The following is a 72,089-nucleotide window of genomic DNA, read 5'->3' on the forward strand; positions in this document are numbered from 1 at the left end:
GTGAAGTTATTGATTAGGCTTTGGATGGTGTATCAATACACCCAGTCACTAAAAAGATACAGGCATCCTTCCTAACTCAGTTGATGGAGAGGAATGAAATTGCTCAAGGATTTCACTGTGAGGCCAATAGAGATTTTAAAACAGTTAAGAGTTTATTGGTTGTGATATGAGAAAACTGAGGATGGATCAACAACATTGTAGTTACTAACCTAAATGACAGAGTGAAAAGAAGGAAGCGTGTACATAATAACAATATTCCAAAACATTCATCCTGTTTGCAACAAGGCACTTAAGCAATTCTGCAAAAATTGTTGCAAAAAAATAAAAGCGTTATGTTTGGGGAAAATCCAGCACAACACATCACTGACTACCACTCTTCATATTTTCAAGTATGGTGGTGCCTGCATCATGTTATGGGAATGCTTGTCATCGGCAAGGACTAGCGAGTTTTTTAGGATGAAAAGAAACAGAATACAGCTAAGCACAGGCAAAATCCTAGAAGAAAATCTGGTTCAGTCTTCTTTCCAATAGACACTGGGAGACTAATTTAAATTTCAGCAGGACAATAACTCAAAACACAAGGACAAATCTACACTGGAGTTGCTTCCCAAGATTACATTAAATGCTCCTGAGTGGCCTAGTTACAACTTTTAAAATCTTTGGCAAGACTTGAAAATGGCTTTCTAGCAATGATCAACAACCAACTTGACAGAGCTTGAAGAATTTTAAAAAGAATAATGGGCAAATATAAGATACAGTTCGCTTAACTAAATCACTAACATTTTCCTTAATATGGGAAAAACACAATATCGAGGAAGTTGCCCTTACCTTCTTTTCGGTTCAAAGGTCACCCCCTGAATTGTAATGATGATCTCAGTTCTCATCATACACTCGTCTTGATGAGGTCACAAGGAAGCCTCTCCAGTCCCCACAAAATGCCCCTTCCCCCTCTAGAGTCTTGTTACTACATCAGAGAGAGGAGAGCCAACCATGTACATGACCCCAGATATATATTATGCATAGATAGACTGATGGATGAGGATGGAGAAGAAACAGTGTACCTTCAAAGTGACATGGCGGCTGACAAAGTCAATGATGTCGGCAGCACCAGCGGCAGTGATAGATATAAACGTTTCTCAATCAATTTTAAATCGATAGGACATGTCTGTACATACTGTGAGTGCTTCCGGCAGGATGCAAGTGAGGTTTAGTCTGCTTCTCAGTATGGATGCATGACAATGAATCATTATTATAGTTGACTTTTTTGTGTGTGATGGATATTGTATGAATATTTCAATGTTGCAGTAATGGTGGGGGACTATCAAGCGAATGCGATTGTCGCTCTCATGACAAGTGAATGCTATGAACATGAGACTGATTGGGACCGCAGAGGTAGAAGTCATGACTATTGCTGTTCCGATAGGGAAACATACTGCAAATTTGATCAGACAGTGTTGTTGTTGACTTTGAGTTGTTGTTGACTACCAATAAGGACACTGCAGTTATGGAAAGTGTGTATGACTACCTATCTAGGTTTGTATACGACCATCCTTTGAAGTAGAAAGCTCTATCCCCCATCTCCTCCCATCATCCCTCTGGAGTCCCTTCCCTGCGAGAATCCACCTGACAGCACTGCTGTACATAGAAACACCTTCACCTCTCAACATTATGCGGATGCATCGTCCGTGGGTCGGGTGAGCCTCCTTCGACATGTGTCAGCAGCTCGCAGGTTTTTGGCTAATGATGCCGCACTGGCTAGACCACTGCCCCTCCGTAGGCTCCCGCAACCAGGAAACAGCCGTCTCGCTGATTAAAAACAAAACCAACCCCCCCAAAAAAGCAGGAGGGAACATGAACCACTGTCAAGTCAGACTTGATGAGGACACAAGATCTGTGTCACCTGAATTCACAGGCATAATTATGACAGCCAAGTTGTGATCGCCTGTCTGGGACGTGTCACTTTTTGGAGTTTGCGCTTATTCTCATGCAAATGTCAGGAATCAGGAATGGACAGAATGTGAATGAGACTCCACACGTTACGGGACCCACCACAATGTCCAAGGCTTATATACCAACCATGTGACAGCGGTTTCTCTTGTACCTCGGGGGGTTGGAAAACACATTGACATTAAAATCGGGCAACCTGTGCCAGGAATAGTCTCAGGTAACAAGGGAATGTCGACAGAACCTCAGGCTTCGAGAAAGAACGAGCCATCTCTCTTCCTCAGGCCCTAAAGGACAAATCTACATTTTCCTATACACAAAAGCGTTATTACTAATGTACACAGGTGACTTTTTTCCTTCTCTTATCAATTTAACATTTGATTGCTAGAGGAATCCCACTGCAGCAGTAGTAGCTTTTGTTGCCTGTGGAGGCCCTATGCAATTACAGACTGAAGAAATATCATTCAGCAATTCGGTGCAATTCAATCATTTAGTCTCAAATGGATGGAAATGTATACTAATCTTACCACAAATGTATTTCTTCGCATTGTTTGTACATGAGATGGTATATCCCTATCCATGAGATGGTATATATCCCATCAGCCAGAAAGGATATAATGGCTTATTGAGTCACTTCAAGGTAAATTATACTGAACAAAAATATAAACGCAACATGAAACAATTTCAAAGATTTTACTGAGCTACAGTTCATATAAGGAAATCAGTCAATTGAAATAAATTAATTGGGCCCTAAACTATGGATTTCACATGACTGGGAATACAGATATGTATCTGTTGGTCAAAGATACCTTATAAAACTTAGGGGTGTAGATCAGAAAACCAGTCAGTATCAGGTGTGACCACCATTTACCTCCTTACACATCCCCTTCGCATAGAGTTGATCAGGCTGTTGATTGTGGTCTGTGAAATGTTGTCCCACTCCTCCTCAATGGCTGTGCGAAGTTTCTGGATATTGGCGGGAACTGGAACATGCTGTCGGACATGTCGATCCAGAGCATCCCAAACATGCTCAATGGGTGACATGGAAGAACTGGGACATTTTCAGCTTCCAGGAAATGTGTACAGATCCTTGCGACATGGGGGAGTGCATTGTCATGCTGAAACATGAGGTGATGGCGGGGGATGATAGGCACGACAATGGGCCTCAGGATCTTGTCACAGTATCTCTGTGCATTCAAATTGCCATTGATAAAATGCAATTGTGTTTGTTGTCCGCAGCTTATGCCTGCCCGTACCATAACCCCATCACCACCATGGCGTACACTGTTCACAACGTTGACATCAGCAAACTGCTCGCCCACATGACGCCCTACACGTGGTCTGTGGTTGTGAGGCTGGTTGGACATACTGCCAAATTCTCTAAAATGACTTTGAAGGTGGCTTATGGTAGAGAAATGAACATTCAATTCTCTGGCAAAAGCTCTAGTGGACATTCCTGCAGTCAAAACTTGACACATCTGTGGCAGTGTGTTGTGTGACAAAACTGCACATTTTAGAGTGGTTGTTTATTACCCCCAGCACAAGGTGCACTTGTGTAATGATCATGCTGTTTAATCAGCTTCTTGATATGCCACACCTGTCAGGTGGATGGATTATCTTGCCAAAGGATAAATGCTCACTAACAGGGATGTAAACAAACGAGTGCACATCATTTGAGAAAAATAAGCTTTTTGCGCGTATGGAACATTTCAGGGATATTTTATTTCAGCTCATGACACATGGGACCAACATATGTTGCGTTTATATTTTTGTTCAGTGTACAACAGCATTTAGACAAAATAAAGGTAAAATAAAAAGTTAAGCTATTCAACAATGAAGAGGTATGCTTTTAGTTGCTTCCAACAGTGACTGATGCCAAAGCGAAGATGCTGTAGCCTGTCATCCCCACACACCTGCGGGCATCATCAAGAAAAAGTGTCTGATAGATTCAGAAACACGGTTTGGCAGCCATCATTATTCTCCAAAGAGACGCTTTTGTCACATCTCCATTCTTCAGGAGCGTTAGCCTGATGAATAGTGGCTGAGCTCTATCTCTGAACACGGTTTACTTCTGACAGGGCCACAACACTTTACAAGATGGCTGTATTTCTAGCAATGGAATGAACACTGTCCGACATTAACGTTTTTGTTTTGAGTCTTCATTTCCTATCTTCAGGCCTGAAGGCCAGGAAATGGAAATGGATAGATCAGCCATCCTCAACAGGCGGACTATGGTCCGAATTCAAACCCAGAAGAGGCTCATACAGACCACTGGCCCTGACAAAAAAATAAAAGAAATAAAAAATGTGGTGGCTTGTTACTACTGTACGCCAAATATCCACGGAACCTTTGCCACAGGAAATTTGTGTGACCTGACCTTCTCAAATGGTAGTTGAGTATCCCTGGGATAGATGATGGAAGTTAGCGACTAATCGTTTACAGTATGATTGAATCACAGCAGCAATGCAGAGTACAGTTTTTACATCCCTACTCCCTATGACATACAGTAAGTCCCTACTGGGATATAGGTGAGGTACATGTCGTACAACACTGTGGTAAAGATTGTAATTCTTATGTACTTTTACTTGTACTCTTGCAGGTGTCTGAGTGGAACAGAGAAATATATGATGAGTGACACGGGGTTGTTTATATTATTTACACAGTTTCCCTTTGTATTCATTTTGTGAGGAGGAAATGAACGTACAACGACATGTCTGCCACAAGTCGCAAGACTTTACATTCACTAACCATGTTTCCAGCCACAGTTTTTATGCAAGTAAAGGAATACCATGTAAAGAAAATCAACAGCTGTGATGGAAACCGGACGTTTCGTTACAAGTTTATAAATGCCTACAGATAATTTGTTTGTTTGTCACACTGGTGGGACCTTTTTTGTGTCTGTAAAATTCATAATGCGAGAAATTACGGTGGAAATGCCTTTATGCGCAAATATTGATATAATAACCATCATATCGATGACATGGTGTGTGGTCCTCCCACTAGGACTTAGAAAACCATGCAGTTTATTAGGCTACAGATGAAATAAATTGTGATGAACTTCTCAGGGTGGGGAAAGTGCACGGTGATCAGTTTGATGGTCCTTTACAATAACCATCGAAGGTCTTATTCTGGTGACATAATGATCGATGCTTGACAGCAGTTTGACAAATACAGATATTCTTATCCATAATAATCTCATCATGTAGACTAGCCTACCCACACAGCCTACCTGTACTGTAGGGTATCTGCGAGCTGTTGGGTAGAGCACACGTGCCAAGACCAGAGGAGGCACATTTGCTATTTAAAGCAACAGTTTTTGTGACAAAACTATCGGTGGAGTCGATAATGCAATGGAAACATATTGAACTTTTTATTTTGTATTCGGTACATGAAAACTGAAGGGAAAAAAATTCTGTTTTGTGTGCACTACTTCATCATCACACCCTACTGGTGGGAAATTGCGCGTATTTTCTTGATGCAGATTTTTTAATATTCGCATGAAAATCTGTCACCAATTGGATGGAAACCTAGCTACTGTCTCCAATTGTCTGGCCACCAATACATCATGGAATGATATTTTCAAAAATAGTCAAATTCATTTGCAGTACACTGCAGCACTCTGACTCAGGGCTTTTCCTTTTGATTATTATAAATCGTAAACATATAGAATTCATCATCAGGCCTTTTGCTGTAAACACCCTTTTGCTTAACATCATATTTATGCCACTGCCTGTGTGTGTGTTTGTCGGGTACTATTGATGACATCTAGCCAATTAATTTTTCAGTTTTTCTTTAAAGCAAAGAAAGAGGAATCGCAAGAGAACAAACAAAACATTGGCTGACTGATTGAGGGGCTGTGTTTGTGTGATGACAGCTCCTTTACGAATGAAATCTAGGAAAACATATAATCATATTTCGTGTGGTTGAAAGCAATGCTGGTCCATGTTAAAACTTAATTCTGTGATTGGGCTTTTCTATCATGTGTAATGCCTTCAGAAAGTATTCACACCCCTTTTACCACATTTTGTTGTGCTACCACATTAATGTAAAATGGATTAAATGTAGATTGCGTGTCAATGGCCTACACACAATACCCCATAAGGTCAAAGTGGAATTAGGTTTTCAGAAATGTTTACAAATGTGCTTAACAAGTCACATAATTTGCATTGACTCACCCTGTGCAATAATAGTGTTTAACATGATTTTTTTTATGACTACCTCATCTCTATACTCCGCACATGCAATTATCTTGTAACGTCGGCTTCCAACTCACACCCTCAAACATATAGGTCCCCTGAACACAGCCCACTTTCCAGCCCACTTTCCAGCTCACACTCTCAAACACCCAGATCCCCTGAATGCAACTCACTCTCCAGATCCCAATCACCTGAATTCTAATCACCTGTTCACACACCTGTATGTCATTATCACACTATTTAGTTCAATTCTTTGCACCGCATCACTGTGAGGTATTGTTTGTTTTGTGACACATGTCTTTCTGAGCTCTTTTTCCCCCTTGATTTTACTCCTCCCGTGCATGATAGTTTTTGCCTGCCTCAATAATGATGCCTTTTGCCTATTCCCTACCTGTACTTTAGCCTATCGGATTTCCTGTTATCTACCCATTGCCTAGACTACGTTACTAGCCTTTTCTCTGCCTGTACTGTTGCCCTTTTGGACCCCCTGTGTATGACCTTCTGCCTGACCCTGGACCCAGCTACCTGCCTCCTCCTGTGGTCCTTTGCAATAAACACCTGCTGCGCCCTGCGCTTGAAACCAGCTCTCTGTCTCCCCTTGTGTTCATTACATATCTTTAAGGTCCCTCAGTCGAACAGTGAATTTCAAACACAGATTTAACCACAAAGACCAGAGAGGTTTTCCAATGTCTTGCAAATAAGGGCACCTATTGGTAGATGGCAAAAAAAAACAAAGCACATATAGAATATCCTTTTGAGCATGGTGAAGTTATTAATTACACTTTGGAGGGTGTATCAATACACCCAGTATCTACAAAGATAGTGTTCCTACCTAACTCTTTTGCTGGAGAGGAAGGAAACCGCTTAGGGATTTCATCATGAGGTCAATGGTGGCTTTAAAACAGTTACAGAGTGTCTTGTTTTGCATGCATTGTACAAAATAATAAAATGTAGTACTACAGGATATTTCTTAACGTAGCTCTTTAGTAGCTAGCTACAACTTGCATGTTCACTTATCTCCAACCATGATCAACTGACCATGACCTAACCATCTGTGTGGTCTTAACCAATCATAGCACAGTATGATACGGCGGTAAAATGCATCCAATTATAATTCAGTATGTTTACACATATGAATATTACACAGAGTTGACTGGCTGTTATAGGAGAAAACTGAGAATGGATCAACAACATTGTAGTTACTCCACAATACTAACCTAAATAACAGAGTGAAAAGAAGGACGCGTGTACAGAATAAAAATATTCCAAAACATGCAACCTGTTTGGAAAAAGGCACTAAAGTAACTGCAAAAAATGTGGCAAAGAAATTAACTTCATGTTCTGAATACAAAGTGTTATGTTTGGGGCAAATTCAACACAATACATCACGGAGTACCACTATTCATATTTTCAAGCATGGTGGTGGCAGCATCATGTTATGGGTATGCTTGTCATCGGCAAGGACTAGGACGTTTTTTGGGATAACAATAAACGGAATAGAGCTAAGCACAGGCAAAATCCTAGAGGAAATCCTCGTTCAGTCTGCTTTCCAACAGTTACTGGAAGACAAATTCAACTTTCAGCAGAACAATAACCTAAAACACAAGGCCAAATATACAATGGAGTTTTTCCTGAGGGGTCTAAGTTAGTTTTGACTTAAATCACCTTGAAAATATAGGGCAAGACTTGAAAATGGCTGTTTAGCAATGACCAACCAATCAACAACCAGAGCTTGACAGAGCTTGAATAATTTTTTTTATAATAATGTGTGAATATTGTACAACCCAGGTGTGCAAAGCTCTTAGAGACTTACCCAGAAGGACTCATGGCTGTAATCACTGACAATGGTATTAGTTCTAACATGTATTGACTCAGGGGTGTGAATATTGATGTGTAATTTAGATATTTCTGTATTTCATTTTCAATAAATTTGCTAATATTTCAAAAGTAAAAATCACTTTGTCATTATGGGATATTGTGTGTCGATGGGTGAGAAGAAAATACAGTTAATCCATTTTGAATTCAGGCTGTAACACAACAAAACAAAATGTGGAATAAGTCAAGGGGTATGAATACTATCTGAAGGAACGGTATATGTGCAGCATGTGATACCAGACCATGAGTTCAAATGGCCTTGAGCGTTTGCTAGAGCCTGCCTGGAGTACCAGATGGTTTGCACGTTTGGGACTGTTCCATTGGTTCCATTGTGCCAAGCAAGCTCAAAGAAGCACAGGTAAAGCATTTTTAATTAAATTCCAATAGATAGTAGACTATACCACTCAACCAGCAGCTTCTTTACATAAAGGGAACTTGGTAAGTGGACCCCACGTCTACCCAATCAGTGACTAAACATAAGCCGATACATAATTTCATAAGATACTGTACCTGAACTTCTCCCAATAAATGTTTTCCATTTAAGAATATTTCCACCTGTATGTAACAACTGAACAAACCCCATATATTTGTTTTTCAAAGCATTGTTTACCCCTAATGTTTATGTCCCATATCGACTCAACTTTTCTCTGTGACTTAAATCCCTTAGAATGTGTTTTTTTCCTTTTATGACTTCCCCAGCTCCTTATTGTTTCTCTCTAAAGTGCCTCAGGCGAGTGTAAAAGAGATGTGTGGGGTGGCAGTACTGTGTCATCTTAAATACCTTCCGGAAGAAACCTGCCATGCCCCCTTTATCAAGTTCCCAGGTGCCTCAGAGAAATTGGAGGCTTAATTCTATAATACACCTGAAACTGTTAAGTCCCTCACAAATCCTGATTTTAATGACAATGTCCTTTATTCTCTATATTTTGGCAAGAGAAGTGACTAAGCCTACTGTATATACCCATTTCCTGTGGTAACTTAAATTTGAAACTATTCCTACTGGGATTAAATGTGCTGAGCGTCAATTCTTTGTGTTCTGATTTTCTCAAATAGTCAGATGCCATTGACTACTGATCTCTGAACTTGTGGAGGACAATTGCTCTGGCCTATCTGTGATGGCATAGAAACGAATCTCTTACTGTAATTTACAATGTGTATGTTACAATATCTAATGACATCATTGGATTGGGCAGAAGATATTAGATTTTGCAATCATCAAAACAATAAGTTTAGTTCTCTACCGGTCACACTGGTGTAACTATGATACTATTTAACCAATGATTTATGGCACATGACATACGCAACACTTATGACTATACTATGACACCTGTCATTACCAATCCATGACATTCAAGAGATTCGTACGTAATATTATTTGATTGACTGATGTGTACGGTTTTGGGAAACTATTTGTCCGTTCAAGTAAAAGAGTTTGAGATGATATATTCTCTCTCATACCCAGTATTTTTCTTTTTCTCTGTGGCCCCCTGTGTCCACAACACATAACCGTCCCATAATTGAGTTGAAAGGAGTAAACGTTTGATTCCTGAGGCCCACGAATCCCCCCGGAATCCAGTGTGTTGCGTGCGAGGCAAAGCTATGCAAATCTGCTTAACTGTGCCTCCCGATGTTGTCGTCTGCTCTGCAGGTAACTGCATTGTGGCCTTATGATTACAGCGATTTACATAGTCTAAGCGCTAGGACCGCGCTAAGATCATTAACAAAAGGGGAAGGCCGTCACCAGAAACAGCAAACTGCTATGAGAAGACAGAGAAGCTTAACAGGCGCTGTTGTGCCAAACCCAGAAGTTTCTCGACTCCATTGTCACGTGAATCGCTTCAAAGTGCAGCTTGTTGGTCACTGTGACACATTACCTCATTTCTGTGACTTCATTAATGCTCATTGGTGTGTGTCATCAAGAGGCTGACAGACAAAACACACAATTTGACAGACAATATGAGTGTCTCTAATCAGTGATAGACAAACTACATATGAAAGGTCATGTCTTGACCACTTAAAACGCAAATATTTTTTCTGAGGGTCAGGTTATCTTGAAGTCGAGAATTTACATATCCATTACGAATAAATTAAATGTATGTTTTCCTCCATGATGCTACATAGCCTTATTGAAAGAAATATCCAATTTAACAAAGCAGAATCCAGGTTTAGAGTTTATTTTACAATTGCAGAAAAAAAACAATACTTTCATGATTTAGAGGATAGATTTCTGAACAGTATTAATGATAAAACATTGAAATGTATAATTTATTGTGCATTGCATGTTTATTTTAACATACAGTACCATGCATCAGAAGAGATGGCCGTGTAGTTATATTTAATCATGTAAACCACAACGAAGGACCTACTTTTCATTGAAAAAAGGACATGTTCTGGCTCTACAGTATATATATACTGTATATATTTATACCTATATACAGTACATAGTTATTTGTTTTTTTCCATATTTTCTATAAAGTGACAATATAAAAATGCACACAGTACAAAGAATGTTGAGCTTCTGCAAATAGCAAGATATGATTACATACATTTACACATACTTGCTGATCATTTATATATTTATCAGTTTTAAAACTTCATTTACAAGTTGAAACTGAAGCGGCACACAATCATAAAAATACAACTGGTATCAAAGCAAATATGGCAATACCACCATTAAATAATACTTGATTAGTGAAACAAATATGCAGAGAAAAGCTTAACATATTCATGAGTATTCTGTTCTTTCTGCAGTTTGTCAGCAGGCCTACATATCATCCTTTAACATGTTCTATCCCATATGCAATTTTGAGGTGATCAGAAGTGAGAATCTAAACGTTGAAATGTCATCGTGCCATGGAGTTTATTAACAATCCTAATGTGTGCCTCTTCATAGTAGCCCAAGTGCAGAAATCCTTCTTACTTTTTCTCTTAAAATGTATTTCCAATATGATTAGTTGAAAACAACAAAAAACCTTCATATCAATCACATATTTTCAGAATTTGTGTGTTTGTGTCAACATTTTTTTTATGTTGGTTTAATTCACTGAAAAACATGCACAGACAAAAGATCCTAAAGATCATAGAAACTATCTGCTGAATGTGTGTTGAAAAATAAAAGACAACTGAAATCCAAAACAGAACATGGCCCAGTTTTATGACAGCAGTTACTTCGGACTGATTCCAAAGTCTCAGTTATGATGCAGTGCAGTATTGAGATATAGTGCAACAATTCAGTAATCAGTCATGCCATCAGCTTTGTCCACCTCAATTAGGCTTTATCAAACTTTTCTAGTTCAGTGACAAAGATGAGGTGGTCCTCTGGCGACTTGCCATGTGTTTTGCTAAGGTGAAGCTTGACCGCGTGCTTGCTGACAAAGGTCCGATTGCAGAGCGTGCACTGAAATACAGAGCCTGAGTCTTCCTCGGTAAGTCCCAGGGAACTGAAAGTCTTCTCTGTTATCATTCTGGTAACTGCCTGCTGCTCCCTAATGTGATCTATTGAAAGCTTGGAGAGGTCCTTCATGCTAAAGCCTAAGTGGGACTCCAAATGATTTATGTAAGAGGAAGGAGTCCTAAACTGAGAGGCACAGTCACTGCACAGAAACAGGGGCTGGCCCGAGTCAATGTTCTTCAGGAATTTTGTCCCGCCTGTCCTCCTCAGCTGGTACTTGACGTTGGCCAGCCAATGGGAGATAGTGGTCAAGGAGAGACCGGTGAACTTGCAGATGTGGACCCGCTCCTGGGGGCCTAGGTCAGTCATGACGAACTTGCCTTCAGACGTCTCCCGGAGACAGGAGGTAAACTGGGCCTGAAGGATGAGGAGGTGCTGAGGATTCCAGTTGGACTGCCGTCCTTTCCTTTTCTGGACTGCAGAGAGCTCCTCCAAGCCATCCTCGAAGGCGCTGTTGTCCGCATCAGATTTCTCCGAGATGGAGGACGGAGTGGAGGATTTGGGCGTCAGACGGCCAGTCAGGTTCTTGACCATGTCGGAGATGTCCATCAAAGCATTTTGGGACGACAGAGATTCAGACAAGCTTGAGAGGATGGGTCTGTTGCTGTTATTGGTATTACAGTTGGTAGTGCTGTTTAGCATAGTGGAGGTGCTGTTCGTAATTAGTCCGTTAGTGACTTTGGATTTCGTCAAGTCCATGGGCTGGTCATTGTTGTCATAGAATCGATTGATTGACTGAACTTGTTTGACCTGAGTGGAGATGTTCATGGGCTTCTCCAGGATGTTGTTACTGATCTTGTACAGCTTCGACAGAGGGTCTAGATAGGGGGTGGCCGTCTTTGAGGCCTTTCCCAAGTGATTGTTCATGATGGACTGCAACGCACTGAGGGGGTTGACAAAAGGCTGCTCCGGTGAGTGATCAGTGATGATTCCCAAGCTGCTACAGCTGTTGCCAACTGCCGTTTTCTGCATGTCTGTTCCGTTCTTCGTTGACAAATCTGCTTTGTTGTCTTTTGCCTCTCCCTCTCTGCTTCTAGGCTCACTCTGATCCTCTACGGCAATGTTTTTCACTGGCTTGGGTGAGCCCTTCCTCTCCTTGGACAGTGGACAGGGTGACTTGGCAGATCTCGCTTTGCATTTATTTTCGGAGGTCTTTTCCTCCTTCTCCTTCTTCACAGTGACTTTCCCTGTGACTTTTTCCACCAGCTCTTCCATGGCCAACACATTGTTCTTGTGGCTTGGAGGTGGGGAAGGGCTGCTTGGAGAGTGGATCAGATTGCTGGAGTCAGAGGACATCATCTTCAAGCTGCTAGTGCTGAACAAGGGTTGAACCACCTGGACACTCTGCATGGAGGACTTCAAAGACCCATGGAGCTGGTAGGCAGCGTGGATGCTAGGGTAGCCAGCACCACCCCAAGTGGGCGTGCCAGTCTGGGCCTTGCTGATTGCACTTGACACAGTGAACTCTAAGGACTTCAGGATATCCAGACCTCCTTTGGGAGTCTCCTCCAGGTCTTCCTCTGTGAGATACTTGTAATGTCCAGCCTTGCCAGGTTTCTCGCATTTCTCAGTCGGATCCTCTTTCTCCTCTTTGATCTTCTTCTCTGGTTCACTCCTCTCCATGTTCTCCTCATGCTCCTCCCTTTTCTCTTCAGTGGAGGAGGAGTGCAAGGGAGGAGAATCAGGCTGTGACTTCACATTGGGCACCAGGAGTCGTGTAGAGGTCGGAGGGAGAGGAATGGACTGTATATTTTCCTCAACCACGGGGTCAAACACCAACTGCTTCCCCTTTTTGGACGCTGAGTTGGTCACTTTCAGAAAGTGTCCTGTGACCATCATGTGGGCTGTCAGTTGTTGCAGGGTGTCGTGGGAACTCCCGCACTCCATGCATTTGAGGATTTGGGCCTTACGCGCCTCAAACTGCCAGGTGTAACTGGCACCATTTTGGTAGCCGTAGCGGTTATTTGCTGTGACATAGGGGTTAACTACTTTCTGGTCTTTTGAGGTCTCTCCCAGGTGTACACCAGGTGTGTTGTGGACAAACTCTGGTGAGCATGGGGACACCAAGTCCTGAAATGCTCTTTTTCTGGTAGGGGGCACCAGCTTTGAGACGAGGGCTGACATGGGTTCTTTTAGAGGCACTTTCTGGTAGTGTTTCGTTTTGATCATGTGGACGCTCAGGTCCTGCAGGGATTCAAAGGAGTGTCCGCAGTACATGCACTTGAGCACCTTTTGAGCATCCTCCTTTCCTTCCATCTCCATGAGGGAGCGCTTACGGGGCTTGGACCACCTCTTTCCCCGCTCCTCCTCTTTGTCTTTGTTGTCATCACGGTAGTGGCCTGACTCACTCATGTGCACCGTGAGCCCCACTAGTGTGTCATAGGCTCCGCTGCAATCCTTGCACCGGAACTTGCTGGCACCGGTGAATACTGGGCCGTAGAGCTTGTTGTTCTGCCGGTACAGCTGCACAGTGCTAAAGAGGCTTGGCTCGGGGAGGAGATTGTATGGTGTATGCTGAAGAGTTTTGGCCAAAGCTGCTTGGTGCCAGTCGTAGGCCACTCCACCGGTGCTGCCAGTGTTGGTAGTATTAGCGGTGCTTGTAGCGCTAGTGTTGCTGGTAGTGTTGGTAGGGGCAGAGGTGCCACTGCTGCTGTTGGTGTGGTTATTATTGTTCACAAGGCTGTTAGCTTGACTGTTAAGGATAACGTTGCTCCCCTTGAGGTTGCTTCCATTGCTGATCACACTGCTGACCTTGTTGCTGTTACTTCTCAGCATGTCCATGGTGATGCTAGACCAAGAGGCTTCAGAGATCAGGTTAGCATAGACGGCTTTCATCTGCGCCAGGCTGTCCTGCAGAGACAGGCCGTTGGGGACCTTCAGGTGTTCTACTTCTCCTCTGACTGCCTCTTCCTCCTCCTTATCAAGTCCGTCCTTGGAGGGAGTACTCTGGAAGTCAATAAGCTGGTCGCTGGTATCACTGAGCGGAGAGGCATAGCCGGCGTCCGGGTTGGTCCCATTGCTGAGCGGGGAGTTCTGGAAGCTGAATCGGTCCCCGGCGTCGTCATCCTCGTTGCAGAGGTACTCGCCGTCATGGCCGTCTAAGGAGAGGCCGTCGTCCTGCAGGTGCTCCTCATCGATCTTGTCATCAGCCTTAAATTCCTCCTCGTCCCCATAAGCTGAAAAACACAAGAGGAGAGAAAAAGGGACATCAGCCAACTCATTGGGGCAGAACATTCCATCAGATGTGTATAAAGATTCTTGATGTGTTTATCCCGTAATGTGTGTTTGTGTTTAACGTGTGTATACCATGCATGTCTGTATCTCTGAGTGTGTAAGAGTGTGTAGGTGTAATGATTCTTAAGATATTTTAGTCAATAGTCCTGGCAGAGGACGCAGCTTTGCAATTATAAAAGTGGCAAACATCCATATCTTGACGATGATAGATAGTCCCCTACACTGTGCAGCCTAACGAAGGTATCAAACAGTATGGCTCAGCAAGGGTAAAGGAGAACACAGATGAGCAAGAGGAATATTTCCCCTTGAGTTCAAAAACTAGGGACACAAGCACAATTCTACATGATGGAAAACCGGTTCCCAAAGCAGCAGATGCATATTAATCAACACTGAGAGTCCACTGCGTTTGACAAAAAAGGTCAGTAGCCTACATTCAGTATGTTATAACTCATGTTTGTTGCTTTGTAGTGATTTTATGTTTTAACTGCATGCTATCATACACTCTATATGGATGTATCCTGTTGAATGCAAATATACAAAAGAAAGTTGACAGTGTTAAATCCTATCCATTTCAAATATCCAAATGATTAGACTGCCCAGAAAAAAAGGTGACCCCAACAGTCACAAGCCAGTTCATGTACTAAAATGGCTTCCTCTCTTCTAGATGGAGGGCACTGATTCTCTCTGACTTTGAACCAGTCTCTGCTGCCACTGTGCCACTCACACCCTGCCCGTGACGTGTGATGTAGCGATAGCGGGTGAGCGTGCCAGGCCCTCGGCTGGGATGGCATAGAGTTGGCATTGGCAGTGGAAGTCCTCACAGTATGACGCGTGGAAATTGCCGGTGGACATGACATGCCATGTTGTCACCGTCCATGCTGTACTAGTTCTCAGGGAGTCAAGTGTGCCGGCTTGCGGGGAGAAGGGAAACAGTGTTACCCACAGAGGATGGGGGCGTGAGTTCTGAGTATACTTTCTCCACACAGAATGACTGTCAAGGTTATATCAAGGTTCCTCTACATTTAATCATAGTACTTCATCATAGTATTTTTTTTAAATCAGAATTGAGGAAAAACTACACATTTGACCTATATGTTTATAAAAATAAATAAATGTTTTCTTCAATACCAAAAAGATGATGTAGTCCTTATGTGGTAGTTCATCAGATAAAGGACGATTAAATGTTTAATAAGTAACAACAGCATGGCTATGGTATGTGGCTAATGAAATAGCATTTTCCTCTGGATTTGACACTTTTAAGTGTTGCCAGCCTCGAAAAGAGAATAATGGAACTCTTTGTCGGGGCACAAGATGAGAGAAAAATACTCCATCCATACCATTTATTTAATGACCATTATGGAACGGGACTGAGCACTTAACAAGGCACTGCCTGTGTTGATCAGCTGCCTGAGTGGTTATCTTTAATGGCAGACAAACGACATGGGATACCAACCCCTGTAGCTATGCAGGAATTACGGCAGAAATGTTACTTTGAGAATAAGCCTATAACCAGTGTCAACTGTCTCTCAAGTATAATTCCAGGCCCTCTGGACTCCGAGACAATGTCAGATATCAACTTCCTCTAAACTGCACTAAGTAGCAAATTAAGAATTGTAGAGGAACGTACTTCCAGCTGTCAAACCTGTTCGAATTTAGCAATATTTATGTAATGTTTCATTCAATATGAAAATGTGCTGCACGGTAATCGTAAAGGAGAAATACACTGAGAAAAGGACAGAGAGAGGGAGTGAAAGAGAGACAGAGACAGACAGATGGAGACAGTGCTCAGGCAGTTCACCTTATCCTCTCCCATAAGATGCTTGTCCAAGGTGCCAGTATCAGTCTCTAGCGAGGAGGCAGATGTGCTGTCAGCCCCAGAACAGCGTGTTGCCGCTCAGGCCCATAATCAGAGAAGACATAATACCTGATGTTTGTGAGCTGCCATTTACTGCTGCCTGGGAAAAGCTGGAGGGCCATAAGCAACTGTGACTACGGTGTGTGTGTGTGTGTGTGTGTGTGTGTGTGTGTGTGTGTGTGTGTGTGTGTGTGTGTGTGTGTGTGTGTGTGTGTGTCTCAGTCTCGCTGTGTCTGTGCTGGTATAAATGTGTATGAACATCCATCGCTGTGCTAGAAAAGATAATACTACACTATTGCTCACATAATACCTGCAATCTATCTGTCCAACTATGCCTAGCCCAGAGTCCGGCATTACACCCTTTCAAAAAGAATCAAATTCAAGCCAATGTCAACAAAATCTAAAAATCAACAGCATTGTCAAGAGCATTCCGTATTTCATTTCATTAGAGCGTTTGGTTGAGTACCTCAAAGCACTGAAAACTCCCCCATCACACTTACTCTCTCGCAGTCTCTAAATAGCTCATCACACTAAAGAACGCACACCCCCCCCAAAAAATTGCCGTCTCTAATATAGTTACCCTTAGCTCTCAATGAGTGGAATGGGTAAAGAGGGAACGCCTTGACAGAAAAGACAGACAAGACAACCTGACACCTCTTAAAAATAAAGTCAGTCTTTTCCTGCACACACCTCAGCCCAGACCCCCCCTACACACACACTTCCCCCGACACCCCCAGTCTGCTGCCTCCACCTCGACAGCCATCAAATCAAATCAAATTGTATTTGTCACATGCGCCGAATACCGTGAAATGCTTACTTACAAGCCCTTAACCAACGACGCAGTTCAAGTGTCAAATCATGTATCAGTGTCAGGTGTTCGGGTCAGGGGGGTGGGTGTCAGTGTCCACAAACAAGCCTTTGTGGACACAAGAAAGAAAAAAACATAGAAGTCGGACATTTTTTCTTCTTCTCTCCCTCCTTTTTTGCCATCTGTGGGGGAAAAAAGAGCTCCTGGTCCCACCGGCGGCTAATAAGGCAATCAGAGATGGAGAGATGCTGACACTACTCGTTGAGCCGCCGCTTTCAAGCTTCACTCAGAACAATGGAGGGAGGGGGAGGGAGAGGGAAGGATTAAAATGGGGCAGGGAAGGAAGGGGGATGTCTGTTGTGGTTGTCAGTCAAAAAAAAGAGGGAAAATAAAAATAAGCCCACTTTGTGCTGTCATGGAGAATGGAAGAGGAAAAGGTTTGTAACAAAAAAAGGAGGAAAAAAGGTGCATTTAGGAGTTAGCTGACAGAGGTGTGAGCAGGGGAGTTTGTCTGTCTATGGGTGGGTCTGAAATGGTAGAGGGAAAGTATGTGAAATTGACTGTAACCTGAGGCAGCAAGATACAAAGTAGAAGGTGTGCATTTGTTTGTGTGTGTGAGTGAGGGTTGGTTGGTTTGTAAGCATCTATTCCTATCTACCCACCTGGTGTGCTAGGGAGATATTCTGTGTGCATGTATCAATCAGGTGTGTCCCTGTGTGTGTGTGTGTGTGTGTGTGTGTGTGTGTGTGTGTGTGTGTGTGTGTGTGTGATGGTCTCACTACATTCATGTGTTTTTTTTTGTATCTGACAACCCATGTGTGTGTTTGTGTCAGTGTCAATGACATGTGTGTGTGTTAGTATGTGTGTGCGTAAATGTGTGTGTCAAACACAGAGGGGACGTGTGACGGCTGTGGAAAGGAGAGGGAGAGCAGGCCATCTGCGTCCAGAGACGAGCCTGTCACTTTGGCCCGGGCTTCCTCCAGACAGGTGACACCTCGGCAGGACACTACCGGGCCTTTGCTGTCACACACACACACACACACACACACACACACACACACACACACCACCCCTAAGTGTATAGTACATAGATGAAAACAGACGGACATTCTCACAGTCACTCACACGCAAACATGTACAAGCCTTCTCTATGCCAAGCTCAAATCTGTGATATAATACTACATTTAGAAAAAAATTGTCATCTGTTATAGCTAAGCATAAAAATAACCTTCCTACTCTCACAGTACTGTTTCTACATTGTGTCTGTGGCACAGAGTTTGTGATACTATGCACAATGAATTCCCAACTAGCTGTGCTTTCTCTCACACGCAGTGCCGCGTTGACATTCTCAAAAATTACATCGGAACAACTGGAGAATCAACTGCTTCAAAACAAATTACATGGAAATGAAGTTTTGCTTCCTGAGAGAACCGGCAGTTTCTCTCTCCATATAATGTTATATTAGAACGTCTGAAAAATGGAGTCATTTCACATACTGTATATTTCTACTTGCTCGTTTCTCTTGTGCAAATCTGCCACTTAAACCCATAATGCTATCTGTCATGGGACGCTGAGGCTACACCATTTGGCTGGTGTCAAACTTAACCAAAGCCTTCGGGAGAGAAACAACGTGCGACAGGGAGCGAGTGCAGTTGAGCGCGAAGCAGCACCACCGAATTGCAACTCACACACATGCCACACACACACACACACACACCCCTCTCAACCCTCCTTATTTATTTACTCTGTCTCTGAGAAGAGGACCAATCCCGGCAGTCATTTGTGGTGCTAATGTCCAATTCCGCCTGCTCTCACTCCTCTGATTTAGCCTGTGTCGGGCTCTCTGCTATTCCAGACGGGCAACCGAGTCGCCGTTTAGACGGCCTTCAAAATGGGGGCTGAAACGTTGCGAGTCGTATTCCTTTCTCCCCGCTTCGCTTTGTCACTGGCCCCTCTGCTGTGATGGCTTTGGACAGGCCTGATCAGTGTGTGTCATTTGACCTGCATGGTGTATGTGTGTGTGTGTCAGGGAGAGGGGGACAGTGGGACAGGCTGTAAATAAAATGACATTATTATTTCCTCTGTCCTATCATGTAGAAAACCCAATTATGGTAATGCAGAGCATGTCAGGGAGAATACGGCACAATCTCTTTCTCCCTCTCCCCTTCTCTTCTCTTTCTTTCTTCTTCTTCTCTGGGACAGCCACTGCTGCACATGCCGGGGTGGTGTGATCCTGTCTGTTCCAAGCGCTAGCGGGCCCGATGCTAAAGCAAGCTGGCGTTTAGGCCTAGTGCCTACGTTCGCTAAGACTAACTGAGGAAAAACTGCCAGACCTTTTCATTTACGTCTGTGTGTAAAAGGGTCGACAGCATAGGCTTCATTTCGAGATGATTCTCAGTTGTTCCCTTTGTAAAAAAAAAAAAAGAAGAAAAAAGCCACAGGGCATCCTATTTGTTGGGCATTTTATTTACTGTAATGGTGAGGACATCTTTGTTTTTTTTACTTATCTCCTGACTGCTGATGGTATACAATCTCCTATAAGAAATAATGAAGGTATTATTTCAGTAAGCAAAGTTTGAATGCTATTTCGGGTGTCCAAACCAATTTGCCCCTCAATATGCCCAGGCACAATCTATAGCAGGGAAGAGCAATCCCAGGCCCCGTCCCCGCAGGAGGCCTTTTGGTAGGCCGTCATTGTAAATAAGAATTTGTTCTTAACTGACTTGCCTAGCTAAATAAAGGTTAAACAAATCAATTCTGTTTTTACCCCTCTTTTTCCATCATACAATCCTTGCTTAGGGAGTTACCCTAAGCATGGGGGGGTGGGGCTTTGAAGTTCTGAGGCTTGTTTTACACGGACTCCACCCACCTCTCTCCAGTATAACGCCCCTCCCTCCCACCTCTATAAAGTGACATTGATTTGTGCTGCCGTGGATTCTGTGGAGTGGTTGCTATACATTAATATATGCTTTACCCTCAGCTTCCTCTTAGAAAAGTCTGTTCACAGTTCCACGCCCCCCAATCCCCGCCGCCCATGTGGAATAATTAACCATATGGCACAATACCAGCGGGGCCTCCAATAGCTGGTGTACTGTTCCAGCAGGACGTGCAAATTCATATATTCGGCTTTCCAAACAAATCTTCATGAGGTGGAGGAAAACAATGTTTGCTATGCAACTGAGTGCCCGTGTTCACTTTCGACAAGACATATGAAATGTCGGCTAAAGATAATAAAGATGTATAATGTAAATATACATTAAAGATACAAAGTTGTATTAAGATAATTTGATATGACACACCTTTTATCAAAGGTATAACATATTTGTGCCTTCTCATACACCTTTCGGAACACACCCCCATTCTCATCGACGGGGCTGTAGTGGAGCGGGTCGAGAGTTTCAAGTTCCTTGGTGTCCACATCACCAACAAACTATCATGGTCCAAACACACCAAGATAGTCGTGAAGAGGGCACGACAACACCGTTTCCCCCCCAGGACACTGAAAAGATTTGGCATGGGTCCCCAGATCCTCAAAAAGTTCTAAGGTGGCACCACCGAGAACATCCGACCGTAAGGCGATACAGAGGGTAGTGCGTACGGCCCAGTACATTACTTAGGCCAAGCTGCCTGACATCCAGGACTTATATACTAGGCTGTGTCAGAGGAAGGCCCAATTGTCAGACCCCAGTCACCCAAGTCAGACAGTTCTTTCTGCTACTGCACGGCAAGCTGTACCGGAGCGCCAAGTCTAGGACCAAAAGGCTCCTTAACAGCTTCTACCCCCAAGCCATAAGACTGCTGAACAATTAATTAAATGGCCACCCGGACTATTTACATTGACCCCCCCTTTGATTTTACACTGCTGCTACTTGCTGTTTATTATCTATGCATAGTCATTTTACAAATGACCTTGACAAACCTGTAACCCCCGCACATTGACTTGGTATCGGTACTCCCTGTATATAGCCTTGGTATTGTTATTTTATTGTGTTACTTTTTATAAAAAATGTACTTTAGTTTATGTAGTCAATATTTTCTTAAATATTTCTTGAACGGCATTGTGGGTTAAGGGCTTGTAAGTAAGCATTTCACGGTAAGGTCTACTACACCTGTTGTATTGGGCGCATTTCACACACAAACGCACACACTCCAATGTAATGTCCATCCTTATGCAAAGCGTGGCCTACTTCATCATAGGTCTTTGTTTAAACCCTAAGGTTGTGTAGCACAATTTCCCTGTCATCTGCGAGTACATTAACTTGCTGGCCACAGCCAAATTATGCTAATGGCCTGCTAAAATGGGTCATATACTGTAGACTGTGCATTTTACATCAGCTTCAAACAATAGGGTAAGGGGAGGGGAGGTGACAGGACTATTGGGTTGTGGAGGGGGGAGTTCTATCATCTTTGACCACTGTGACATCCCCATCCAGAAGAGGGAGATAAGTCAGGCATGAAGACATTACTAACGGTTTACTCACTGCATGTATTCCACCACAAATTCTTAGTCATGGGAAAAGTTACCAATCGTGACCACCCGTTTCATAATGTATTATTATTTATTGTAATAAATAATACATTTTAGGGGCTAGATCAGCTTTAATATTGCAGATAGATTGTAGCTTCTAACAATGCAATTGTCTACATCACTTCCAATCACCCAAAATATATATTCACATACAGTACCAGTCAAAAGTTTGGACACACCTACACATTCAAGGGTTTATCTTTATTCGTACTATTTTCTACATTGTAGAATAATAGTGAAGTCATAAAAACGATGAAATAACACATATGGAATAATGTAGTGACCAAACAAAGTGTTAAACAAATCAAAATATAGTTTACATTTTAGACTCTTCAAAGTAGCCACCCTTTGCCTTGATAACAGCTTTGCACACTCTTGGCATTCTCTCAACCAGCTTCACGAGGAATGCTTTTCCAACAGTCTTGAAGGAGTTAGCACATATGCTGAGCACTTGTTGGCTGCTTTTCCTTCACTCTGCGGTCCAACTCATAACAAACCATCTCAATTGGGTTGAGGTCAGGTGATTGAGGAGGCCAGGTCATTTGATGCAGCACTCCATCACTCTACTTATTGATCAAATAGCCTTTACAGGAGGTGTGTTTTGGGTCATTGTCCTGTTGAAAAACAAATAATAGTCCCACAAAGCGCAAACCAGATGGCGTATTGCTGCAGAATGCTGTGGTAGCCATGCTGGTTAAGTGTGCCTTGAATTCTAAAAACATCACTGACAGTGTCACTAGCAAAGCACCCCCACACCATCACACCTCCTCCTCCATGCTTCACTGTGGGAACCACACATGCAGAGATCATCCATTCACATACTCTGCGTCTCACAAAGACATGCCGGTTGGAACCAAAAATCTCAAATTTGGACTCATCAGACCCAAGGACAGATTTCCACCGGTCTAATGTCCATTGGACTTGGTCTTTTACCAAATAGGGCTATCTTCTGTATACCACCCTTACCTTGTCACAACACAACTGATTGGCTCAAACACATTAAGAAGGAAAGAAATTCCCCAAATTCACAAGGCAATTGTTAATTGAAATGTATTCCAGGTGACTAATTCATGAAGCTGGTTGAGAGAATGCCAAGAGTGTGCAAAGCTGTCATCAAGGCAAAGGGTGGTTACTTTAGTTCACCTTTAAACTATTAAGAACAAGCAGCATGAAACCTTAAAGTTAACTGATTCAGCAACAAACAAAAAAACTAAAGAAATGTCACAAATAAACTTCTGGTAATCACTCATTTTAATCCCCTGCTCTTCGCTCCTGCATTGCAGTACATGTCTCTCTCCTTCCCTGTTCTCATTTTCTCCTTTCTCCCCTCCTCTGTTTGTCCATGTTCTCTGGGAGCCATCTTTGAGCAGCCATAGCGACGGGTGCAGTCTATAAATCACCTTTTCCCTCCACTGTCAACTCCAGGCTGCTCAGAGATGAGACAATGGCCATTATATCATAAGCACTGCAGAGCCAACCCCCATCTAGCTGGCTGCTGCTGTTAAAACCTATGCAACTACAAAGTCCCAACGTTTCGCTAATGTTAGCTGAATGTTACTGAACATAATGGACTAGTATAGCCTCTGCCCCCAATATCACTGCTTCGCTGAAATAATGCAACCAAAACGTCCTAACGTTTTGCTAATGTTAGTTGAGCGTTAGTGTAGCCTATGACACCCACCTGGTTAAGCTTTGGGAGAAACTGACTGCAAGGTTTAGCTATTGTAGTTAGTGAAGCCTCTGCGTCATATAGTGATTTCTGAAGAGCTACATTTAAAAACCTATGGTTTTGGAAAGGTTAACAAAGTCAATATTGGACTGCTTCTAGAGCCACTATAAGCGCTCAGGTTTCGCTAAGGGTAGGACTCCGCCAAACATGTTCTAGGATAAGCAATTCCCAAGACCACCTGCAGTGACATCCTTCCCAAATATCTGTGGCATTGGTAGGGCCAAATTGAATCATGTGGGGACATTATTTGTATCACTATCTACCTATTTATTCCACAGATATTCTTTGACTTCAAGGAATTCCAGGGAGCTTGACGAAATCCAGTCCCTAGTGTTTCTATCCAGTCCTAGTCTTTTCTCTGCATGAACTAAACCTAAAAACACATTAAAACAAACTGAAATCCACATGTACAAGAGTTTTCTCTGGGGAAAAAAAGAAAACAAAAATAGGGCCTGTCCCTTTAAATCTCCCTCTGAAGTCACCTGTGTACAGCCCCCTGACAGTGGAACTTCCCTGGCCCAAACAACAGCTGCTCCCATCTCCTAGCAACAACCAGTTGATGGATGACCCCAAAGATGGATAATTACCATAAATCACTCTCTTTCTGCGTAGGAGAGAAAATGGCGAGGGAGAGAAAACAAAAGGCTTTCTTGGATACACCTTTCCATGAACCCTTGATGCATCGGTCACACTTTATTTGGTGAACATTTTCCATGAGGAAGTTAAGTTAGTAACCATCTCCCTGATTGGATAATCACCGGTTGCTGCCCAATCGGCTTGGCCGTAACAAAAAATTGCAGCAAATCAAAAGTGACATTAAAACTTGTTTTGGACAGATCTTTGCAAGTTTCTCGAAAGTCAGAGGCAGTGTTTTTTATGGCTACATCCAGTGAATAGAGGCTGTAAAATGTAACCAGATAAGATGAATCGCGTAACAAAAAACTGCACTAGAGGAGGAGAGACAAAAGAAAACAAAGTGGACTGTGAAGGGAGAAAGGCAGCATGGGGGAGTGAATAGTGGTGAGAATGATGAGAGAGGGAGGGGGAGAGAGAGAGAGGGGGGGGGGGGGGGGCAAGAAGAGGCCATGACCTCACCAGTTCTGTCTGGGTCTGGTTGCACAATAACCCATCAATCAACCCGTCCCTGTACCCTCAGCCCTCCCCTATATTCACATGGGCTGTCTGCTTTGTACACCGCTGAGGAACAACATGCACACACACAGGACACACACACACACACACACTCTTCCCTGAAACTGACCCCTTGTCTCTGAGGGAAAAACCCACACAGCCTGTGGATGAGTCAGATTAGAGACAGCAAAACTGGCTGCACAGGCAAACACATGTACGCACGCACAGACACAGTGATTGCCAAATCGAAGTAACTGATCACATGAGAACATCGTCTTCATTCCACAAAACAATGCCAACTCCATTCACATACATACAAACAACGTGACAGAAAATGGATCTTGTTACAGTATTGCACTGGTCTGTGTGGTCAAACAATCTCATTTATACCTTTTAAGTAAAGTGTAACTGGAAAGTTCAGCAATGAACAAAAAGGGAACAAGAAAGAATAACAATTCTGTCAGTCCACACGGGAGTGCGTGTGTGTTTATGCATGTGTGTTTGTGTTTATGTATGTGTGTGTGCGCACAAAGGAGGTGGGGGGGGGGGCGTGAGGCCTATTCCTGATGGCCGTGACAGTGAACTGACAAAAGAGGGAGGCAGAGGGGGAACGAGAGAGGCCCTGAAGGAGGAGAGACACTAAATCACAAACTGGCCTTTCACAGAAGAAACCACGTCACTGGGGATCAATACCCACATCTCTGATTGTGTGTGTGTGAGTATGTGTTGTGTGCGCGCCTGTTCACAGTGGTGTGTGTTGAGATTTCCCAGGGTAGGGACATGACTCTTAGTAAACCATCCATAACAGCTTAGGAGAGAGAGAGAGGGGAGGAGGAGAAAGGGGAGACAAAGACAGACAGACAGACAGACAGACAGACAGACAGACAGACAGACAGACAGACAGACAGACAGACAGACAGACAGACAGACAGACAGACAGACAGACAGACAGACAGACAGACAGACAGACAGACAGACAGACGCAGTAAGTGAAGGAATGTGCATGGTGAGAAATGGACAGTGACAGAGCGAAAGAGTGAGAGAGAGAGAGCGAAGAGAGAAGCAGTAAGTGAAGGAGTGAGCATGGTGAAAAATGGACTGAGAGAGAAAGAGTGAGAGAGAGCGAGAGCGCACGCGAGAGAGAGACAGGAAACCATCGCTCAACACAACATAATATCGTACTGAGGGCAGACTTTGGAGTGCTAGAACATTCTAGAAATGGAGACGAAAGAGAAGCTTACCTCCCTGGCAATTAAACTTTTGCACAGTCTCTGAAAGTGCCCTCTAACCAAGGGAATGGTGACTGTTGGGTTGATCTCGGAACAGTCGTGGAGAGAAATGTGTGTGTGTGTGAGCGCGCAGGGAGGGCAATAGTGAGTGATCCCTGTCAGCTTGCATGTGGCAGCCAAAATAAATTAGGCTTATGAAGACAAATGAAAAAGGGGGCCAGGCGAGTGACTTGGTGGGAGAGATGCAGAGGAGAAGGAGGGGGAGAGTAGGAGAAGGGGGAGGATGGGTGGGGTTAGGGATGGGTGCATGTGAGATAGAGAAAAATAGAGAAAGAAGGAGAAGAGAGGGAGGGATATGTAGAGGACATAAGGAAAAGACACGGACAGCTAGGAGAGACTCTGTGTGTCTGTATGTATTCCATCTGTGTATCGCACAAACTTTACTTTCTGTGCTCTCCATCTTCCTCGGTTTCTCTCCCCCTCTCCCGGTCTCTCTCCCCCTGTCTCGGTCTCTCTCCCCCTCTCTCTCAGGCAGTGTCATATGCGGTCCAGTCTGTGTAGTTTGCCAAGGCCTGGCCCCTCCATGATAAATGACACGTGTCATTCTGTCAGCCCCTGCCACTGGAGCTGGGAGGCCCCTTAGTGATGTATGACCCGGCCAAGCTGGGCTAAAGGAAATCAGGGCCATTTTGGCAGCGAGTACCAAAAGACCACAGCCCTTTATAAGATACCCTGTGTGTGTTCCTTTATACGAGACCCGTGTGTGTGTGTGTGTGTGTGTGTGTGTGTGTGTGTGTGTGTGTGTGTGTGTGTGTGTGTGTGTGTGTGTGTGTGTGATCACAAACTTTGCAAAGAGATATTTGAGAACACACACTATATGATACACACACCTTGTAGGAACGTACGTGCGCGCACAGACACACAGTCTAGAAAAGTACACCTCTCTCATAATGAATAGTTCCAGTCGTTCCATGAAACCCTATCCAATCTCCCTCCATCCACCCCAGAGACACTGACTTCATTTAATATACTGAATACCTCCAAATTGGACTGTTCATTTTATATCTCCTCAAGGGGAGTATAAGTGCATGTGGGTGTCTACCTGCATGTGTGTGTGTGTGTGTGTGTGTGTGTGTGTGAGTGTGTGTGGTGCATTAGAAGCTGTCAGACATACTAGCAGAGGGAGACAAATCATAGTCATGGTCTTTCCAGCTGTTTCCCAAATGTGGTGTGCAGGGGAGAGAGTGAAAAGGCTTCACTTTGAGTTTTGTTGCTTGATGCTTCCCAGAGCCAGATAGCTGACAAACCAAGCCAAGGGGAATGGGACACTGTGGTACCACACACACACACCTGGTCCGTCAACACCCTGCGCAAGCTGGTATAGGAACCGAGCCGATGCCAGCATCACACCAATATATAGTGCACACACACGCACACAGACAAGCGCACACACACACAGACAAGCGCACACAGACACACGCACACAGATATTCAACAGAAGACTGAACAGAAGTACAAAAAACTTTAACTGGGACATTCGATAGAATATCTTATCGCGTAATTCACAATTGTAAACGGTGAAAAAATTCCGTATTGCACCATAACATACAATCTGGTGTACCTGACAGATTTAAAAGATATCCAAATGAAGGACCAATGAAAAACGAAATACTTCACTGACAGAAGTCTTTCATCAACCATCCACACCTGCCATTTTGTCAGATGTCTGAAAAATGTGTTTCCTAAAAAACAAAGCATCTAGTTGCCAGACAAAACACACACACACAATGCACTGGGTGTTGTGGGGACTGCGGTGGTAGTGGGGGTCGTGAACTTTGGATGACCCCATTTGATTGGGCGTTGGGCTGGGCTGAGACTCCGGGGAAAAGGGAGAGAGAGAGAGAAAAAAAGAGTCATTAAGGAGTGAGTGATGAGTGGCAGGCATGGCTGACCTCCTCCAGGCCTTTTCTCTCTCACACCCTCCCTCCCTCCCTCCCATTTGCTCTCCCTCCCTCTCTCTCTTACTGCTTCTCTTTCACTCCTCCTCCTCTCTCACTTTCTCACTTGCTCCTCCCTCGCTCCTCTCTCCCTACTTATCAGTTCCTTGTCTTTTTCTTTCTCTCTATTCTACTCATGCTCTTTCTCTCTCTCCTCTATGCCCCACTCTCCCACCCAACCTCCCCCTCACTGTTTCTCGCTCCTCCTCTCTTTACACTCACTCTGCCCTGCCCCTTACCTTCCTCTTTACCACTCCCTCTGTGCCTTTTGCACTCCCCCTCTCACATCATGCTGTCTCCCTCTTTACCTCCGTCTATTTTTCCTCACTGTCCGCCCCAAGACTTAGACACTCTATCCCTCTATACTGTAACGCACGCACGCTCGCACTCACGCAGGGCTAACAGCCCTTGCATTATTGGCAACGAACAGACAGTGAATATTTCGAATTCTCTATTACCGGATTATCACTGCAACGATCAAGTGCGATTAAACATCATCTGCAGAGCAGTGAAACGTCACACTTGCGTAGTGTGTTTGAGCTCTACTACATTTTAGCTGGGAGTGCGCATCTACAAATCACCTTGCATCACATTGTGTGATCAAACGGATCCCGTCAAAGTCGCACTGATAATTGGATAAATTATAATTAGTTTCAATCCAACCAAAAACACCTATAGTCAATTAACCTTTTAACCTCTGAACCTGTGTCCTCACAGGCAGACAGATACTGAAGGCGTCAACAACGAACCGGGTCAATGATTGCCGGATGACCAGAGATATTAAAAACATGGATGTTTGAGTCAGCCACAATAGTTGGCCAATGTTCGACTTAGCTAATCACTGCCTGACTCTAGCTGTCTCGCTCTCTCAGTGTCAGACAGACAGGATTCAATCATTGCAGATGGCTTGATTAATTTTCCCCGCTGTGGGACAGATGAACAGACAGCAGGAGTAGAAGACAGAGGGACGTACAGACAGACCACTTGAAAGACAGTCAGACTAACGCACACACAAGTCTTCAGACAGACCGTATGAGAGATTGAGTGACAAGACAGACATGGGAAAGAGAGACAGACATATGAGAGATCCGCTGAAAGGGCATACAGACAATTTGAAAGACAGAGAGTCCGAACAACCCACAGTAAGCCGTACTAACAGACAGACAAGTCTTAAGACAGACTGTATGACAGACTACGTGACAGGGCAGACATGACACAGACAGAGAGACAGACAGAGAAGGGGTCTGGAGGGTCTGGGGGCACCCCACTGTTCCCTAAGACAGAAGACTTAGAGTCGAGCTTAGAGCCCCCCCAGTGACTGACACTGTCTGAGTCTGCATTGGACCAAAGAAAGCTTTCGGCCCATTTTGTGGCCACATGTGCCATCGAAGAAACCAGACAAAAAGCAGTAAATTGCTCTCCTCCTTTCCCTCTCCAAAACCTATTGAGATTCTACAACCAGGACGTATGGCGCTTCATGACTATCGACAGTGCTAGAACGAGGAAAGGAACATATAAAACAGGTTTGCCAGAGTGCTGCATAGGACACAAGCTCACTGAGCCGAAGAGAGAAGTGCATTACACTCTCTCCTTTTGTCTTCTAGTTCATATTCTTATAACAGGCTCGCTGGCTCTGCGCGGTTACACCTTGAGGGAGAGAGAAGGGGATGAATAAAGAGAGAAAGAATAAGCGAGAGAGTATGAGAGAGTAGATTAAGGCAGAGAGGTAGACAAAATGAGAGAGAATATGAGAGAGAGAGAGGACAGAGGTAGAAACGAGAGACAAATAGGGAGAGAGCGAGAGAGAGAGAGAGAGAGAGAGAGAGAGAGAGAGAGAGAGAGAGCAATAAAGATGAGACCGAGACTGTGACAGAGAGATTGAGGAAGGAGAGAGAAATGGAAAAAGAGAGAGGGAGGTGAGGCTTCAGCAGAAAGCTGTGCAACCTGCCCTGGCGTCTGGTCCAGTCTCAAGGACAAACTGTCATCTGTGGGCAGTATCCATTCCCAGATATCTTATCTACAGGGCCCAGTAAACTGTTGTCCGGGAAAAAATTATATTCATTGCTTTTCTAAGACCCTTATCGGTTAAATAAACACTCCTCGGGGATAGAAATCCCCCCCCATCTCAATGTGCTGAGACCAGCTTTTATCCATCAGCTCGCAGCAAAAACAGCACCAATTTTTATTTGTCTTAAGTCGTGATATACTGCGAACGCAGATTTAGAGTTGTGGATTTATATCGAAATACCCCAAATCCCGAACAAAGGGAGAAAAAGATGAGTAGCATCGCAATGTAAACATCTCAACCCCAACAAGTAAGGTAGGGGAAACAAAACGCAAGGGGTTAACACATTTCAAGTGAAACTTTAATGAGACGAACGATACAACAACGTCTTGTAAAGCAGTACGTTTGACTTTTCTGTCAAATGTGTTGTTGTTACGGGATGTTTCTCCAAGTATGGCAGTTTAGTCACACATGCTTATGGCTTGTTGATACCCCTGGTGTGTCTGGAAAGCCTTATAGATGGAAGTCTGTGTAACAAGTCACTGATTAGGGGTTCAACATAATATTTTTCACTGGGCCTGGCTAATTGAAATGCACTCAGACAAAGTATTTTGGGACTGGTCTTCTGGACTAAAGGCAATTTTAATGGAGGCTTAATCTGGGTCTGGGAAAAAATGGCCCTTGTTGACACAGCAATGTACTCTGAGTGATAGGAAGAGAATCTGATATTTGATCAATGCTGAAGCCAAATGAATCCTGAGGAATGTTCTGGCACAATTTATTTGGAGCATTAAATGCCAACACCCTTCAATCCTTAGTCTTTGTGCTATCTAAGCATGAGGAAACTGCTGCTGATGTCATGAAACTTCCCAAGTGTCAATTGGCTGTTCATGACGTGGCTTGATTCCATGTTAGCATGATTACACTAGCTAACATGGAACACTGTTGCCACCTTCAAGTAGTCGTTAATACACGCTACCCTATCAAAAGCATCCATCCAGAGCACGCACGCACACGCACACACACACACAGAAATGACTACCTGAAATGGGCCTGTATTTCATTTCCCCCCTCCCTCTCCTACCCTCAGCTTGCCCAAGGGTGTTAGTGCTCCTCAGCGTAAAATGGGGGGCCTGTGATAAGAGAGAGTGTGTGAGAGAAAGAGAGAGAGAGATTGTTCTAGATCCCACTGCCTCTAAGGGAACATATATCCACCTAGCAACAGCTGTAGGACAGTGTGTGTGTGTGTGTCCAACATATATCCACCTGGCAACAGAGGCAGGACAGAGTTTGCAGGAGTGAGGGGGGGTGTGTGTGTGTGTGTGTGTGTGTGTGTGTGTGTGTGTGTGTGTGTGTGTGTGTGAGTATGTATCTGTGTGCACGTGTGTAGTGCAGACACATCTAGTCAAGGGCTAATAACAGCGCGGCGGGAGTCGCTGGCCCTCGTAAATCAATGGGGAGAATAATTGCTAATACACTGGTTATCGATTAACGAGGCTACCCCGCCGCCCGACGGCTCAATTTCAATGGGGGGCTGTGGCTACGTGCTAACAGTGCTAACACAGCGACAAGGGTAAAGTGTTATTTCTCTTGCACGCAACACAGCTGGGCTGGGTGTTTTGTAGTGGGGGGGTAGTAGAAATGACTGGGGGCCTCGCCAGTAATTCTTAATTGACACCTGTCAGGGTAATGGCGGCAGTCACAGCTGCTGCGGGAGAATTTCTCCCCACTCCTGTTCATCTGTCACTTTTAATACCTTTTCCTTGCAGTCCCCCGCCCCCCCGCTCTTTCTTTTTCACTACTTTTTTCACTCTCTTCCCTCCACTCACCCTTTAATTCACTCTACTACATTAGTGTCCAAAGCTTCTGCTAAGGTAATAAAGAGGATTTTTATTTGTGTGATTTTGTTTTGTTTTGTACAGAGAGGTTAAGATAGGAAGTGGAAAACAGGCAGTTGATAAGTTAGGGGAGGAGCTACACAAAGCTCCCGGATGTTGATTTCTTCTGAAAGGCAGTTAGAGTTGGATATCAGAGAGCTGCTTTTTGTTTCTTGCTAATTGGTCATTCAGATGAAATAATACATGCTAAATATGGTCCAAAAAAAGCAGGCTGAAACTCACTGTCCAATATATAAAATAAAACATTGCGCTTGCGCCAAATGCACTAAACGAGCTCTTCACAGGTTTATCAATCCTTTACTCATAAAATTGTAATGGTTTGTAAAAACAAAAGAAAAATGAATCAAACTCTGTCACGTACTGGCCGTGTCAGAATTAGAGGTCAACCGATTAATCGGAATGGCCGATTAATTAGGGCCGATTTCAAGTTTTCCTAACAATCGGAAATCGGTATTTTTGGACACCGATTAAAAAAAATGTTTTAATGATTTTTTTACACCTTTATTTAACTAGGCAAGTCAGTTATGAACACATTCTTATTTTCAATGACGGCCTAGGAACGGTGGGTTAACTGCACTGTTCAGGTGCAGAACGACAGATTTTTACCTTGTCAGCTCGGAGATTCGTTTTTGCAACCTTCGAGTTACTAGTCCAACGCTCTAACCACCTGCCTTACATTGCACTCCACGAGGAGCCTGCGTGGCACGCTGACTACCTGTTACGCGAGGGCAGCAAGAATTAAAGCTAGCATTAAACTAATAAAAAACAAACAATCTTCACATAATCACTAGTTAACTACACATGGTTGATGATATTACTAGTTTATCTAGCATGTCCTGCGCTGCATATAATCGATGCGGTGCCTGTTAATTTCTCATTGAATCACAGCCTACTTCGCCAAACGGGTGATGATTTAGCACTGTCGTTGCACCAAACCTAACCATAAACATCAATGCCTTTCTTTAAAATCAATACACAAGTATATATTTTTAAACCTGCATACTTAGTTAATATTGCCTGCTAACATGAATGTCTTATAATTAGGGAAATTGTGTCACTTCTCTTCCGTTCCGTGCAAGCAGTCAGGGTATATGCAGCAGTTTGGGCCGCCTGGCTCATTGCGAACTGTGTGAAGTCCATTTATTCCTAACAAAGACCGTAATTCATTTGCCAGAATTGTACATAATTATGACATAACATTGAAGGTTGTACAATGTAACAGCAATATTTTGACTTAGGGATGCCACCCGTTAGAGAAAATACGGAACGGTTCCGTATTTCACTGAAAGAATAAACGTTTTGTTTTCGAAATTATAGTTTCCGGATTCGACCATATTAATGACTTCCCTGTCTTCCCTGTGGCTCAGTTGGTAGAGCATGGTGTTTGCAATGCCAGCATGGTGTGTGCAACGCCAGGGTTGTGGGTTCGATTCCCACGGGGGGCCAGTACAAAAAAGAAAAAAAAGAAATGAAATGTATGCATTCACAACTGTAAGTCGCTCTGGATAAGAGTGTCTGCTAAATGACTAAAATGTAAAAAATGTAATGACCAAAGGCTCGTATTTCTGTGTGTTGTTATGATTAAGTCTATGATTTGATATTTGATAGAGCAGTCTGACTGAGCGATGGTAGGCAGCAGCAGGCTCGTAAGCATTCATTCAAACAGCACTTTCATGCGTTTGCCAGCAGCTCTTCGCAATGCTTCATGCATTGAGCTGTTTATGACTTCAAGCCTATCAACTCCCGAGATTAGGCTGGTGTAACCGATGTGAAATGGCTAGCTAGTTAGCGGGGTGCGCGCTAACAGCGTTTCAATCGGTGACGTCACTCGCTCTGAGACTTGGAGTAGTTGTTCCCCTTGCTCTGCAAGGGCCGCGGCTTTTGTGGAGCGATGGGTAACGATGCATCGAGGGTGGCTGTTGTCGATGTGTTCCTGGTTCGAGCCCAGGTAGGGGCGAGGAGAGGGACGCAAGCTATACTGTTACACTGGCAATACTAAAGTGCCTATAAGAACATCCAATAGTCAAAGGTGTATGAAATACAAATGGTATAGAGAGAAATAGTCCTATAATTCCTATAATAACTACAACCTAAAACTTCTTACCTGGTAATATTGAAGAATCATGTTAAAAGGAACCACCAGCTTTCATATGTTCTCATGTTCTGAGCAAGGAACTTAAACGTTAGCTTTTTTACATGGCACATATTGCACTTTTACTTTCTTCTCCAACACTTTGTTTTTGCATTATTTAAACCAAATTGAACATGTTTCATTATTTATATGAGGCTAAATTGATTTTATTGATGTATTATACACTGCTCAAAAAAATAAAGGGAACACTTAAACAACACATCCTAGATCTGAATGAAAGAAATAATCTTATTAAATACTTTTTTCTTTACATAGTTGAATGTGCTGACAACAAAATCACACAAAAATAATCAATGGAAATCCAATTTATCAACCCATGGAGGTCTGGATTTGGAGTCACACTCAAAATTAAAGTGGAAAACCACACTACAGGCTGATCCAACTTTGATGTAATGTCCTTAAAACAAGTCAAAATGAGGCTCAGTAGTGTGTGTGGCCTCCACGTGCCTGTATGACCTCCCTACAACGCCTGGGCATGCTCCTGATGAGGTGGCGGATGGTCTCCTGAGGGATCTCCTCCCAGACCTGGACTAAAGCATCCGCCAACTCCTGGACAGTCTGTGGTGCAACGTGGCGTTGGTGGATGGAGCGAGACATGATGTCCCAGATGTGCTCAGTTGGATTCAGGTCTGGGGAACGGGCGGGCCAGTCCATAGCATCAATGCCTTCCTCTTGCAGGAACTGCTGACACACTCCAGCCACATGAGGTCTAGCATTGTCTTGCATTAGGAGGAACCCAGGGCCAACTGCACCAGCATATGGTCTCACAAGGGGTCTGAGGATCTCATCTCGGTACCTAATGGCAGTCAGGCTACCTCTGGCGAGCACATGGAGGGCTGTGCAGCCCCCCAAAGAAATGCCACCCCACACCATGACTGACCCACCGCCAAACCGGTCATGCTGGAGGATGTTGCAGGCAGCAGAACGTTCTCCACGGCGTCTCCAGACTCTGTCACATCTGTCACGTGCTCAGATTGAACCTGCTTTCATCTGTGAAGAGCACAGGGCGCCAGTGGCGAATTTGCCAATCTTGGTGTTCTCTGACAAATGCCAAACGTCCTGCACAGTGTTGGGCTGTAAGCACAACCCCCACCTGTGGACGTCGGGCTCTCATACCACCCTCATGGAGTCTGTTTCTGACCGTTTGAGCAGACACATGCACATTTGTGGCCTGCTGGAGGTCATTTTGCAGGGCTCTGGCAGTGCTCCTCCTGCTCCTCCTTGCACAAAGGCGGAGGTAGCGGTCCTGCTGCTGGGTTGTTGCCGTCCTACGGCCTCCTCCACGTCTCCTGATGTACTGGCCTGTCTCCTGGTAGCACCTCCATGCCCTGGACACTACGCTGACAGACACAGCAAACCTTCTTGACACAGCTCGCATTGATGTGCCATCCTGGATGAGCTGCACTACCTGAGCCACTTGTGTGGGTTGTAGACTCCGTCTCATGCTACCACTAGAGTGAAAGCACCGCCAGCATTCAAAAGTGACCAAAACATCAGCTAGGAAGCATAGGAACTGAGAAGTGGTCAGTGGTCACCACCTGCTGAACCACTCCTTTATTGGGGGTGTCTTGCTTATTGCCTATAATTTCCACCTGTTGTCTATTCCATTTGCACAACAGCATGTGAAATGTATTGTCAATCAGTGTTGCTTCCTAAGTGGACAGTTTGATTTCAAAGAAGTGTGATTGACTTGGAGTTACATTGTGTTGTTTAAGTGTTCCCTTTATTTTTTTTAGCAGTATATTAAGTTAAAATAAGTGTTCATTCAGTATTGTTGTAATTGTCATTATTACAAATAAATAAAATAAAAATCATAATCAGTCGACCTCTAGTCAGAATACCCAAACTAGCGTACTACATACTAAAAATGCATAGTATGTACTCATCGTCGCATACTATTTAGGTTTTGGAAAAAAGTATGCAGTATGCCACGGCTGCAGCGTACTACTTTGCTATGGCTTCGCATATATAACTGGCTAGCTAGTTTAAACATGAAGTTGTCTATCAACAACAGCAAGCTTTTGGGTATAGAGCTAACTTCAACTCCTGCTAAATCACACAGCTAACGTTAGCTACAGTATTTAGCTACAGTAAAGGCACGTCAGGCTACTTTTAGAAAACTATAGAATGTCTAAGCCCTCACTTTATCCGGGTTGAATTCATTGTGGGTGTGAAATTCACAAAAAGTTGACAATTCATTGAGAAGCCGAAATGAGTATGACATCCAGACATTTACAGCATTTTTGAAAAAATCACATACTATTTTTCCCCATTCTCAAACGGCCTACTATTTAGGAGGCTAGTATGGGTATTTGGACACAGCCACTGTAATTCAGTACACAGAGAAATCCTCACAGAGTCTGTTGTTCTAGCTAATCGACACAAACAGAGGACTGCCTAACATCATACACCCTTTCCAAAAACACCATGTGACTGGCACTTATCAGTTAACACCCACATTACTCCGACACAGGTGCGCACTCTCCCTCACGCACGCACACACACAAACCTTGATGTAAGCTCAGAGAAGACTAGAGTGAGAGCCTATAAACTACCCTTATCCTCTCAAGTCAAAGGAAACATAGGAAAGGAGGAAAAACAATAACACACACACAAACACTTAACAATCCCCCCCCCCCCACACACACACACACACACACACACACACACACACACACACACACACTGATGGAGGCCGTTCAGACAGGGACTCTCCAAAGTACACATTGACCTCAGAGTGTACTCCGGACTTCCACTCTCCCTCCTCTCCAGGTCATGACTCTTCCTTTCTTCCATTTAATTGTATTGTCTCTGTCTCACTCTCTCTCCGTCTCTGTCTCATGCTGATAGAAATGAGAGGACAGATGTATATCACACAGTACCAGTCAAAAGTTTGGACAAACCTACTCATTCAAGGGTTTTTCTTTATTTTGAGTAATAGTGAAGACATCACAACTATGAAATAACACATATGGAATAATGTAGTAAAAAAGATTTAAACAAATAAAAATATATTTTCTAGTTTAGATTCTTCAAAGTAGCCACTCGTTGCCTTGATGACAGCTTTGCACACTTGGCACTCTCAACCAGCTTCACCTAGAATGCTTTTCCAACAGTCTTGAAGGAGTTCCCACATATGCTGAGCACTTGTTGGCTGCTTTTCCTTCACTCCGCGGTCCAACTCAACCCAAACCATATCAATTGGCTTGAGGTTTGGTGATTGTGGAGGCCAGGTCATCTGATGCAGCACTCCATCACTCTCCTTCTTCAAATAGTCCTTACACAGCCTGGTGGTGCATTGGGTCATTGTCCTGTTGAAAAACAAATGATAGTCCCACTAAGCGCAAACCAGATGGGGTGGCGTATCGCTGCAGAATGCTGTAGTAGCCATGCTGGTTAAGTGTGCCTTGAATTCTAAATAAATCATTGACAGTGTCACCAGCAAAGCATCCCCACACCATCACACCTCCTCCTCCATGCTTCACGGTGGGAACTACACATTCCGAGATCATCCATTCACCTACTCTGCGTCTCACAAAGACACGGCGGTTGGAAACAAAAATATCAAATTTGGACTCATCAGACCAAAGGACAGATTATCCATTGCTTGTGTTTCTTGGCCCAAGCAAGTCGCTTTTTCTAATTGGTGTCATTTAGTAGTGTTTCTTTGTAGAAATTCGACCATGATGGCCTGATTCAAGCAGTCTCCTCTGAACAGATGATGTTGAGATGTGTCTGTTACTTGAACTCTGTCAAGCATTTATTTGGGCTGCAATTTCTGAGGCTGGTAACTCTAATGAACTTATCCTCTGCAGCAGAGGTATCTCTTGGTCTTCCATTTCTGTGGTGGTCCTCATGAGAGCCAGTTTCATCATAGCGCTTGATGGTTTTTGCGACTGCACTTGAAGAAACTTTCAAAGTTCTTAATTTTCCGGATTGGCTGACCATCATATCTTAAAGTAGTTATGGACTGTTATTTCTCTTTGCTTATTTGAGCTGTTCCTGCCATAATATGGACTTGGTCTTTTACCAAATAGGGCTTCTCTATGCCACCCCTACCTTGTCACAACACAACTGATTGGCTCAAACGTATTAAGAAGGGAAGAAATTCCACAAATTAACAAGGCACACCTGTTAATTGAAATGCATTCCAGGTGACTACCTCATTAATGTTTTTTTTTATTTAACTAGGCAAGTCAGTTAACAACAAATTCTTATTTACAATGACAGCCTAGGAGCAGTGGGTTAAGTGCCAGAGCAACAGATTTGTACCTTGTCAGCTCAGGGATTCGATCTAGCAACCTTTCGGTTACCGGCCCAATGCTCTAACCACTAGGCTACTTGCCACCCCATGAAGCTGGTTGAGAGAATGCAAAGAGTGTGCAAAGCTGTGATCGAGGCAAAGGGTGGCTACATTGAAGAATCTCTAATATAACATATATTTGTATTTCTTTAACACTTTTTTGGTTACTACATGATTCCATTAGTGCTATTTCATAGCTTTGACGTCTTCACTATTATTTTCCAATGTAGAAAATAGTCAAAACAAAGAAAAACCCTGGAATGAGTAGGTGTGCCCAAACTTTTTGACATGTACTGTATATGCGAGAAAGACAGAATAAAACTCCCTCAGAGTGTATGGAAACTCAGCTCTCCCCGGCTGCGTAAAAGCTTGTTAAACCCAAGGATAGTTTTACCTCGGCGGCGCTGCTGCTGAGGCAGACGGCTTCACATCGTCACTCTCTTGGCACTCTTTTAATCCAGGCATATTTTTTTCACCACTCTTTCTTTTCCATAAGAGCAGTCATCGATCTTCATTTGTCACTTAACCTCCATGTAGATGAGGAAGGGGAGTATGTGTGCGTGTGTGTGTGTGCAACTCTTTGATTTCCTATAGGCCCCCTGGCTGCAACCCCAGATGCAAATTGAAACTATTTGCGTTGAGGGATAAGGGGGCAAACATGACTATCGACTACAAGAGTCAATATCAACTGTTAATGAAACTTTGCATATAGCTTAGGTAACTATAGCTTGGGTAACGAGACAGTGGCAGCTACACACAGACTCGCACAGACACACACACACATACCACAGCTTAGGTTAAGAGATGCAACGTCTGATAACCTGCAATGTCTGACAACCTGAGGGCTACCAAACGTTTAGTCTGAAAACACAGGAAGAGAAACACCAAAAAGTAAGCAACATATAGCTTACATCCGTTCGTAATGGAACCCCCCCCCCCCCACTATATAAACAAACTGTACAGACGGAAGATAGATATCGAGGTGATGCAAGACAATATGCAATGCAACCTATACAATGTACTGACGCCTAAACCATCCCTGTTATAGGACACTTCTACAAGACTCATGGAAACTCAGCTTAGGTCTGAGGATCACCGCAGCCATTATCTAGCAGTGTTATATTGCCTCCGCAACTTCGAATTGATTAGCCAGGTAGTCCATTTGTCTGCTGCCCCCCACACCCCTTCTAAATAATTGAGTTAATACTGCGACTGGAGGTGTGTGTGTGTGCGCGACCGAACGTGTCTGTGTGTGGGGACCTGGGTTAATATCAACTTGATTACATCAAGGCAGCTGCGGAACTTGACACTTGCTGAATTTGTCAGCATTAATCGGCGGGGCCCTGTCACTAGATCCGTCAGCATCCCAGATAATTATGGAGTCGGGCTAATGATGCCGCTAGCTGCCGCCCGCTTGACGTCGAGCGAAGGGAGGAAGCTTAACTTTATCCCCCCCCTCTCTTTCGGTTGATAATTAAGAGACTCATCTCCTTTTGACTGGGGAGAACATCACTGGAAAAGGTGTGATTTTATGGAAAAGGCGTTTTGTGTTGGTCGCAGTTTCTTGTTTGTCGTTGAGGTGATGAATAAGTATCTGAATATTATGGAGTTTATCCTGGGTAGGTCGTACAATAACATTTTTGCGTGTAGAGGTATAGAAGATAATTGTATTGCAAATCAACACTTATGAACACGTACTGTATTGCAAGTGGCAAATGGTACTATTACAACAAGACAAGACAAGGCCTCAATATCTTATCACCCTTGGAGAGAATCTCGGCATTGGTGATGACGTGAAATGTGACATTCTGCACTCTTGTAGTACAGGTTGCATCAAAGTACAAATATCAATATAAATATTTTGATTACATATTTAAGTAGCATTTGTCGACAGTGGCAAAAGGTCAGAGTTTGTCACCCATAAGCTCTAGTATGAAAATCCACTACATATACACAAAAGCATGTGGACACCCCTCCAAATGAGTGAATTTGGCTATTTCAGCCACACCCGTTACTGACAGGTGTATAAAATCAGGCACACCGCCATGCAATCTCCATAAACAAACATTGACAGTAGAACGGGCTTACTGAAGAGCTCCGTGACGTTCAAAGTGGCAACTTCATAGGATGCCACCTTTCCAACATGTTAGTTCGTCAATATTCTGCCTTGCTAGAGCTGCCCCGGTCAACTGTAAGTGCTGTTATTGTGAAGTGGAAACATCTAGGAGCAACAACGGTTCAGCCGCGAAGTGGTAGGCCACACAAGCTCACATACTGCAGAGTGCTGAAGCGCATCTCACGTAAAAATTGTTTGTCCTCGGTTGCAACACTCACTACTGAGTTCCAAATTGCCTTTGGAAGCAACGTCAGCACAAGAACTGTTTGTCCGGGAACTTCATGAAATGGGTTTCCATGGTCGAGCAGCCGCACACAAGCCTAAGGTGGAGGAGGAATAATGGTCTGGGGCTGTTTTTCATGGTTCGGGCTAGGCCCCCCTCCTTAGTTCCAGTAAAGGGAAATCTTAACACTACAGCATACAATGACATTCTAGACGATTCTGTGCTCGGTGTGGAAAAACTTGATTGGCCTGCACAGAGCCCTGACCTCAACCTCATCGAACACCTTCGGGATTAATTGGAACGACGAGTGCGAGCCAGGCTTAATCGCCCAACATCAATGCCTAACCTGACTAATGCTCTTGTGGCTGAATGAAAGTAAGTCCCCACAGCAATGTTCTAACATCTAGTGGAAAGCCCTCACAGAAGAGTGGAGGCTGTTATAGCAGTGAAGGGGGGGACCAACTCCATATTAATAACCATGATTTTGGAATGAGCTGTTCGACGAGCAGGTGTGCACATACTTTTGGTCATTTAGTGTAACAAAGCTTCTCTGGACCCATTTGTAAAGAAAAGTAGTACTCTCTTATATAACGACACTTGCGTTACATAGGCTACCGATTGTTTATCTCTGGCTTGAAAATGTATGAAGTACAGTAAGCCTACCCTGGACTTGCAAGTCACTCCAAATATGAGCGTCTAACAAAATAAAAACACACCCAAAATGAGAATGAAGCACCCTCCCGGAGATCAAATGACTGCAGCAAAAATTGCTGCTGCTCGGATTGCACCGCATCGAACGGAACTGCCAAAACTAACAGATGCAGCTATGTTGTTCCAAATGGAGGGGAGCTTGATGTACAGTAACTGGCCGTTATAGAAACAAGGTACAGCGCCCTCCGAGGGGCTAGAAATCACCATTAAGGCAGAGACCTCCATTTTAAAACAGTGATATTCAATCGTCTTTCAGTAAAATTAGGCTAGTTGTTTTCGCATTCTTCTTTCCCTGACTGCAGTGTGTGTTTGTGTCAAGATTTTAATTTAACTTAAAATATGTGTTTTGAGTTGTCTGTGTGTGTGTGCGTGCGTGTGTGGTAGGGGTGCATTTTTTTCAGTAAGGAAGGAGTCTCTCTGTCACACAAACACACTAACTAGTTCTTGTCACAGTGTATTGACGGAGACCACCATATGTCACGCACTGGAAATAATGGAAAGACGATGCCTGCCAACTTTTGATTGAACATTACTGCCAGTGATGCATGTGCCTTTCACTAAACAGACAATTAAATCAATATTCAAAAGCTGGATGGGAGTCGAGCAGGGAGCCGATGGTCGGTTAAGTGCACAAGCTGCTGGGTCAGATAATTCAGCAGCATTTTGTACAACTCAGTGCATGGTAAAACTAGGCTAAAGCATGCAATATATTCCCCTCCTGTTAAGTGTGCACATTGGATACGTGCATACCATAATGACGTGCAGTGCAGTTTACCAGTCCCAAATAATGTTTTTGCTGTGGGTAGTTGCATGGTCCAATTTAGTACAATGTATTCACGACAGTCTCAAGCCATTGTATTTATTAGGAGTTGACTGTAGCTTACATGCGTAGTGACAAAAACCCTTCTTTTCATAGGTTTTTCATAGGTTACCATTTTTTTTACTAGTTTATCCATATTACGTATTAATATCAGAATATCCTCACATTTATATCTCTGCAGTCAAGCTGAAATCACAGCCCCACAGAGTTCAAAGTCTCTCCTTCCCAACCTGCTTAACTTCACATTTCCAAAGTCTGTTTAATATTCTAGAACTGTTTTGTTCAGCAGCAGTCGGTAATGCCTGAACTTCAAAGGCAGTTTTCTCATTAGGTGACTGGTGGAAATCCCTGTCAATCATTCACTGTTCTAAGAAAAAACACCTCCAAAATGACAAGCTCAACTCTGGTCTTCTTTCATGATACTTCATAAAAATACCTAAGTGTCAAAGAAATCTTTGTGCATCTCACCAAAAATATACACTATATAAACAAAAGTATGTGGACAGCCCTTCAAATTAGTTGATTTGGCTATTTCAGCCACACCCGTTGCTGACAGGTGTATAAAATCGAGCACACAGCCATGCAATCTCTATAGACAAACATTGGCCTTACTGAACAGCTCAGTGACTTTCAACGTGGCACCATCATAGGATGCTATCTTTCCAACAAGTCAGTTAGTCAAATGTCTGCCCTGCTGGAGCTGCCCAGCTCATCTGTAAGTGCTGTTATTGTAAAGTGGAAACGTCTAGGAGCAACAACGGCTCAGCTGTGAAGTGGTAGGCCACACAAGCTCGCAGAGCGGGACCCTCGAGTGCTGAAGCACGTAAAAATCATCTGTACTCGGTTGCAACACTCACTACCGAGTTCCAAACTGCCTCTGGACACAACGCCAGCACAAGTACTGTTCTTTGGGAGCTTCATGAAGAGGGTTTCCATGGCCGAGCAACCGCACACAAGCCTAAAATCACCATGCGCAATGCCAAGCGTCGGCTGGAGTGGTGTAAAGCTCGCCACCATTGGACTCTGGAGCAGTGGAAATACATTCTCTGGAGTGAAGAATCACACTTCACTATCTGGCAGTCTGGCGGACGAATCTGAATTTGGAGGATGCCAGGAGAACGCTTACTGCCCCAATGCATAGTGCCAACTGTAAAGTCTGGTGGAGCAGAAATAATGGTCTAGGTCTGTTTTTCATGGTTTGGGCTAGCCCCCCCCCCTTAGTTCCAGTAAAGGGAAATCTTAACATTACAGCAAACAATTACATTCTAGACAATTCTCTGCTTCCAACTTTGTGTCAACAGTTTAAGGGAAGGCCCTTTCCTGATTCAGCATGACAATGTCCCCGAGCACAATGCGAGGCCATACAGAAATGGTTTGTCAAGATCGGGGTGGAAGAACTTGACTGGCCTGCCCAGACCTCAACCCCATTGAACACCTTTGGAATAAACTGGAACGCCGACTGTGAGCCAGGCCTAATCGCCCAACATCAGTGCCTGACATCACTAATGCTCTTGTGGCTGAATGGAAGCAAGTCCCCGCAGCAATGCTCCAACATCTAGTTGAAAGCCTTCCCAGAAGAGAGGATGCTGTTATAGCAGCAAAGGGGGGACCAACTCCATATCAATGCATATGATTTTGGAATGAGATGTTTGACGCACTATCAAAGCTGAAAACAAAAAGTGTGCACTCTGCATTGGCTACTATAACCTCAAATATAATCTAGGTGAGTAAAATTGGTAGAGTAGCCTAGTGAATCAGGACAGAGCAGCCTAGAGAGTCTGGAGTAGCCTAGAGAGTCTGGAGTAGCCTAGTGAGTCTGGAGTATTGTCAACATACTCTTAAGAGTATTGGGGTGTTACTTTCTGATCTTGACACGCCCCAGCAGCCTCCCTCCGCCTCCTTCCCTTGTCCCTCCCCCGTGGTCATTAATCTCAAAGTATTTACCCCTGCTTGGGAACTTAGCTTTCAATTAGTCTTTTCTCCTGCTTCTCGACAGGGGCCAAAGTTGTCCTTTGAGTGGCTCAAGCTGTCAAGCGCATGCGCGTTTCCATGGTGAATGATTTACTGATTATTATAAGGAATGAATAGATCAAAGGCAGTCGCATGACAGGCGATCAATCAGGCATCAAATCAAGGATGGCAATCCACGAGTGGAATACAGAGACTCAAACACTAGATAAAATGAGGGAACACACGTTCAATTGCATTGGGTCTATTATCTCTGTGTGTGAAAGTTCAATAGGCCGATGGGTTTTGACAACCTATATGTGCATTTTAACCTGTGACAGGAAACTGGAAAGTATTTCCATGATCTACAGGCTGGCAAATACTTTTTTTCTGGCCAATTTGAAAAAAGGTGTTACGTTTATCTCCTTTTGATTGTAAGCTAAATATGTATAACACAGAAGGCTATATTTCCGTTATGAATGTGTGTCTATTTAGGGCTATTTTAAATAAGGATGGGAAAAGGCGAACTTGAGGATATAGACTTCAGGGTTGTGCTTACCTACGGACCGCCTTGGCGCTTGCTGCTTTCTCCTCGGCATGCTGCTGGTAGACTTTCCGCTTGACTTTTCATGCAGAGACCAAAATAAAAGACGACCCAAGAGGAAACCAGTGCAACGAAATCAAAGCAAATATCTCGTCGTTTTGTCCTTCTCTTCAATAGAATCGGAATAGAAATGTCGATTCCCGTTCTTTGACTGGCAAAGGAAGTCTGAGCGTCGGTGAAAGTATTATTTTTTTATAAAAACCGAATTAATCTTTCCGCAATTGTTTGGCAAATGTCAAGAACCCAATAGCATATCTCTAAACAAAAAGATGTTTCTCTATGGATGTTTTGAGTAGAAACAGAGTAATAACTCATTGCATGATGATCAAAAATAGCAAGACCTCCGTTTAGGTTTCAGTATAACCGTGGAGAACGTGGACAGCAGCCAAAGCCTCTTCAATCCCGCCGTGCTTCCACGAAAGAAAGGATTCCACCCCTAGAACGACACTTTATAACCGATTTTTTCGCGTAGAAAGTAACAAAGAAGTCTTTCAATGTATCACAAACTTCCACGGCGATGGATAACGTTCCAGACTGTGTTTCCGCACAGGTGCTGTTCAGTTGTTCAATCTCTGCAAGTCGACACAAAATGGGAGAGAGAGATGGGATATGGACATTAGAGGGTTATGTCAATCAGTCCGTGTCAGTCATGATAGCCACGGCAGAAAGCTCAAACGGCTGTGCCGCCAACAAGCTACTTTCTGTCTCTCTTCAAGCGACCGAAACACCCAGAGCTCGATTCGGATAGCCTATTCCGACGATACTCACAAAAATGATGTCCTTTCGGCTTTCATGTGGACAGTTGATGTATTACTGCTCCAAAGACTTTTCCTAAACAAACGAAACGCCAACAGCTACTCCACGAAAGGATACGAATGTGGACCTATTGCTTATGTTTTACTCCAGATGGCGAAGCGGGGGTCTCGTCTCCGCAGTGAGAAATATGTATCGCACATTGGGGGGGATGCGCGACTGATCAGACAGGCTCAACTGATAGACAGACACATCGAGTTGCCTTTCCTGCCTCTCCGTTACTCCACCCCTCTGGACGCGTCACTCTGACAGTCAGAGCCCACCGTGTCAATCTTTTTAATTGTTCCGTTTTTTTCTCTCCATTATTTTCTATAACAGGATTATAGAACAGCCCCTGTCCAATGCAGTGCTCTGCTGAATAAAGTGTCTCCACGTCCATGCATTACGATGGTTCGTTTTCAAATTCGTCTTTAGCACACGAGACAGTAAGCCAACACGTAGGCCTATGTCTTAGGTTATTACTGCCTTCGTTTTGCATGGACTGCAAAATAGAAATAACTGATAATAAATAAATAAATAAAAACAGAAAAGAACAGTGACAGGATATTCTGTAGGCTATCTGTTCTGCTATTCTTTTCTCTTCTGAAATGCATTCTTTCTTGAACTTTTTAGGCCATATATTAGATTGCAGAGCTTCTGTAAAGGTATTTAGCATTTTTACCTCTTCAGTGACACCCTTAAAAATGGGCATTGAAAGTTGCAGATTGATTCGCTACACCTTGCTAAGAAGTGACTATTTCGCATGGGAAGGGGAGGGGCGCCGAGTGCACAAGTCCACTGTGACTGCAACAGTGCACTGCACTCCATCCCTATTCATTACTTATTCATCAATTTCTAACATTCACTATGTTATTAACATGCTGATACAACTGATTCTGCCCGACTGCACCGAGGAAGAATGGCTATTTGTACAATAACTGATAGCCAAGCTGTTGAAAGTATTATATACCTACGACATCAAGAGAACCCCAATTGACCGTGCAGTTAGTTTTCCTTTTCTTTTTTATGAGGCGCTCTTTAGCTACTGTGTGAGTGCATCTGTTACCTAATGCACTTTTGATGGCGCTAATTAGGCTAGCCTATAACTTGGGTGACATTGAAGCTGTGTTACGTTGCTCAGCAGTGTATACGCACGTCTCTACCCATCACCCCATGCAGCGGATATTTGGGAGAATTTCCCAGCGCAGCCCAGCTTCCATCACCACCACGGCCTCTGGTTCTTGCAAATGCACCAACTCTATACAAATTCTCGGGCGCATGGATGCGTCTTTGAGAGACGGATTAACTTTCCAACGCCCGGGCGGCCGGCAGACGAACCTTGCTTAAAACTGACCCTGGGTGAGTTCTCGGAATGTGCACTATATGTTAGCCTCTATCTGTTCAAGTTTCACGCCGCACGACTTCACTCTTTTTTTTTATGTTAGATATTTTTCTCAAGTCAAAAAGTAACAAATGATTAATCAAGAGACTACTGTCATCGTTTTATCCACTAAAATAAAATCCTTACTTCTCACTGTGCGACATTCTTGAGACATTGCCAACGTGTTATCAAACTGATCATATGTGGTGGTCGGAGGGGGCTAATAATGTGGCAATATTTCCAAGTACATCCCTCCATCTACCTCGGCATGCCTGTCGCGATTGATGTTTCTCACGTCACTAATCTTCAGTCAGATAGTGAGTGCTTCGGGAAGTAGAGCTGACAAGGACAGGCGAGGGTTTTATGCACATTATGGACAGAGCTCGGTGTTATAGGAGCTTTTTCGTAGTGAATAGGCCTCCTGAGTTTTGAAAGATTATACGACTTCTCTAGCTGCGTTTTACAGTTGTAAGTGTTCAGTTTGACTATTGGAACATTTGAACTGTAATTTCATATTCTTAAACGACATTATTTTACACAGTTGTTGTTGTTATTATTGTTGTTGTTATTATTATTATTATTTTGACCGTGTAATTTAACATAGGATACCCATGAGCTGTGTTAAGCTAAGTGACATAAAACCTTTTTGGTCAACAGTCAAAAACAATGAATATATGTTTTGTGCTACTTAATACAGATGTATACCTTATGGAATTATATATATATATATATATTATATATATTTGAGCCGATGTTGATCCATGCAACCTTTCACCCTGCCTTAGTTGTACTCCCTGTCCAGTGTGCAGTTTAGCATACCAGCGTCTTGTGTTGTCTTCTTGTTTGGATTCTTTCTTTCTGTATGCGATTGCTGGTATTTTTGGTGTAATTTAGGTATAGACCAGTTGACAGAATTTAGAAGTTAGGCTATTAGAAATATGACAAACTATTCAACCAAAACTGTGTAGCATAGTGTATTACATTTATTGTGTAGAGCTTAATTTGTTGCCCGTTATTCACTAGTGAATGCTCTGACGATAACAGAACACTACGCAAAATGTATTTTTCAAGGCAAAAACCTGTTCAGGAGAGGTTTTACCACGGGTTCGTAATGGTTCATACAGAATGAAAACACTTCTCGACAATGCTTTCCTCCTCTTGCTCAATAACAATGCAGTTCAACTTTAACTCAAAGTGATTGTCATTTGACATTCCCGAGGAACTTGCACAAAATATGCCTGCTAAATAATGTGTTTAATTTAGAGTTCATAGGTTTTTTGTTAGCTAAAAAGCCCTGAGTGTATGACATTTTCCCAATGCATTGTGCTGTGTTCAAAGTAAGATGTAAAATAATTAGGTCCTCCTTGTTCTCTCCTGTGTTTTTAACTTTCATAATATGCATGGCATTGAAAATGTGTTATAATATTTATGCGACGATCATATGGACCGAAAGTGAAGCTCTGCAATATTGTAGGCCTATATTTTAATTGAGGTGCTATTTCACATGTGTTTATTATGGAAAATGTATCTAGATACACATATCATATGTTATGCGATATTATCCATATTACACCAAAGCACACATCGTGCTGTTTGCTTTCTTGTCAGCCCAAAGGAAGGCAGTCACATGCAGCTCACACATACATACATGCATGCACATCGCAAATACATACACTGGTATACAAACACATACATATGCATGCACGCACGCATGCAAACACACACGCAAGCAATCACACACGCAAACTCACATACACACGCACACGCACGTGGTGTTGTCAGTGTGTGGCTCCATAAACTTACATCATAACTATAATTGTTGCTGAATGACCCTGATGACTCAACGCAAACGCCCTATCACATAGGGTTCAACTGGGAAACAAGATGGTGGCTGTCTGTACGTCCCTAGGGATTTTCAATAGGAGATGTGTTTAGGGCAATATATTTAAATAATGTAGCAAAATCGCACGACCCGTGCACTAGCCTAGCCTCTCGTAATATGTTTGTCAACAACAAAGTATTTTCTGTAGTGTCCACCACTATTCACAAGTTGCCGTGGTGAGCAATGCTGATGTATTACTCCTAAATCATTACATTTTATTGTGTACTTACAATGTCATTAAATATTGGGTATAACTTATTTGATGTATTTTTACCTTATTTACAAGATTATTACAAAGAAGATTCCACAATACCATAGTAATAACATAGCGAGGAAATCTACAGGACACAAAAAAGCTTTTTTAATTGACTTTGAATAGAACTAAAAGCAGCCATGCTGATTAGTACTTTACACCACACGATTCATTCTATCATGAACATTGGAAAGATCAAAATAACTGAATCTTTGAGAAAGAACATGGTGATTCTAAAAGAGACATGGCTAAATGCAGAGTCAGATGGCACCCTGTTGAGGGCATTGCTACCATTGTCAGTAACAACATAGAATGAAAATCGGAGGCCGGACCATAACTCCCTGGAATATTCTTGGAATTGTGTTGCAGTTCCTTGGAAGTGGGTGTCTGAGGACACGTACGGCATATCCAGTGACAAGATTGAAGGGATTTTTTAATATAAATTTTTATTTTTGTAGTGCTAGGTGCTAGCGCCTTTGAAGACATATTTTTTTCTTTTTACTATTTTTTTCTCCCCTTCCTTACAGCCAGTCATAGTGAATCAGTGCATTATGGTCCAAATTGCTTCCAAGCTACACAAACCTAGGACGCCTTCACACATGTCCACACACATGTATGTCAAGATCTTACACATTTGCAAACAATAACATGGCATAGTCCCATTTCCCCCATCACATATCAAGTACCTTTTCATACTGACACAATGACAACGCGACGACGAGTCACCATCGTTTTGTGTCACCGTGGTCTCAGTTTTTTCTATGTTGAAAAAAACTCCCTTCAGTACCTGTGAACATGTTCATGTAGTTATAATGTACTGTATATTTGCATACATTATGTTCTTTTTTCTTGTTCTTTCTTTTTTTTTTATAGATTGGTTGACGTGAACACGCACGGAGGGTATGGATGGTGTACAGTGATACCAGTGAGGATGAAGCTACCATTTCATCCCTGATTTTACATACTACATCGGTTAAAGGCCCAGTGCAAGAAGGTGAGGGAACATTCCTAAAGTAGCCTACTGTTTACTCAAACAAACAGCCTCATCCCAAACATTTGTGATATACAAACTAAATGTATATGGATTTTATTTTTAAGCTTTTATTGATAAGGTAAGGATAAAATATTTAGCCATAGCTAGATTACTCTTTAACCCCTTAACTTTACAGCCCCTAAATGTAAGATGGAAATGGGTAAGATGGCAATGTAATATCCATGAAAAGTTTCTCAAACATGTCAAGAATAGTAATTGAAGTTTTTGTAAAGAAAAGTCTTGAAGCTTACTGTTACATGTCTACAACGACAGAAAATATGTTTAGCCAATGTATTTATTTTGTCACTAATTGACACTTGTTTGACAAATTAACTTTTTTATTACATGTAAAGTTTGGATACAAAGTGCTATGTATATATTTATTCATTATTACATTTTCAGCAAAGTTTCTGACAAAATGTTTGAGTGTGATGCTTCTTTTGACCTGCTATCAGAGAACCTCATTGTCAGTCACACTAAGAAACAGGGGCGGACTGGAGATACAACTCACCACTATAAATAACTGCCGCTTCTCTAGCCATTTTGTTTAACTCCCTGCTGTGCTGCCTATCTGTCTCAGCATCTTCTCACTCTGTGCTTCTTCTTGTTCTCTGTCTGCCTGTCTGTCTGTCTGCTTAAGTTTCATAGGCATACGTTATAAAAGCCAAGCGAACAACATAGGCTATATTGTAAATTAGTGCCTGTCATATGTGTTCTGCAGCAACACTAACCCTAAGTTTTACTTACTATTACAGGGCTCCAGACTAACATTTTCCCCTGGTGTCACTAACTTTTACAGTTGATGGCACCAGCCCAGGATTTGGTTGGAGCCAAATCACGAGTAACCGTCTTGTAAAGTAATTCATAGTTCTTTATTATTTATTATACTTCTTAGACTACTGAGGTATTCAAGATTTTTTTTATCTAACACATCCAAGCAGGAATGCATGATTCAAGATATTATGATGTTCAGCCTAATCCAGTGATTGTCATGGAATTTTGGATTGACAGTTAGACTGTAGTTTAGAGCTGGGCGATATGGAAAAAAAATCCATATCGCGATAAATGGAAAATGTTTTTGCGATAATGATAAATCAGGGATAAATTAAGATAAATCATTTTTGGGGGATGTGCTAGAGCTGGGTGATATGGGCAAAATGTTATTTTGTGATAAATGTAACTATTTTGCTTGATAGCAAAAAATACAACAATGTATTTTTTTTATGGACAGTTACTTTAAATTAGCGGCAGGTCTTTAGACCTTTTTTCCTAGTGCCAATTAAGATACCTGCTATGGTAGCTTATGATTGAAAAAGTAAGCTATTTCATCTAACATATCCAGGAAATGAATGATTGATATTTTGATATGTAACCTGTCAAAATAGGATCCAGAATGATCCAATTTATTTCAGGCTCTTCAGAGAATTTGCCGACATCTTTGTGCATATTGGCCTATACTACAGGCTACATTATTCACCACCTGAGGAAGTGGGAACTCAAAACAATTGCTAGATTGCTAAATCTAAATATGATATTGTTGCTATACACTGAGGGTACAAAAGTGAGTGCTCTTTCCACGTAGACTGACCAGGTGAATCCAGGTGAAAGCTATGATCCCTTATTGATGTCACTTGTTAAATACACTTCAATCAGTGCAGATTAAGGGGATGAGACAGGTTAAAGAAGGATTTTTAAGCCTTGAGACAATTGAGACATGGATTGTGTATGTGTGCCATTCAGAGGGTAACTGGGCAAGACATAATATATAAGTGCCTTTGAATGGGGTATGGTAGTAGGTGCCAGGTGTACCGATTTGATTGTGTCAAGAACTGCAACGCAGCTGGGTTTTTCACACTGTATTAATGGTCCACCATCCAAAGGACATAAAGCCAACTTGACACAACTGTGGGAAGCATTGGAGTCAACTTTGTAGAGTCCATGCCTTGGATGATTTGAGGCTGTTCTAAGGAGAAAAGGGGGTGAAACTCGATATTAGGTAGGTGTTCCTAATGTTTTGTACACTCAGTGTACAACCATGCAGCACAGGATGCTGCTGAGGGGAGGAAGGCTCATAATAATATCTGGAATGGATGCTCGGCTCCAGCCATTATTATGAGCTGTCCTCCACTCCGAGTATTTGATACCGTTCCCCTGATTCCGACTCCAATTATAACCACATGCGCGTCCTCCCCAATTAAGATGCCACCAACCTCCTGTGCCATCTAGGCTAATTGATTAATCTATCAGTAAAGGTAGGCTAATGTCCTACAAAGACTTTCCAGCGCTAGGCCTTGCCTACTTGATGTTGGCCTATTCGCTGCAAATGGCGCGCTCTACTGCGCTCCGCAGGTGCATCAAAACCACCCTACAGCCTACTCCTATTGTAAAGTGGTGCCATGAACTCAATATTAAGAAGTGAGAAATAAATCATATACTCACAGAAAGCTGTGACTCTCCACTCTGTAACTAGAACAACAGTAGTTGCTTTGAAAACTGTATTTTTACCATTATTGCATTTTGAGCAACGTGATATGCGTGTGCTTTCAGTAGCGGTGTGTGGGTAAAATCACTGGGGAAGCCAGAAAAAAAGCCATAATACAACCTATGTGCTGTGATAATTGCGTTGTTTGCTTTATAACCTGTTAGTTCACATGCCTTGCGACAGTGATATATAGTGCTTTCGGAAAGTATTCACACCCCTTGACTTTTTCCACATTTTTTAAGTCACAGCCTAATTGTAAAATGTATTGAATTGTTTTTTCCCCCTCATCATTCTACACACAACACCCCATAATGACAAAGCATAAGTATTCAGACCCTTTACTCAGTACTTTGTTGAAGTAACTTTGGAAGCGATTACAACCTCGAGTCTTCTGTGGTGTGATGCTACAAGCTTGGCACACCGGTCTCTGCAGATCCTCTCAAGCTCTGTCAGGTTGGATGGGGAGCATTGCTGCACAGCTATTTTCAGGTCTCTCCAGAGATGTTCGTTCGGGTTAGTTCGTTTGGATCAGGTATTCACGGATCTCTCTTTCTTCTGATTTCAATGATCTCTCTGTCCTTTGCTCCATTCATCTTTTCCTCGATCCTGACTAGTCTCCCAATTCCTGCTACTGAAAAACATCCCCACAGCATGATGCTGCCACCACCATGCTTCACCGTAGGGATGGTGTCAGGTTTCCTCCTGACGTGATGCTTGGCATTCAGGCCAAAGAGTTCATCTTGGTTTCATCAGACCAGAGAATCTTGTTTCTCATGGCCTGAGAGTCTTTAGGTGTAAATAAAATGTGGAACTACACACACGCTGCACCTTGGTCCTGTCCTTTCGACAACTGTGACATTAGTTGCCTTTTGGCAAACTCCAAGCGGTTTGTCATGTGCCTTTTACTGAGGAGTGGCTTCCCTCTGACCACTCTACTATAAAGGCCTGATTGATGGAGTGCTGCAGAGATGGTTGTCCTTCTGGAAGGTTCTCCCATCTCCACAGAGGAACTCTGGAGCTCTGTCAGAGTGACCATCGGGTTCTTGTTCACCTCCCTGACCAAGGTCCTTCTCTCCCGATTGCTCAGTTTGGCCGGGCGACCAGCTCTAAGAAGAGTCTTGGTGGTTCCACATTTCTTTCAATTAAGAATGATGGAGGCCACTGTGTTCTTGTGTACCTTCAATGCTGCAGACATTTGTTGGTACCCTTCCCCAGATCTATGCCTTGACGCAATCCTGTCTCGTAGCTCTACGGACAATTCCTTCGACCTCATGGCTTGGTTTTTGCTCTGACTGTCAACTATGGGACCTTATATAGACAGGTGTATGCCTTTCTAAATCTTGTTCAATCAATTGAATTTATCACAGATGGACTCCAATCCAGTTGTAGGAACATCTTAATGATGATCAATGGAAACAGGATGCACCTGAGCTCAATTTCGAGTCTCACAGCAAAGGGTCTGAATACTTATGTTTTTTATTATTTATAAATTTGCAAACATAAAAATAAATGTTTTTGCTTTGTCATTATGGGGTATTGTGTGTATATTGCTGAGGATTTTTATTGATTTAATACATTTCAGAATAAGGCTGTAACGTATCAAAATGCAGAAAAAGTAAAGGGGTCTGAATACTCTCCGAAGGCACTGTATAGGCCTAAAGGCCGATACCACAAGAAGACATAGTGGCAGAATAAATGCATCACAAAACCTGCGAGCAACCTCTGTCCGGTGAAGTCCACAAAGCATATTTCACCTAACAATTACATGATCTACAACATGGTCAAGCAAGTTAATTGCTAAGTAAACAGGTGCTGCCTCTACTATTCCAGCACCGTTTCAACTTCAAAATGTCAAAATCATCAAATGACTCATGCTTAGTCTAATACAGTGACAACTAAAAGAGACCAAAAACAATTTAGTCAAGTCAACATAAGCTAAATATGATGTGGCTGTACATAGTTCTGGTTTCTGTGTGTGTGTGTGTGTATGTATGTTTGTGCAAGTAGAAAAAACATGTTGACTCACCCTACTTGTAGAGAAACGCCAATGCCATCCTCCTCTCTTTCATGTTGACGAAATGGTCTATCACTCTACAGTACACGCCTTTATATTTTTTTTGTCCTAGGATACCTGGCTAAAATGCTTGCTCGCTAGCCTAACTTCCTTTCATGGGCAATGTTAGCTAGTTAACATTAGCCTTCTACATCTAGCTACATATTGAACGTTCATCCTCTCAGGCCAGGGTACAATATATTAATTAATGGTTGGATCAGAATCGCCATTATAATCAAATAAATTCAAAATCAAATCAAACTTTATTTGTCACATGCGCCGAATACAACAAGTGTAGACTTTACCGTGAAATGCTAACTTACAAGCCCTCAACCAACAGTGCAGTTCAAGAAGAACATTTTTACCAAGAAGACTAATATAAAAAGTAATAATAAAAAGTAACACAATAAGAATAACCATAACGAGGCTATATACAGGGGGCACCGGTACCGAGTGAGTGTGCGGGGGTACAGGCTAGTTGAGGTAATCTGTACATGTAGCTGGGGGCAAAGTGACTATGCATAGATAACAAATAAACAGGGAGTAGCAGCAGTGTACAAAGGGAGTGGGGGGCAGGGTCAATGTAAATTGTCCGGTGGCGATTTTCTGAATTGTTCAGCAGTCTTATTGCTTGGGGGTAGAAGCTGTTGAGGAGCCTTTTGGTCCTAGACTTGGCACTCCGGTACCGCTTACCATGGAGTCTCTGACACCACCTACTATTTTATTTATTTATTTAACCTTTATTTAACTAGGCAAGTCAGTTAAGAACAAATTCTTATTTACAATGACTGCCTAGGAACAGTGGGTTAACTGCCTTGTAGAATGACAGATTTTTACCTTGTCAGCTCTGGGATTTGATCTAGCAACCTTCCGGTTACTGGCCCAACGCCCTAACCACTAGGCTACCTGCCACCTCCGCCCCATCCAGGACCTATTATGTAGGTCCTGGATGGCAGGAAGCTTGGCCCCAGTTATGTACTGGGCCGTTCGCACTACCCTCTGTAGTGCCTTACGGTCAGATGCGGAGCAGTTGCCATACCAGGCGGAGATGCAACCAGTCAGGATGCTCTCAATGGGAGCTGTAGAACCTTTTGAGGATCTGGGGATCCATGCCAAATCTTTCAGTCTCCTGAAGGGGAAAATGTTTTTTCGTGTCCTCTTCATGACTGTCTTGGTATGTTTGGACCGTGATAGTCTGTTGGTGATGTGGACACCAGGGAACTTGAAACTCTCGACACGCTCCACTACAGCCCGGTCGATGTTAATGGGGACCTGTTCAGCTCTCCTTTTCCTGTAGTCCACGATCAGCTCCTTTGTCTTGCTTACATTGAGGGAGAGGTTGTTGTCCTGGCAACACACTGCCAGTTCTCTGACCTACTCCCTATAGGCTGTCTCATCGTTGTCGGTGGTCAGGCCTACCACTGTTGTGTCATCAGCAAACTTAATGATGGTGTTGGAGTCGTGTTTGGCCATGCAGTCGTGGGTGAACAGGGAGTACAGGTGGGGACTAAGTACACACTCCCTGAGGGGCCCCAGTGTTAAGGATCAGCATGGCAGACGTGTTGTTGCCTCCTACTCTTACCACCATGGGCGGGCCCGTCAGTAAGTCCAGGATCCAGTTGCAGAGGGAGATGTTTAGTCCCAGGGTCCATAGCTTAGTGATGAGCTTCGTGGGCACTATGGTGTTGAACGCTGAGCTGTAGTCAATGAACAGCATTCTCACATCGGTGTTCCTTTTGTCCAGGTGAGAAAGGGCAGCGTGGAGTGCAACTGAGATTGCGTCATCTGTAGATCTGTTGGAGTGGTATGTGAATTGGAGTGGGTCTAGGGTATTAGGGCGGATGCTGTTGATGTGAGCCATGACCAGCCTTTCAAAGCACTTCATGGCTACCGACGTGAGTGCCACGGGGCGGTAATCATTTAGGCATGTTACCTTCGCTTCCTTGGGCACATGGACTATGGTGGTCTGCTTGAATCATGTAGTTATTACAGACTCGGTCAGGGAGAGGTTGAAAATGCCAGTGAAGACACTTGACAGTTGGTCTGCGCAAGCTTTAAGTAGACATTTTGGTAATCCGTCTGGCCCAGTGGCTTTGTGTATGTTGTTCACATCGGCTACCGAGAGCATTATTACACAGTCATACAGAACAGCTGGTGCTCTCATGCCTGCTTCACTGTTGCTTGCCTCGAAGTGAGCATAAAAGGCATTTAGCTCGTCTGGTAGGCTCGCGTCACTGGGTGAGCTTGCGTCTGGGTTTCCCTTTGTAGTCCATAATAGTTTTCAAGCCCTGCCACATCCGACGAGCGTCAGAGCCAGTGTAGTAGGATTCAATCTTAATCCTGTATTGACGCTTTGCTTGTTTGATGGTTCGTCTGAGGGCATAGCGGGATTTCTTATAAGCGTCCAGATTAGTCTCCCGCTCCTTGAAAGCGGCAGCTCTAGCTTTTAGCTCGATGCGGATGTTGCCTGTAATCCATGGCTTCTGGTTGGGTGGGGACGACTGTGGGGATGACGTCATCGATGCACTTATTGATGAAGCCGATGACTGAGGTGGTGTATTCCGCAATGCCATTGGATGAATCCCGAAACATATTCCAGTCTGTGCTAGCAAAACAGTCCTTTAGTGTAGCATCCACGTTATCTGACCACTTCCGTATTGAGCGAGTCACTGGTACTTCCTGCTTTAGTTTTTGCTCGTAAGCAGGAGTCAGGGGGATAGAATTATGGTCAGATTTGCCAAGTGGAGGGCGGGGGAGAGCTTTGTATGCATCTCTGCGTGTGGAGTAAAGGTAGTCTAGTATTTTTCCCCCTGTTTGCATATGTGACATGCTGGTAAAAATGTTGCAAAATTGATTTAAGTTTGCCTGCATTAAAGTCCCCGGCCACTAGGAGTGCCGCTTCTGGGTGTTACAGTTTTTAATGTCCCGTTGGTAGGATAATCTTAATCGTAGGTCATCAATTTTGTTTTCCAATGATTGCACGTTAGCAAGAACAACGGAAGGCAGTGGGAGTTTACTCGCTCGCCTCTGGATTTTCAGAAGGCTGCCCGATCTGCGGCCCCTTTTCCGGCGTCTTTTCTTCACGCAAAGGCATGGATCTGGGCCTGTTCCAGTGAAAGCAGGATATCCTTTTCGTCGGACTCATTAAAGGAAAAAGTTTCTTCCAGTCCGCGGTGAGTAATCGCTGTTCTGATGTCCAGACGTTCTTTTCGGTCATAAGAGCCAGTAGCAGCAACATTATGTACACAATAAGTAAAAAAATAAGTTACACAAAAAAAATTGGTTAGGAGAATTTAAAATGTCAGCCATGTTCTTCGGCGCCATCTTTAAAAAAAAAAGATCATTGGCCAGTACGGAGAATTAAGTAAAACCACAAGTCCAAATCCTTGTCTCCATCCATGGCTAATTTAGGAAAGGGACAATTTTATTAAGCTAGCTAGCCACCTGAGCACAACAACACAACGAGATGCAACGATTCAAGTTGTTTCTGTCAATGACGTATTCTCTCAATGTGATTTAATAGGAGGGATGCCAAATCCAAACTGGCTTCCCTTTATATTTTTTTTGGTGCGCCAGGACCATTCAAAGATGAGCTCACTCAGTTTAGCTCAATGCTGATTGGCTATTATTTTATACTTTTTTTATCAAGGGAGGCCAAATGTTCGCTGGCTTCCCTTGCTTCAATGCTACGGGTGGCAACAATGTCATACTCTTTTGGACCGGACAGCATCAGCTAGATGGCCTAAACATACAGTGACAGTGGGGCGCTGTTTTGCTCACTCGGATGCTTTCTCCGGTGAGATAAATTCAGCCTCTTGCGAATTGAAGGAAAATGATGAAATACAGAGAGACGAAAGAAAAATAATTGTATGTCTGTTTTTCAAATTTGTAAAAAAAAATTGGGGGGGGGGAGCTTGGCTTCCCTTGGCATCCATGAATACACACCACTGTGTGCTTCTCAGAATGCATCTCTCCCTCCTCCGTGAGCACAGTGGAGAGAGGGAGTGAGAGTGACTTGCTCACACAGCAGCCGGCAGTGAAACAGGGACAGGCAGATACTTTCATAGCAGAATCAACATAATGCATAAGCTATTACTGTTGACCAAATAATGGTTTCAGAACAATCTACAGGAATGTTGAGTAGCAAAATCACCGTAAATTACAGACATATGCAAAATGTTCGGTAAGTGGAAGGCAATGTCAGTGTTGGTAATTTTCAGTTTATCATCTGGGGTCTTCTATACAGTAGTTGCTACATTTGAATGTCAAAATATGACTTTTTTGTTCAATAGAGGTAATTACATACATCTTTAAATGCACTAAGTAATATAATAGGCTAATTAATTTTGGGTTCAACACCTGAGGAAGTGGAAACTCAAAACAAATGACTTAGATCACTAACTCTAAATATAATACCCACTGCTAGCCATGTTTTCATCCAACCGTAGATGTTATGTCCTAAAAAACTTTGCAGTTCTAGGCTACTAACCATGAGGCCTATAGGCAACTCAATATTGGGAAAGTGTCCTTAATGTTTTGTACAGTCAGTGTATATATCTCAAAGCCATATCAAATAGCTTGGTTGAAAAATAGTTGCTATTGAGCTGAATATTGAGAGTTGAGAAATAACAATGATACCTACAGAGAGCTGAGACCCTCACTTCGACAAGAACAAGGAAACTAAGCTTTCAAAACTACATTTTGAGCGAATGGGGGGGAGGAGAGTGGCTCACTCATTACAGCAGCAGGCCCCAGCGAGGGCACTGGTATAACAGAGAAAGTGTGCAAAAATCCCCCCCCAAAATTTGAGCAGCTCACCCAACAAAAAATTATCCAGCCCATCTGGCATTTGCCAAAATTGCCAGATGGCCAATCCGCCCATAGTAAGAAATATTTCATCAGACAAGTACAGTCGTGGCCAAAAGTTTTGAGAATGACACAAATATTAATTTCCACAAAGTTTGCTGCTTCAGTGTCTTGATGTTTTTGTCAAATGTTACTATGGAATACTGAAGTATAATTACAAGCATTTCATAAGTGTCAAAGGCTTTTATTGACAATTATATGAAGTTGATGCAAAGAGTCAATATTTGCAGTGTTGACCCTTCTTTTTCAAGACCTCTGCAATCCGCCCTGGCATACTGTCAATTAACTTCTGGGCCACATCCTGACTGATGGCAGCCCATTCTTGCATAATCAATGCTTTGGAGTTTGTCAGAATTTGTGGGTTTTTGTTTGTCCACACGCCTCTTGAGGATTGACCACAAGTTCTCAATGGGATTAAGGTCTGGGAAGTTTCCTGGCCATGGACCCAGAATATCGATGTTTTGTTCCCCGAGCCACTTAGTTATCACTTTTGCCTCATGGCAAGGTGCTCCATCATGCTGGAAAAGGCATTGTTCATCACCAAACTGTTCCTGGATGGTTGGGAGAAGTTGCTCTCGGCGGATGTGTTGGTAGCATTCTTTATTCATGGCTGTGTTCTTAGGCAAAATTGTGAGTGAGCCCACTCCCTTGGCTGGGAAGCAACCCCACACATGAATAGTCTCAGGATGCTTTACCGTTGGCATGACACAGGACTGATGGTAGCGCTCACCTTGTCTTCTCCGGACAAGCTTTTTTCCAGATGCCCCAAACAATTGTAAAGGGGATTCATCAGAGAAAATGACTTTACCCTAGTCCTCAGCAGTCCAATCCCTTACTTTTTGCAGAATATCAGTCTGTCCCTGATGTTTTTCCTGGAGAGAAGTGGCTTCTTTGCTGCCCTTCTTGACACCAGGCCATCCTCCAAAAGTCTTCGCCTCACTGTGCACTCACACCTGCCTGCTGCCATTCCTGAGCAAGCTCTGTACTGGTGGTGCCCCGATCCCGCAGCTGAATCAACTTTAGGAGACGGTCCTGGCACTTGCTGGACTTTCTTGGGCGCCCTGAAGCTTTCTTCACAACAATTGAACCGCTCTCCTTGAAGTTCTTGATGATGAGATAAATGGTTGATTTAGGTGCAATCTTACTGGCAGCAATATCCTTGCCTGTGAAGCCCTTTTTGTGCAAAGCAATGATGATGGCACGTGTTTCCTTGCAGGTAACCGTGTTTGACAGAGCAAGAACAATGATTCCAAGCACCACCCTCCTTTTGAAGCTTCCAGTCTGTTATTCGAACTCAATCAGCATGACAGAGTGATCTCCAGCCTTGTCCTCGTCAACACTCACACCTGTGTTAACGAGAGAATCACTGACATGATGTCAGCTGGTCCTTTTGTGGCAGGGCTGAAATGCAGTGGAAATGTTTTTGGGGGATTCAGTTCATTTGCATGGCAAAGAGGGACTTTGCAATTAATTGCAATTCATCTGATCACTCTTCATAACATTCTGGAGTATATGCAAATTGGCATCATACAAACTGAGGCAGCAGACTTTGTGAAAATTAATATTTGTGTCATTCTCAAAGCTTTTGGCCATGACTGTACAAAAGATTTAAACATATTATTGGCACAATAAAGAGAATACATTTAACTGCCTGGTTATATGTGTGGCATTATCACCATAAGCATTTCTTAAAACCTCTTAGATGTTAAGAACTCGATATGGGACCAGTTCAACTGACATTTTGGTGTACAAAGCGCTATGTGAACGACAGAAAGACCCAGCTGTCTGCTCTTCCTCTGAGCAAGTGTGCCCAGTCCGTTGTTGTGTTTTCATCTCACTGTGATATTCTCAACACTAAATCATAATACCACTTTTTTTAATTTAACCTGGTAAGTTGACTGAGAACACATACAGCAACAATCTGGGGAATAGTTACAGGGGAGAGGGATGAATGTGCAAATTGGAAGCTGCGGATGATTAGGTGGCCATGATGTAACAAGGGCCAGATTGGGAATTTAGACAGGACACCAGGGTTAACACCCCTACTCTTACAATAAGTGCCATGGGATCTTTAGTAACCACAGAGAGTCAGGACACCCATCCAATAGACAGCACCCTACACAGGACAATGTCTCCAATCATTGCCCCTGCACGTTGGGATATTTAGTCCAGAAGAAAGGGTGCCTCCTACTGGAGTCACTTCAACACCACTTTCCAGCAGCATCTGGTCTCCCATTCAGGGAGCAACCAGGATCAACGCTGCTTAGCTTCAGAAGCAAGCAAGCAGTGGGATGCAGGGTGGTATGCTGCTGGCATTTCTCTTGGTCACAAACAGACAAAATCACTTAGTGCATAAAGCCGAAGTAGTAGTGAGTCTGCACACATTTGAATGGTGTGTCTGCGCACCTCAGTGGCCATTTCATTAAAAATATTCTGTCGACAGTTGTATGAAATAGTGCCAATATTGTGCTGACTCTGAGTATGATCAGATTTATTTTACAGATTTATTTTACAATTATGTGAAATCTTATAGGAAGCCATTTATAATTAGATGTATCATTTTAGTTGATCTATATTTAGAAAGCATTTCAGTCATTTCAAGACTAACTTTTGTGGAGTAATATTTGTATTTGAGCTTGTGTCCTCAAAGGTGAGTACACCTCAGCAGTTTATTCACTTTTTTGGGGGCCAGAAAGTTGAGATCCAGACCTTTCTAAAACTATTGCCAGTTATTGGTTATGGCCATCTCATGAACAATTATTACGTTTGGGTATGTATATTTAGGTGGGAAATTAAAATATGGCCCTGTCATTCAACTGGTTTTAGAGCCTCACCTCAAGCAAACAGAGACCATCCAGCCATAAAACACCAGCGCAAGGGTCATTTCTGGGTCATATGGCTAGTACTTACACAAAGACGCTTTCGCAACCTGGTAGAAGGGGTGATTGAGGCGTGCTGGTGGAGTGATGTTGTTGGTGTTGTGAATCGTATCTTATAAAATCTTTTTTTTTGTGGCTGATAGAATCAAGGCTTCTAGTGTGGGGGATGAATTCCAATTCACTTCAACTCCATAATATAAGTGGACATGCCATTCAAATGTGATGATGCTTATAACGTTGCAATTTACTGTAACTTATCCTAACTGCGGCCTGACTCACTGGTAACAGTACTATGGGTCCATAGCTACAGTATACTCGTGATTCACCATTGAGACATTTTACATAGATTAGTTGCTGAATCAGCCAGTAGTCAAATGGTATGAGTACTATTTACAATTGAAGTACTATTAACTAAGTACGATATTATGGTGAAATGCTTTGTGCCTGAGGAAGAACTGCAAGCTGGTCAGCTCAAGATTGTAATTCTTCTACGGCCACAAAGTCATTTCACCATAACATACTTCTACTAAACTTCTAATTAAATCTAGCCATTCACTTATTACGTTTATTTTTGCTCTCATTGTCATTCAAGTAAAAAGACATTTAGAATCAGAGAGATTTGTGGCTTACGATAAACCTCCTCCATATAGTGACTAATCTTCGATCAATGATGGGTCAAATGAAATCCCAGACACCCATTGACAGTGTGAATATAAGAATATATGATAAAAAAACACAATAAAGAAGTGGCTCTTACTTTGACACAAGGTATATCTCCCCATCTATCAGATAAGGACGCATAATTAAAATGTCACCTACCTTAGAGAACGAGAGCTTTGATGGAGATTTAAACCCACAACTCAATTACTTCTGTAGTTTTTCAACAAATGTTGATGAAAAAACTTAGCTGAAGTAGAGACGCGAGAGATGACACACTGTGCCGTAATTTTGACAACGCAATTAAAGGTGCATAATATCTGCCGGGGCCTTTCGATTGCCTCAATTTGGAGGCCCCAAGATGATAAAGAGTCCCATGGACGCTATTTGACGATAATAGATGCATAGCAAGTTCATTAGTGATCAGAAAAATAAGCACTTTTAAAGATATTTGACGATGGACTAAAATGATTAGAAACAATATTCTTTGTTGTTTAAGATGTAAATCTTAGACTAATGTGAAGCCTAGTTGTTTGAAGGTTAATATTCGCACAGAGAGAACACAAACAAAACAAGTCTCCGGTGATTGCTTGTGTGTCTTCATATTATTGGGCTCATTAAATTGATGGGTTGATTAGTAATAATTACACCACAATAGAAAAACATTTACTGTGTCATTATTCAATGTCGACTTTAAACATGTTCGTGTTTGCCATGTTTTGTGCTATTTTTGCATTTAGCCTTGTTGTAGGCCTAATACCTCTTGTTTTTGTCATTGTTTAACATTTTTTTTCCCTAACCAGTTTTTGTATTTTGTTCGAAAAAGGGAATCGTTCAAAAAATCTCCTACTTTTCCTGAAGGGATTTTTTTTCAGCTGGGATTTTTAGGCATTGAAAAAGTAGTCCATCCACATCTGCACTCACTAGGCACTCTGACTTTAGCATCTATGTGGTTATTCTGATGAAACAGATTTTGATCAAAACTGTATTATCACGCTAAAGAATATTGTTATTTCTTTCTTCTGTGGTACATACAGAAGCGTGAAACTATTTCAGTAACCGATAGGTAAGAATAACAGAGTCAATATGGCCATGGGCAGGAGTCACCTTTACTACTAATGTGTGCCCCATGCTAACACACACCACACACACACACACACACACACACACACACACACACACACACAGAGATATTGTCTGATACTGCAGTGAGAGACCAGTCTGTAACAAACGTGCCACATAACTCAAACTTTTGTATAAAGCATTCCTTGATGTTAATGGGAGATATGTGGAGTTACGAGATTACCAGTCATTGCATATGTCAAGAGTCGACTTTAATTATGAAGGAGAACATTTTAAATAACTTAAGATAAAATGAGAGTAATGTGAACGCCACTGTAGCTCACTCAGTGTCTCAACAGAGGTGATTTCGCTCTGTCCTCTCTCTCTCTGTCTCTCTCTCTCTGTCTTTCTCTCTCTCTCTCTGTCTCTCTCTCTCTGTCTCTCTCTCTCGCTGTCTCTCTCTCGCTGCTCCTCTCTCTCTCTCTCTCTCTCTCTATTAAATTCAATGGGCTTTATTGGCATGGGAAACATAATGTTTACATTGTCAAAGCAAGTGAAATAGATAATAAACAATAGTGAAATAAACAATAAAACATTAACGGTAAAGATTACACTCACAAAAGGTATAGAGACATTTAAAATGTCATATTATGGCTATAACGAAAATAGTTAAAAGTACAAAAGGGAAAGTAAATAAACATGAACATGGGTTGTATTTACAATGGTGTCTCTCTCTCTCTCTCTCTCTCTCTCTCTCTCTCTCTCTCTCTCTCATACAGCTGTGAGCTGTGTCTCTCTCTCTCATACAGCTGTGTCTCTCTCTCTCATACAGCTGTGTCTCAGGACAGACCAGGGCTCTGGGACAACCTTTGGAAAACCTTTCTAGCGCCGCTGAATTAAGTGCCATATTTCACATTTCAAATTACCAGCCACTGACATGCACACTACTTCCCTCTATTCCTCCCCTCCTTTTGTTGTCTTTGACAAGTGCACTGCACCGCCAATTAGCACTTTTCTGCCATTAAGCAGAAAAGCCAAGCAGTGAAATGTTTGTCTTTCTCAGCACAGCTAGACTGTACTACAGTTTCTCAAACAGATAAAACAGCGCTCAAAAACGGTTTATTGCTAATTAGTTTGCGAAGGACATTTTATATTGTAATGAGACAAGTGGAATTAGACATCGGGCTCTCTTGCCATACAGCATTTACTGCAATTTAAAAGCATATATTGAACTTATTTTACAGGTGTTGAGAAAATGAGAACGGCGCGTCCCTCAAAAAACGACATTCTAAAGTGAGCTTGCACTTCTTGCATAGTGGTTTCCAACCATGCAACGCCCAGGCAGCAGCATATTTTGGCATATTTGAAATGGTGAAATTATGGCATTGAGTGTCATTCTATTTCCATGGCCATTTCTTACTGTCAAGTAGGGGCACAAGCATCCCTATTCCTAGAGAGGCTCATGATGAGCTAGGGTGTTGGGATGGGATTGAGAATTGGCTTAAACCTTGAACTACGCTTCTGAGGATCGCGGGTTCAAAACCAGTCCTAGTCACACAACCTTTTTCTGTTTAACCCTATCCCAAACCTGAACCCTAACCTTAACCACTCAGAATGAATGCCTAATGTTAACCATAATGCCTAAATTTAACCAAAATCTCATAATAAATTCCTAAATTTAAGTAACCATTGAGGTTAGTTTCGGTTTCACTTTTGCACAGTTTGATTGACAGCTAACACACAAAAAATATGACATAATTAAAAAGGCAACACACTCCATAATCTACCGACTGCAGCACAGGCGGCCCCACACGCAATAATTAAAAGGGCTAGCCATGATATATCTCTGTTGCTTTAGTTACTGAACATGCCAGTAGTATTGAATGGTCAGTCTTATAAGAATAAGTGACTCGTACCTGATGAAATATTTGAATCTGACTGCAGTTGATAATATTGATAATATTCATTTAATTGCTTTGGGATTCGGTTGAAGAATTATTTCTCGCTACGATTGATGTTCCAAATGGAGAAAATTCTAAAATCAACCTTAACAGATTATTGTCTTTTATGTAACTAAAATGACTGTATTCTGTATTGGCCGGCCCATGTAGATTGAGGAATGTATTTATGAATGGGCACCTCTTAATTAGGGCCTCTGTTTCCTCCCTAGTCATATTGAGGGATGGACCTCACAACGTTCATTAATGATAATCAGCAAGAGTGATCACATGGCTACAGAACCTGTCTCTGAGGACCTGATACTTGAAAAGAAGCCTTAAATCACACAGAGGAATTCTTAATTGCAAAAATATACCAGCCACTTCGCTAACAACTTCATTGGAAAAACCTTTAAAAGGTTCCTCAAGGCCGATTCTCAAGGATTTGTTGGAGATCCTCTTTAACTTCAAACCGTTTACTTTATCTTTTGTCATTGTGATTTACAGTCACAGTTTAGGGTAAAATGTAGTTTGTAGTGGATGAGACCTCTTACGCCAGATATTATTTTAGAGGTGGAAAGTTGGGGCCTATTACGCAGAGCATTCAGAATGTTGTACATAGAAGGGTTGCGCTCTTCTGAACAGGCCCTGGGGTGTGCTACAGACTTATTGAGGATACCAGCCTTCTGTGAAGCTTGAAGCCGAGGGTGTCCTAAAATGTGCACCATACTGTTCTAATGGACTCTTCTAATAGTGTTCTAATGGACTTTCACTTCCTTTGAAGCTGTTGTTGGTATCTTGGGTGTTATTGTAAAGTCTTTGTGCTGCATTACAACTTGTAAGCCTGATCAAGAGCGACGGTCAGATTTTTGAAGAGACACTGATGACTTGTGATTCATTGAATGTAACTAAATACAGTACCTGACAGCCACTGAAATAGCCTGAAACTATTATGGGCTGAACCTCTGGTGGTATTCTACGTTTTATAAATCTTCAAGCTTCTGAATCACACTAGATTTATAACCTACAAAATCAGTCTCTCCTTGCTACATTTCTCTCTCTCTCGTTTGGGTTCAGGTCACATGATGAAGTCATTTTTTCTGTGCTCTCACATGCCCCTGTTAGACACACACACACACACACACACACACACACACACACACACACACACACACACACACACACACACACACACACACACACACACACACACACACACACCTGACCTAATTGCTCAATCTTACTAAACAAATTAATCACAGTAGCCTAATCACAGTGACAAGGTCTCCCCCTCCCTTACATTTCCATCTCTCTCTTTCTTTCTATGTCTTCTTTCTACTTTTCTTACTTTTGCCTTTTCCAATGAGGTTCACTTTTAACAAAAATCATTCAATAGTCTTTATTTTTTCTATATCTTTGCATATAGTAATTGACTTGTGAGAAATAAAAAGTTGAAACAAAAAAACAACATGTATATTGTAATCCCTCATACTGTACGGTACTGTGAGGATTCTAGTTCTCATCATCATGTATAGTATAATCACTCATACTGTACGGTACTGTGAGGGTTCTAGTTCTCATCAACATGTATATTGTAATCCCTCATACTGTACGGTACTGTGAGGGTTCTAGTTCTCATCAACATGTATATTGTAATCCCTCATACTGTACGGTACTGTGAGGGTTCTAGTTCTCATCATCATGTATATTGTAATCCCTCATACTGTACGGTACTGTGAGGATTCTAGTTCTCATCATCATGTATAGTATAATCACTCATACTGTACGGTACTGTGAGGGTTCTAGTTCTCATCAACATGTATATTGTAATCCCTCATACTGTACGGTACTGTGAGGGTTCTAGTTCTCATCATCATGTATATTGTAATCCCTCATACTGTACGGTACTGTGAGGGTTCTAGTTCTCATCATCATGTATAGTATAATCACTCATACTGTACGGTACTGTGAGGGTTCTAGTTCTCATCAACATGTATAGTATAATCACTCATACTGTACGGTACTGTGAGGGTTCTAGTTCTCATCATCATGTATAGTATAATCACTCATACTGTACGGTACTGTGAGGGTTCTAGTTCTCATCAACATGTATAGTATAATCACTCATACTGTACAGTACTGTGAGGGTTCTAGTTCTCATCAACATGTATAGTATAATCCCTCATACTGTACAGTACTGTGAGGGTTCTAGTTCTCATCAACATGTATAGTATAATCCCTCATACTGTACGGTACTGTGAGGGTTCTAGTTCTCATCAACATGTATAGTATAATCCCTCATACTGTACGGTACTGTGAGGGTTCTAGTTCTCATCAACATGTATAGTATAATCCCTCATACTGTACGGTACTGTGAGGGTTCTAGTTCTCATCAACATGTATAGTATAATCACTCATACTGTACAGTACTGTGAGGGTTCTAGTTCTCATCAACATGTATAGTATAATCACTCATACTGTACGGTACTGTGAGGGTTCTAGTTCTCATCAACATGTGTAGTATAATCACTCATACTGTACGGTACTGTGAGGGTTCTAGTTCTCATCAACATGTATAGTATAATCACTCATACTGTACGGTACTGTGAGGGTTCTAGTTCTCATCAACATGTATAGTATAATCACTCATACTGTACGGTACTGTGAGGGTTCTAGTTCTCATCAACATGTATAGTGTAATCCCTCATACTGTACAGTACTGTGAGGGTCCTAGTTCTCATCAACATGTATAGTATAATCACTCATACTGTACAGTACTGTGAGGGTCCTAGTTCTCATCAACATGTATAGTATAATCACTCATACTGTACAGTACTGTGAGGGTCCTAGTTCTCATCAACATGTATAGTATAATCACTCATACTGTACAGTACTGTGAGGGTTCTAGTTCTCATCAACATGTATAGTGTAATCACTCATACTGTACAGTACTGTGAGGGTTCTAGTTCTCCCTCTGTCCTGCATTTGGCCACAAGTTCTCATCAACATCACATCTTATGTCTTCTCTGGTGATGCATCTTGGAAAGTATCTTCTGGAATGTCTAATCCAACTCTGGCAGTCTTCAGGAGAAGTGTCTCCACACCCCGCATTCATGGCATCCAGTAAGGACATCTGTTCCTGTGGATGGTGGTCATAAACCTTCCACCTCCACGCAGAGAAAAACTCCTCTATAGGGTTTAAGAAGGGGGAGTATGGAGGCAGGAATAGTACTGACATCCTGGGATGTGCAGCAAACCAGTCTGTGACTGCAGCAGAGTGGTGGAATCCCACATTATCCCACACAACAAGGAAGGTAGGGGAATTTTTTGCCCCTCACTCCCCCGCTGGCACAAGTCGATTATGCAGGTCATCCAGAAAAGAAATGAGCCTCTCTGTATTGTAGGGGCCAATGAGTAGTTTGTGTAACAGCAAACCATCATTGGACAGTTCTGCACACATTTGTGATGTTAGCTCTTCTGGCCTGGGACATCCACGGTTGCTCTCTGTCCAATCACATTTCTCCCCCTGCGGCGTGTTTTTGCCAGATTGAATCCAGCTTCATCCACAAAGATGAATGAATGTGCAGTTTTCCTGGCTTCTCCATTACTCTGTAAAATACAGTAAATCCACAGTTTTACAGTACTTTACATTATGCATAGCTGTGTATGTAGCCTGTTTGGTTATTGAACAGACATCTTACCTGAACATATTGATACCGGAGTTCATTCACAAGTTCACCGTTTCTCTCAAAGGTTATAGTGTACAACTGCTTCATCCTTATTTTATGTTTCTCTAGGACTCTGGCAATTGTCGTTGTGCTGACCGTATTCACATTCCCAAAAGTGATATTGTCTGCCAGCACTATGTCCCGAATTTCCTGCAGTTTTAATGCACTGTTGCCAATTACCATGTCAACAATGGCAATTTTCTGCGTATCTGACAATGTTCTGCCTCTCCCTCCTGTGGGGGGCAACCTTTGGATCCTACTGAAAAACACAAAGCAATCTATATATTTCAAAATGTCAGTACATGTAAAAAGGTGGAACATACTGTATTGTAGTTCAGTTATCATTGAAGGATGCACATCTCACCTGTTGTTTTGCCGGAAAAGTCGTACTATTGATGCAACTATTGAACGCTGCAGATTTGGTTGCACCCTTAAACCCGCCTCTCTCAAAGAGAGACCATGGTTTACAACATGGTCAATAATTGTGGCCCTTATCTCGTCAGAGACCACCGCTCTTGGTCTTCCTCTCCTTTGTCCTCCACGCATTCTCCCTCTCCCTGCCACTCTTCTTCCCCCACCAACCTGTCTTCCTTGATCCATGTTTCCAAACTAAACCATTCCGATGCCGTCCTCTTTTGTCTGTTTGGTAATGAGACTAAGAACAGGACACTTGGGTAGGCATTCAGCTGACATTGTGTTTGGAATGATTAAATATTCTGCTGAGATTTTCTATATGTTTCAATCTGGTTACTGCAGAAATGCACGACATGTGCCATCATTCTGTTTTGAATGTGTTTTTAACAGTTTTGGAAACAGTGTGTCAGCATTTCAAAACATGTGCTGCAAATATATAGTTTTGCAGGTGGTGGAGCATGAATTAGAAAAGAGTTCATGGATTTCGGAGAATGTGGTCATTGAATACATTTTGTGTGAAAGCAATGAAAAATGATTCACAGTTTGGTCCACATACACCGCTGTTTCGCTGACTGTGTGAAGAGTTTTGGCAATGAGACTTCAGTTTTGACCAATGCATGTTAGCAACAAAAACTCACAGTATTGTACTTTTCATGTAGGCCACTTTTGGCCAGCTAATAGCCTAACCATTGATCAATCCACATTACGGACTAATATCACCCTTAACAGATTATGGACGAAATCACCCTTAGGGCTCCCGAGTGGCGCAGCGATCTAAGGCACTGCATCTCAGTGCTAGAGGCATCACTACAGACCTTGGTTTGATTCCAGGCTGTATCACAACCGGCCATGATTGGGAGTCCCGTAGGGCAGCGCACAATTGGCCCAATGTCGTCTGGGTTAGGGTTTGGCAGGGGTAGGTTGTCATTGTAAATAAGAATTTCTTAATTGACTTGCCTAGTTAAATAAAGTTGAAATGAAATAGTTCAGATCCGGTTGCTACAGGATTATTTTGCTGTGACAATATAGGTCAACATAAGATCCTACATAAATAGGCATACAGTATCACTGTGCTGTACCTGTTTTTGGGAGCTAGTAAACTCACCCTACATAGGTGAGACTGGGCAAGCTGTGAATTGGGTTTGTGTGTGTGTGTGTGTGTGTGTGTGTGTGTGTGTGTGTGTGTGTGTGTGTGTGTGTGTGTGTGTGTGTGTGTGTGTGTGTGTGCGTGTGTGTGCGTGTGCGTGCGTGTGCGTGTGTGTGTCTGCATGAGTGTGAGTTGGTGGGGAGAGGTTATGGGCGGGGTCAGGCTGCTCCATTAATCAAAAAGAAGGACACCACGTCGTCCCTGACAACACACACGTCTGTCGTTCACCCATTTGCCTCCTATAGGACGGCTTTACGAGCATCAGGGAGGAGGAGGGGGAGCCAACTTTATTAATCAAGCATTCTGATTAATTGTTATGAAGTGTCACCCATACATTTCTTCTTTGGATTTAATAATCCTGGAGGAAGATTTAACAATCTCCCCCGCGATTTGGAGTTTTATTGAAGGCTAGGCGATGAGAGGGAGGCAGCGGTGACACAAATAGCTTCTCAGCGGACAGTCCTTCTCGGCTTGACAGTTATGAAATACAATTATCAGTTAGATCTGCTTAAGAATTCATCAGTGGCACCCCTGCCTTTCCAAGGAGAGTGGAGGAGGGAAAAATTCCTACATACAAAGGAAGTCTTAACTGATAATACGTTAAGACATCTCCCTCTTCCCCCACAGTCCTTAAACTAATTGGCGGTGCAGTGCACGTGTCAATATCTTTCCATTTTTTTGTATCTGGGCTTGTTAAGTTGCTATTAAGATATGTATTTCTGACTTTGAATGGATTCCCGTGCATTATATTAAAGCATAAATTGTTC

At 42.8% G+C, this 72,089-nt stretch overlaps 1 protein-coding gene across 1 annotated transcript; it reads right to left on the bottom strand.

The window, feature by feature from the left end:
• Positions 1-10,173: 10,173 nt before the first annotated feature.
• On the bottom strand, positions 10,174-45,704 carry LOC106569864 (teashirt homolog 1). Its single transcript, XM_014141542.3, has 2 exons — positions 44,712-45,704; positions 10,174-14,642 (listed from the first exon to the last, which is right to left on the bottom strand). Exons 1-2 carry the CDS (start codon positions 44,749-44,751, stop codon positions 11,284-11,286), a joined length of 3,399 nt encoding a protein of 1,132 aa, XP_013997017.3. The 5' UTR covers positions 44,752-45,704; the 3' UTR covers positions 10,174-11,283.
• Positions 45,705-72,089: the final 26,385 nt, after the last annotated feature.

The sequence above is a fragment of the Salmo salar genome, chromosome 14, assembly GCF_965601325.2.
Source record: "Salmo salar chromosome 14, fSalSal1, whole genome shotgun sequence".
Classification (NCBI taxonomy): Eukaryota; Metazoa; Chordata; class Actinopteri; order Salmoniformes; family Salmonidae; genus Salmo; species Salmo salar.

Bases quoted from the DNA above. Each gene is read 5' to 3' on its own strand.
- LOC106569864 (XM_014141542.3), bottom strand. From the start codon at position 44,751: ATGCCGAGGAGAAAGCAGCAAGCGCCAAGGCGGTCCGTAG. The intron at 14,643-44,711 runs GTAAGCACAACC...TGTGTTTTTCAG, and splicing joins AGCGCCAAGGCGGTCCGTAG to CTTATGGGGACGAGGAGGAA.